We start from the raw sequence: 72,089 nt of genomic DNA, 5'->3' as shown, positions 1-72,089 counted from the left end.
CCACTTTTGTTCTCAAATTATAGACTCTGAAGGCTTTTGTGGAAAGTGGATATCCAACAAAGATTACTTCATCAGCTTTTAGATCAAACTTGGATAGCTGTTCAGGATGAGTCTTGAGAACAAAACACTTGCATCCAAATACATGAAAGTACTTCGGATTTGGCTTCTTTTTCTTCACCATCTCATATGGTGTTTTTCCATGCTTGTTAATAAGTGTTGCATTTTGAGTAAAATAAGCAGTCTGCACAGATTCAGCCCAGAAATAGGTTGGAAGCTTTGCTTCTTCAAGCATTGTACGTGCAGCTTCAATGAGAGTTCTATTCTTCCTTTCAACAACTCCATTTTGCTGTGGAGTTCCAGGAGCAGAAAATTCCTGCTTTATTCCATGGTTTTTGCAGAACTCTTCCATCATCAAATTCTTGAACTCAGTGCCATTATCACTCCTTAAGATTTTCACAGAATCTTTGACCAATTTATCCAGATGTTTGACATGTTCAATGAAGATAGATGCAGTTTCACTTTTTGTGTGCAAGAAATACACCCATGTGTATCTGGTGAACTCATCCACTATGACCAACGCATACTTCTTCTTTGCAATAGACATGACATTCACTAGACTAAATAAATCAACATGTAGTAGATGATAAGGCTCAAGAATTGATGATTCAGTCTTGCTCTTGAATGAAGATTTTCTTTGTTTGGCCTTCTGACATGAATCACAAAGACCATCAGGAGCAAATATTGACTTTGGCAATCCTCTCACAAGATCTTTCTTGACCAGTTCATTTATATTGTTGAAATTTAAATGAGAGAGTTTTTTGTGCCAATTCCAGCTTTCTTCAATTGATGCTCTACTCATTAGACAGATTGCAGAACCATCAGTACTTGTTGAAAGCTTAGCTTCATAAATGTTACCAGGCCTGTATCCTTTCAGAACAACTTTGCCTTTAGATTTACTCACAATTTCACAGTGTTCTTCAAAGAAATCAACATGATAACCTCTGTCACGGATTTGACTTATACTCAGAAGATTGTGTTTAAGTCCTGAGACCAGAGCTACTTCTTTAATTATGACATTCCCAAGATTGATATTGCCATATCCCAATGTTTTTCCAATGTTGCCATCTCCATAGGAAACACTTGGGCCAGCTTTCTCCACAAAGTCTGATAGCAGGGCCTTATTTCTAGTCATATGTCCTGAACATCCACTGTCCAGAACTAGAATATTTTTCCTGTTGCCCTGCAATCACAAAGACCACTAATTATTAGTTTTAAGGACCCAGACTTGCTTGGATCCTTTGGTCTTATTAAGTTTGTTAACATTTGCAGCGGATTTAGCATCAGAGTTTATGTTAACATTTTTCTTTTCAGAACTTACATTATCAAACTTTGAATCAGAATTTACACTAGAAGGAACATTGGAAACTTTCTTCAAAGAAGGTTTTATTTGACAATAATCATAGTACAAACTATGATATTCCTTACAAGTATAAATGGAATGTCATAAACTACCACAATGAAAACAAGGATTTTGTGGTTTGTATCTAACAGACTGACTCTTAACTCCTGATTTTAAAGGTAAGGAGTTAATATTCTTATTCTTCCTGCAAAAAGAAGCCAGATGATTATAACTTCCACAGTTATGACATGTTTTCCTAGGAGCATCAGAAACAGGTTTATAATCATTGCTTTTATTCACACCTTCCTTTCCATTCCTATTTTTCCTAGGTGATTTTACCTTGTTTGCATTCTTAACATCTTTCAGCTTATGCTTAAGCTGCTTCTTTGTCATTAAGCCTATGTTTACTTCAGCTGTCTTTTCCTGTTTTAGTTTGTCAGAAGTTAATTCCTCTTTAACTTCTGATTTCTCATTTTCAGACTTTACAGTTACAAACTTAACAGGTTTTAACTTTGGCTTTTGCTTAACAACAGGCTTAATTTCTTCAATTCCTTTATCATTCTTATCCTCTCCATAATCTAAGCCCTCTTTCCAGTTTCCACTACTTAGCAAATTTTGAGTTGTTTTGCCAGAATTAGTCCAAGTCCTGATAATCTCTCTTTCCTTTTCTAACTCAGTTTTTAGAGATTCATTCATTTTTAGCACTTCATCCCTAACATAGAAAGCATCATCTCTATCCTTTTGAGTTTGATGAAACATGACTAACTCTTTTTCTAAGAAATCATTTCTTTTCTTAAAAGCAAGATTTTCAGAAGTTAATCTCGCATGTTAAAGTTTGATCTCTATAACTAACAAACATGGTTTTAAGATATCTTCTCAACTCATTAATATCATCAGTATGAAAAGCATAAGTAGTCTGAGGTACCTTTGTTTCAGCAGCTTCAGAACTGCTCTCAGCACTTTCTTTATCAGCATTTGCCATTAATGCATAGTTCTCCTCACTTTCAGAGTCTGAGGTGTCTGTCCAGCTTTTCTGCTTTGTGACAAGAGCCTTGCCTTTGTCACCCTTTACCTTCTTACAATCAGGAGATATGTGGCCTTTCTCACCACAGTTATAGCATTTAAGATTGGTATAATCTCCTCTGTCAGACTTTCCTCCTCTGCCTTCAGATCTTCTGAAATTCTTCTTATCAACTTCTTTCCCTTCCTGAACTTCCTGTATGCAATCTTTGTGATTCCTTTCACCATAAGAGCACACAGCTTCATCATCTCCTCATCAGCATCAGTCTCAGGCAAGCTTTCAGAATCTGAGTCATCATCACTTTTAGAACTTGATGACTCAGTATCAGACTTTATAACAAGAGCTTTACCCTTGTCTTTCCTTGAGGAAGCTGCTTTGGGGGATTCTTCTTCAGCCTTAAGAGCAACTGTCCTTGACTTTCCTCCTTTCCTCTTGCTTCTTTGTTCCATCTCAAGTTCATGAGTCTTGAGCATTCCATAGATTTCATCAAGAGTTGTTTCATCAAGATTGTAGTTGTCTCTTATTGTTGTTGCCTTCAAATCCCAGCATTCAGGAAGAGCTAACAAGAATTTAAGGTTTGAATCTTCAAGATCATACTCTTTGTCAACCAATGACAAATCATTCAAAAGTTTGACAAATCTATCATATAAATCATTCAATGACTCATTAGTCTTTGAGTCAAAGTATTCATACTCTTGAGTGAGTATTGTCTTCCTGTTCTTCTTAATTGTGTCAGTTCCCTGACACCTTGTTTCCAGAGCATCCCATATCTCCTTAGAAGTCTTGCAGTTGATTACCCTGTTTGACATTACATTATCAATGGCACTATGCAATAAGTGTCGTACCTTAGCATCCTTAGCAATTGATGCTATATCTTCAGCAGTATAATCACTCTTTTCCTTTGGTACAGTCTTTGCTGCTTCACCTGCAACTGCAACAGCAAGCTTGGTTGGTTTGTGAGGCCCTTCCTTGATTCTATCAAGGTATTCTGGATCTGTTGCTTCCAGGAACATGGTCATTCTCACCTTCCATATGGGATATTTAGATGGTCTCAGTATGGGAACTCTGATGGTCTCATACCGACTCTGAATTTGTGTTTTTGGTGGTTCCTCAATTTTGGTGGGCTTAGTTGGAGTTTCTGTGTCAGACATGATTGTGTTTGGATCTTTAACTGTATGTGTGTTAACAGATAGGCTCTGATACCACTTGTTAGGTCACACGCACTGTAGAGGGGGTGAATACAGTGTATAATACAATCAAATCGAACTTTAAAATCTTAAGTAACAGAAAACAAACTTTATTGAAACAATAAACTCTGTTACAGTATGAAACTGTTACCTCTCAGTGATGAACAAATATCACGAGAGCTGCTAGGGTTACAATTAATAATCTTCTCGAATATGATAGCACTTATAGTGTAAACCCTATATCTGTGTTTATATATTACACAGTTACAAGATAATCGCTAATTGATATGGAATATAATTCTGCTTCCTAAAATATATCAATCAGATATCTTTTCTTCCAAGTATTCCATTCTTCACGGAACTCCTTCTTCATGCATATCTCTTCTTATGTTTATCTTGATCTTCTTTCCTTTAATCAGCTACTGTCCTTATCTGATCGTCCTTCAGCACTTAAGTTCTGATATCTAACTTCTGATGATTTTCTCCTGATAATATAAGTACTGATATCCTTAAGTCCTGACTTCCAGTATAAGTGCTGATCAACGATTAAGTACTGATTTGTCATGTTAAGTAAGATCTGAAATCTAAACATAAATTATATTAGCCATGACATTATCAAATATATCTAACATTAACGTATAAGATAACCCTGAGTATGGGAGAAGGATGAAACATTTCATATCGAGAAAACAGAAGTCGAGCAAGATAGGGAAACCAGGACGGTACACCTATGGGGCAATTTATGGAGCTGCCTAAACAGAACTTATACTTTTACCCCCCAACCACCACCCTGAGGAAACAGTGTAGTGGGAAATTCTTTCAGGACCTTTAAGTCGCTAAGCTCTCAGTGTTCCAAGGAACAAGTTGACCCAATCGAGGCAAGAGCCTGCCTAAAGGAAATATAGGAATCATTTGAGATTCTAAATGATTGACGAAGCGAAAAAGACTGTTTTTTTTCACTTACCTTCCTAAGAGAGAGGCCACCCGTTGGTGAAAGGCCAAGAAAGACACGGGGCCAGAGGTTATAATAAACCGATTAAAGTTCAGTCGATTGTCTTCGGGAAAGTACTTCCCAAGATTATAGAGATAGTGTAAAAGCTTTAGAGCCAGAACCAAAGCGGACGAGTATGATGAATTATGAATCTAAGTGGTAAAAGTTGGCAAGATTCGTCCCGAGGACACGAATCCCAGAACAACGTGATGTTTGAAGTCAATGATTAATGGGTTCATGAAATGATTGTAATAAAAAAAAAGAAACTGAAGTGGAAAGGAATATAAAGGCAATAGAGTTTGAGGAATGATAAGGGAGTTGGGTATGAGGAAACCCTAAAGACTCGTAGCAATAGAAATAGAAAAGTATGCAATCGCCAGGATGAGCGTGATTCACCATGAGTTAAAGTTGACGGTTGAAGGCATAAGAGATACATATATTTTATCCCCTTTAAGTTGGGAGGATTCGAGGAAACCTTGAGATAGTTCGAAGGATAAATAATGAGACGCAGATAGACTGAGGAGACAAGAAAGTAAGAAATTAGGAAATTGGATGAAGGAAGTGACCTTCAAGAATGTGAAGTGTAAGTAACGCATGTGAATTGATACCCAAAAAGGGGGACACCAGGTATAAAAGATATCCCAATATTGAGATGACTTTTGAGATAAATAAAAGAGGTAAATGAGTAGTTAGAACTAAAAAGTTCACGTTGAACACGACCAATATCTTCTAGAACATCCCTGTTATCATTAATGAATCAGGCAAGAAAAGCGGATAACCGTTGTTATCTTTTGGAGGCCATATTGATTGAATTTATTTTGAATACAGATATTATTGTGAAATTAGGCATATACTATTGAGGTGGGAATGATTGAATAAGATATCCTTATCAGGGATATATGACTTGATTTATCCATGTAAGGATGCAAGTACCTTTTTAAAGGTGGAATTAAGGATATAACCTCAATAGCTTGAGATGAACCATGGGGGGATACATAAAGGATGGAATTTCACCCTTAATAGGGACATTATGAGTTTGGGTAGTACGGAATGAAGGACTAAGGCAACAATAACCTTTAAAGATCAGTGGAGAAAGTTTTCAGAACTATATAGACAATGATTCTGGTATTAGTAAATGGTATCTTGATATGCCCTGTACCTAGGGTGTACCTGATGAAGGATTTAAGGATAACCTTAGAGGTTTTACAAGGATAAAGGTAATATTCAAAGTTCTCAAGAATATAAATTTTGATAAAGGAAATATGACGTAATTATAATAATGCCAGGTGGGGCACGTGTTGGACCATAAGAAAGTATAGATCGACCCAATGAAGGTCGAGATTGGTGAAAACGAGAAGGACCCAAGGTAAGAGACGTCATAAGTATGATCGAGAGTCAGTCGTGACAATGTTCACATCTAAAGACTAAGGCAATGACTTATGGAAAAATGGTGATTTTTTTTCTCACCAGGACTTAAGAATAGCATTTTCACATAAGCAGTGATTGAAATGAGGTAGAAAATTTAGTTGGAGGTGGTTAAAATGACATTGATTGTAAGGAAATTTTACTATCAGGAAAGGCCAAAGAGGTGGCCGATACTCTAAGTGTAAGAGAGCAATTATAGGCGCTCGTGCTAGAGGAATACAGTGATGATGGTTAAAGCCGAGAAGGTTGTATTATGGTTTGAAAGATTGACATTCCTTCTGATGATTGTGCGATACTCAACCGTAATCGTAGTTTAGTAAAGATTTAATTCATGTAATCGCCGTGAGCGGGCTATCTATCTTAGCCTATCTTGAGATAAGCCAGGACCATGTTACGAAAGGACTAAATGGACATTTGAGCTTCATGTCTCCCAATAAAGAGATATGGTTAATAATGGTATTAACCTGATATCATTGATTTCATTGAAACTCTTCTGCAATTTTATCTGCTTCATGTCATATGTACATCAAGTTCAGGAGTGTTCTTCATGAATCATGAACGGTGATCATGTTGACTCCTTAGAAGAATTGGATACGATAACTATGGACTTTGTATGGTTAGATATTAAGATTTCATGGAAAACGAATGACTATAGTAGGTCCGTGGTCGACTATAATAATGCAGCAATGATTCTGCGAGTAATGAGCCGATTACAACCGTGAGAGTTGTATTGGAATGGTGTTGAGATTGAGTACAACTAATCGGGTCGTGGTGATGTATAAGTTATTAATGATAGACCGACTAAGCCGAACATTTACCTATGATATATTTATTCCTTCTTATCGATAAAGAGTAGTATTACCCATACGAAGAAGGTTGTGGTATAGAAATGGATTCTAGTAACGATGAGGTCTAGAATGAAATCCCAGATTCGATTTTCGTTCTCGAGGGAGTTTCAAGGGTGATTATGTATAAGCTAGAGCAAGAGCATGGGTCCATAGAATGATGGACGGAATAGCAAAAATATTTAAGCAGGTGAAATGTGATGCTATAATACTTGATGTTGATATATACACGTATACGTTTTGTTCTCCTATGACAAACCTCTATAGTTCAAAGGTACATTCCAAGCCAGATATTTTATGGCAGTATTTTTTTCATATATACAATTCTCTTCAGTTCGTTCTTTTCTCTTCTTTTCATTTCATGTAAGCTGAGAAGAACAACCCTTCCAGAAGGGGAGGTATTGCCGAATGACTATCTGTGTGATAGAAGCCTAGTTGGATACCACATGTTGTTTAATTGCTTGTCAAGTACTAAAGGATGGCCACCTTCTGTACTAACTATGCAATAGAATAAGTGTTCATGATCATAATGATCTCTCAATAAATTCTTTTACTTCTATACGAAGGACCAAGCTTTCGAAGATGGAGGCAGCTAGAGATGAAGTGGTACCAAGTACGATGGTATTCTGATTCTAACGCGTTCGTGATACTAAAGTTGACGCGATTATTAAAAGGTTATAAAACTCTAGCAAGTAAAGGGATATCTAGAATAGTATTCTGTACGGAAGATAGTACCGATTACGAAGTGGAAAAGAATGGGTATTGAGAAGCAAAAGCTATAATGCTAGAAGCTATAATGCTAGAAGCTATAATGCTAGAAGCTATGATGAGAGTCTGTGAAATAGACTTGAAAGAATTTGGAATGATCACTTAACGCGAATTGAGTTTTCTTACGATAATAGATCATATGTCATTATCGAGATATCGCCTTATGAGATCCTTGAGGGAACACAATGTCGATCTCCCTTATGTTAGGATGAAGTTGCAGAGCGCTAGATGCTCGGACCAGCAGTGGTCCAAAGGACCAGGGATATAATAGATCTAATCAGAGGACGGCTGGTAGTAGCCCAAGATGGACATAGGAAGTATGTTGATTTGACACAAAAGGACAAATAGTAGGAAGTAGGGGACCTAGTGCAGTTATAGGTACTCCCTTGGAAAGGATGGATGATGTTCGGAAAGAAAGGAAAGCTAAGCCCTCGAATTGTTGGACCCTTTGAGGTATTAAGACGTATTGGGAAGTTAGCATATGAGATAGCCCTACCCCCGAACCTGTAGCAAGTTCATAACATGTTCCATGTATCAATGTTAAGGAAGTGTAATTCGGATGCCAGACAAATAGGGGCGTATGAGCGCAAAGACATGCAACCAGACGTAACCTATATGGAGCAACCAGGAAGGGTTATAGATCGAAAAAGGACAAGTGCTTAGGAGAAGGGTTATCAAACTAGTAAGAGTTTGGTGGTAGAACCATAATGTGGAAAATTGACTTGAGAGTTAGAAGGCACAATGCTAGAAAAGCATCCCCAACTGTTTTCTATCTGATTCCGGGACGGAATCCTTTTAAGGAGGGGAGACTGTAATAACCTCAATTTCTGAAAATTTTTGAAACCCGGATGAATAGTAACGTTTGCTGACAATGCTGATTAAGAAAAATTATCAGACCACGATATATAGGAGTACTGTTATGGAAATTCTAAGATCGTATTAGTATTCCATAAAGAAAATAAGTGTATGTAAAAGCCGTCGGATTTCGAAAACGAGCACTTTTATTTTTCCCCGAGATTTCCACCAGACATTAAGGGATTTAAGAAATTAATATTAAGATGAAGGATTTTAAATTCAAGGATTATAAAGGAGAATTAATTTAGGTATTAAAAAAACCAAGAAGATTTTATCAATAAAACCATTAAGGTATTTAACCAAACGATCAACGAGATTGAGTGATAACCGGACAAAGAAATGAATAACGACTCTTGTAAATACCTTTTCAAGTGGCAAGGAAAGTGGATGGTTGATCAAACAAGAAACCAAGTGATAGTTAGGAAGGAATGACTAGTTAATTATATAGTTAACTAGGGATGATCTCATCTCACCACAAATCACCAACACATGGCAAATGGTGAGATCATCTTCCACTAACTCCTTTATTTATTATTAACCTAGAAAAATATCAAGACAACCCATCATTATCCACCACATTATTCCACCAACACAAGAAAGCAAAAGCATTTCCACCCCATTTCCATTGCTCCCGGCCAAAACAGAACCAGCACATTAAAACTGTTGTATCTCCTTCATTTCTCACTCAAATATTGTGTTCTATAGCTCATTGGAAAGTTATTGAGATGGCCTACAACTATTGTTCACAAGTCTTGTCCAAATAAGCAAGGTAAGACCCTCATTTTTATAGTTCTTTCAATCAGACTTTTAGAAACTTCAAAGCCTAACTTTGTGTTCTTGATTTCTTTGGAAAGATCAAGCTTGTAGGAGGCTCCCTAAGGCTTTCTAGCAACTTAACACCTCCCAAGGAAGGTATAAACTTAAAAACCTAGCCTTTAATTTATTTTTTATTAAGTTTAATGGTTGGTTTTGTGAAATGAGAAGCATGGATTGTGATTATTAGTAGTTTGGTTTGATTTGGAAGTGTTTTGGTAATTGAAGCTTGATTATAGTTCATAGGTCTTGATTGTGGTTGTTTGAGTTGAAAAACTTGGAGGTTATGGACTGATGTGGTATGGTTTAGGTGAAGTTTTGTTGTATTGATGGTTATGAGTTGGTTGATGGTTAATTGGAGTAGTTTAAACATTGGTAATCGCGTAAATATAGCCGTCATAATGCCCATTTTTATTCAACTGCTTGTTCTTAGTGTTCAGGAAATAAAACTTAACAAACAATCTGTAACATTGCCATGTTTAGCTAGAGTGTGTCGTAAGCTTCGTTTTGATATGTGGATCGCTTGGTTCCGATGTACGGTTTAGGAGAAACGACCGTTTTAAGTAACGGCGTTTCGCGAACGAATCTTTACCCCTCGCTTTACTTTTAGACCTTGTTTAAGTCCCCTAAAAGACTAATTGGATTACGAAACAATTATGTAAGGTAGATTAGGAAGTTGGTAGATTACTCGGAAAAGATTCGCCTTAAAATTCGTAACGATTAATTTATTAAAATTGGTGGAGCCGAGGGTGTGCGAACGATTAACGCAAATCGTTAAGCGTATAAGCGAACGTTAGGGTCTAAGTGGATAAAGTCTAGTTTCTTAAGCGACCGTGGTTTAATTCCGGCTTATGTTGTTGTTCATAGGTTACTGGACCCACTCTAAGCTTAAGTCTACCCCGGAGCACTCAGGCAAGTTTTCTACCCGTTATACTGTTGTTGTGATGTATATATGTATATGCATTATCTTGTGATAATTGCATGATTGTTATTAGCAAATCTTGCGATATAATGGAGCATGCTGATATGGTATATATGCATGTCTGTTTCGTAATCTTGATATCTAATTGTTGATTCAATTGCTTATAAGTTGCATAATACCTATGCTAGAGATAAGTAGTAGTTGCGTATACCCTTAGTATAGGGGACCCAAAGGTGAACATATTTCTAAACCGGGAGTCGATGTTCCCGAGTATAATATATATATATATATATACAAATATAGTTTTCAAAACTATTAATCGAATAAGATTTATTCGATAACTTTATTTTATTTAATGAATATTATTTTGAATATTCATTCGAGGACTTATGACTCCGCTTATTTTATCTAATGAATATTATTTTGAATATTCATTCGAGGACTTATGACTCTGCTTATTTTATTTAATGAACATTATTTTGAATATTCATTCAGGACTTATGACTCCGCATATTTTATTTAATGAATATTATTTTGAATATTCATTCGAGGACTTATGACTCCGCTCATTTTATTAAATAATATTCTTTATTTTATTAAAGAATAATGTTTCGATAATCAAACTTATTTTCGATTATTCAAATAAAGATCGTACTTTCGTATAAGTATATCTTTGGTTATTTATTATTCATTTCAAGTATGAGTTTTAAAACTTCTACTTCAATTATTTTTATAGAGATTATCCTTTATGGGAATATTATTTAAATAATAATATTCAGATATTTTCTAATATATCGGGACTGATTTATTTCATTAAATCAGCATTACTCCAAACATTCTTAAAAATATTTTCGAGTCTTCAAACTGATTTTTAAAGGTTAGAGCGGATCCCAAAACTCGTTTTCAAATTGAAGATCTTCCTTTTTGAAGGGGACTTGAATACTCGCTCAAAAATCTAAGGGATCCGGCTCTGTGGTGTATTTTATATTCGCAACGAGGTTGCTGTTTTGATAAATGAATTGATTACTTACCCAACGTTCGGGAAGTAAGTCCATCTATTTGAGTCGGCATAAGGAACATGGGCTCAGTGGGCGTCCATGAAAGTGTAAGTGGCTCAGTGGGAGTCCATCAATACGTAAGTGGCTGAGTGGCAGTCCAGCATAGGTCCTAATGCGGCCAGGGTGATGACCAGTGGGGAATTCGTCCATCTACTAGTAGAAAAGTTACTTATTGGTATCTTTGCCTGATCAGCAAGATATCAGGTTTATGCCAAGGTTTTCTTCTTTCCAAATTCATTGGATATTATAACTCTGTTTATATTTTTCATAATAGAGGTTTCCGAGGAAAGTATAAGATATATATATAGGTGTATATATATATATCGGGACTTAATGAAGTATCCCGTAACTTCATTTCTTTTGAATGATATTTCAAAGATTGAATCTATTCAAATCTTATCTTGTAGTCTCATCTATGTAATGAACTTTTGAACTGGTTATACCTTGAACAATGGTAGTTCAAGTAGTATTCGGAAAAGATATAAGTATATTGGAGTATCTTGGAACTTCATCTTTTCAACTTATATCTAGTAAATGATTATCTTATGCATGACAAAGATTTTCAGAAAAACGTTGAGAGAAGGTTAGATATATGAGATCACCTTGTAACGATATTTTATATAGTTATACACTGGAACTCTGTGTGTATTATGCATGGAAGAGGACTTCCAAGATTTGGGAAGTATATATGTATATATATACTAAATATTTTGCGACTTTGTCGTATTAAGATTTCAAACTTGGTTCATTTCTTCTTGACCAAGACTTTCATGAGTACTATGAGAATGCTCATATATTGTAAATTATTATACATATTATTTCGGTGGGCTTGTTGCTCACCCTTGCTTTCTTCTTTCATCACATAATAACAGATAGACAAGATGAGCAGGACCAAGCTCCCAATTCATGAGCGGATAGGAAACGTTCCGCAGTTTCCTGTAGGCGTTGATGCCGTTGTGGCTGAGGTAGGAGCTACCAATAGGCTAGGCTTTCAACTTTTGATGTACCAGACTTATGTATATTATGAATTGTAATAATGGCAAAGAATATGTAAATTTATTCAGAAACCCTTTTGAGGTGTAATGACTTATAATTATGGAATAAAATGACTTGTGTTATTTTTGGTATTCATCTCTGAGACTATAACTTGTGGTGTGTGTGTGTATATATTGTGGGGTCACAGTACTCAGTAGTTGGTTGACTGTTAAGATTAAGTATTGATAAGGGAAATGGAACTCGTGACAACCCGAATCCCCGACCCCGGATTTGGGGGTGTTACAACAGTGCTCTGCAAGGTGCACAAAGGTTTGAGGCTGGTGTACATTACAGTAACCCAGTCAAATCCTCTCCAATTCCAATGGAGGTTCCCACTACATATGGTGAACAACAAACTGTCAAAACCACAGATTTATCTGTGAGTCAAACTGTGACTTCAGTCATAGGTGGTAATCTGGACAATTCTCAACAACCATCCACATCTCAATCCAGCCAACCACATGTCATGGCTCAATGGCTACAAGATATGGACGCTCAGCCTTCTACAGTTGATGACATGTTGGTAGATCAAATATCAGGCTTGGCCAATCTCTTTCAGCAATTGCTCACTTCAGACATGGGGAACCAGGACTATCAAGCTATACTGCTATGCTTCAATGAAGAGGTTGAACAACAGAAGTAGAAGATAGTAGATGAGGCTGAAAAGGATGGCAATGTAGATACCTGGTTGTCTGATGACCATGTGGCAGAAATGGATGAAGTTTTGGCTAGATTCAGGAGGGAGTACATAACTATCATGGGAAGCAATGCTAAATCTCTCACTCCTCCTGAAGTCTATGATGCCATCATGGATGTGCACAAAGCTCAACTCAAGGCTTTCCATCTCTTTGGAAAGGCCCTTGAAGTCAAATTGACTGGACATGAAGATAAAATCAGGAAGCTGATCAAGAAAAAGATGGATGACATTGTGCCTTCTCAAAAGGACATTAAGAATCAATTCCAGTCTTTCACTGAGTAAATGTCCAGGATGAATCTGGCCTCCATAGAGAAGGAAGTGTCAAATATGAAGAGTTCTTTCAAGGCCCTGTTTGATCAATTTCAAGCTCATATCATAAATTCAAATGATACCAGGGTCAAGCTAAATCAAATGCATATTGCTAGGTATGAGCCTTCATTTCTTCTCATGGAGGGTGTCAGAAAAGCTGTTGATGAACACTTTGGGTCCTTCTCGACCAAAACCTCTACTCCTCAAATAAAAAAACTTCAAGATCAAATTTCTTCACTTCAAGCTTTCAACTCATATTTATCTTCACAAGTCAGAGCTCTAACCACATTGGTTGAGAGTCAACAACATGATATTCAGGCCCTAGTGGAGTCCCATAAGCATTTACAAATGCAGAATACAGTTGCTTTGGGAGCTATTATGGGAAAACTCAACATACCACTGCCAGCATTGCCTGAAGATGTAAGAACTGAGATTCCTACTCCCCTACTCATGCCTGTCACCAAGACTAAGGGGGAGATAGCTGCAAGGCTAGCACAATCAAAACTCAAAAGTCAAGTAAAAGGTCTAGAACAAGAGAGGCTCCTTATGGCTGCCCAAGGTCCTGGAATGACACAAGAGTTTGACAATTTGCTCACTGGACTAAGGAACTCTCTTAACAACAACTTCTTCACTTACAAAAAGACCTTAGAAAAGACTATCAATTACATCATGGTGCTACAGATCCCAGTCAAGGACCAGTTCTTGGAGAAAAGGATAGTGATCAATCTTAATGATTCTGGTGTAGACAGATGTATGCAAGTCAATCTCAATTATCTAATTTCTAGAAGAGCATCTGAGGTAGATATTTTGATTAACAAGGTCAGGATAATTGCCAATGAAGAGAAAATGCTACTAGCAGAGTTGAAGAAGGCTCAAGAAGCTGTATTCCCAGAAGCCTATCTACATCCAAGCAAAGGGGTGCACTATATCTGCTCTACAATCAAGCAACTGAAACATTTCCAAGTACCTAAAAACTGTGTCATGGCCAACAGAAGACTGATATTGGTGCTTGAGTCTGAGCTGAAAAGTAAGAAATTGAAGACTAGTGAAGATGAAGCTATGATCAAGATTCTGAGGAGATACATTGATAACCCTGAAGCCAATTTGCCTAAAACTCAAATCAACACAGATGACTTGGGTGATGATGAGCAGAAGAAAGTTGGTCAAAACCCTTCTGGCTCAAACTCAAGTCAATCTAGCAAGGCAATTGGTGGAAAAAGTGATAGTGAGAAAGAGAAGGAGAAGAGAAGTGGATCTAAGACTCAAAGGAGGGGTGGAAGGAGACAAAGACAAAAGAATGATACCTCACAACCCCTCCAAACCCTAAATATCCAAATACCAATTGCTAAACCTTCACATTCAACCTCATCAAAAACTGCTCAACCTCAAACCTCTAAGCCTAAATATTTCTACAAGATCACTGCAAACTCTCTCCTCAAAACTCAAATCACTCACAACCATACTTCTCTGAAAAGACTCAAAACTATACCTTCATTCAAGCCACCCGATAAAACACACTTCAAAACAGTTGGAATAGGTCCAAAAGAAGCCAAGGTCAAGAGAAGATTCAGAAGACAAAGAAGACAAAGAAGAAGACAACTGATAGCTGAATTTCTCAATGATCATGGATTTGGTGAAAAGGCCATCTGGAACAGATATGATCAAGATGATTTCCAACCTCTAAATATTGTAGATTCAGATGAAGACTACTTCCAACAGCTAGCTGAAAGAATTGTCAGAGTTTGGGTTGTTAACATCAAAGAAGTTAGAATCTACTACAGTGATGGGTCCTTTGAACAGCTTGGAAATAGACTAATAGATTCTCTCTCAATTGTTGAACTGAAAAGGGTGATAAGCTTGATGAATGGTAAAGATTCAGCCACTAAGGCATGGAGAACAGTATTGGCAGTGTCTGTGGTTAACAAAGAGGAGATGAGAGATGAGCATAGAGCTTTGCTAGCTGAAAAGAGGAAAAAGTATGAGCATGACATTGATGAGTATATTAGAAGATCAGAAGAGTTGAAGGCAGCAGGCAAGAGAAAAATATCAAAGGATGGAAAATTTCTGAATGTAAAAGCTGGCTCTTTGTCAAGATACAGGATATGGATGTTAGCTAGTTATCCTAAGCCAGATTTGCTGAAACTAATAGAGGCTCTAACTGACACCCCCATCCTAGAAGAATTGGAAATACTTGTACAGATTAAGAACATAATTGAGAAAGGATCAGAAAGCTCAGTCTTTACTTAATTATTGTAAACTATCAAATGTTCAATGTACAAGTGTTATATCAGCTTTTGTATTGTTTTATTTTCATTCTTTAACTTGGGGTTAGTCTTGTTAACAGGCATGAATTTGTGATAAGCAATCTTCTCACAAATTGGGGGAGATTGTTGTGCAAGACATGCCTGTATCATAACAAGACTAAATCATATTGACAACCCTAAGATTAGTTGTATTGTAACCTTAATCTGTATTTTATACTTGTAACACTTAATGTATGTGAAATGTAAATGGAGCAGACTGGAGCATTTTTCCCTAAACAGTGTCAAGCCTAAGAATTCTATCTGGAAGAAGATCAAGAAGGTCATGCCTTAAAAGAATTATGAAGAAGCTTGGAGTTGAATAATTCTGTTTGGTGAAAAACATTCTAAGTCAAGATCTCTACAAGTCACATAATTAGTGTTATAGAGAAGTCATTTGAGAACTCAGGAATTGTCTATCGAGAACTCAGGAAATGTTATTGGAGATATCGACAAGTCAGATACCCATTCAAGAACTCAGAGATATCGACAAGTATACATTCATTAGAGAACTCTGAGTTATCGATAAACCAAAGTCCATTAGAGAACTCTGAGTTATCGATAAACCAAAATTCACTAGAGAACTCAGAGTTGTCGATAAATCAAGTCAACAATGAAGTTTCAGAGATATCGACAAGCCAACATGCCTATCGAGATGTCGAGTTCTCTACAGCTTAAGTGGAGATCTCGAAATGAAGAAATTTCTCTAAGTACAGAATTGCAGAACAGTTCAATATCCAAGGTTGCAAATCAACAAACAATTCACACAACTGGATTGACAAGTCTACAAAAAGCAGCTTGAGAGATGTGCAAGATTAATGGTAAAGATTAACTAACAAACGAAGATTAAAGTGAACACGGGATGCTAAAGATATGCTAAGCCAGAAATGGAAGATTTGTTTTTCTATAAATAGAAATGACAAGTGACAGTTTAGAAAAGCTAATAGCATGTCTAATACACACTGTGTAAACCAGCAGTTAACTGAGTTATAAAGTTAACACTGGTCCTTAGTCAGTTATAACAATCTAGATAGAAAATCTTATATTCTCTCTCAAAAAAGAAGCTAAGTTCTAAACCAAGAACTTATAGATTTTGTAGCAAAACACTGCTTGATTTTTAATATAAAATTAAGTGAGTTTTGAAGATCTTTGTTTTACATATTTGCATTGTTATTTATGTTTAACATATATTCTACCAAATCATTGATAACAACCAACTGCTAAAGCCAAAGTCGATCAAAAAGTAAACATTTAAGCCAAAACACATTCACCCCCCCCCCCCTCTGTGTTGTATTCATATCTAACAATGACTTGCTTTTCAGAGTCGGTAACCTTCCGGGTTTGAACCCTCCTAAGTCCCTTACTTCGATGGCTACTCAGTATAGATGGAATGTTTCACCTTAAATCTCTATCCATTTGGTGTAATCACAATCCATAGATGACGACAAGTTAAAAGGCTATGGTGCAGATCTACGGCTTTGAGACGTTATGATCGTGTCTTGATCCTGTTCGTCGAATGCTTCAAGGAATAACCCTTTCCTCTAATTGTGACCTCACAATTGCATTCACTTAGCTGGGTATCTCCAAAGATGTACCGCCAACATCTCGTCTTACGATTTGACCTCATTCATAGTTTATAAATCCCAACATAGTATTTGGTCCATCATTATTTATCAAATTCTGATCCAAAATTGTTTCCATCAGATTTTATTAAAACTCTTGCTAACTAGCAGTTCAAGTACCCCTTAAGGTTTACAGGGGATAAATTCAGATACATAAGTATCTAAATGTATATGGTAGAGGTACTACCTGATAGGGATAAATAAATCCTGATTATGTAATTAAATATTACAGTAATTATACATGATTTGGGCTACTAGGCCCAATAAGAAGATGTATGACATTCAGACCAAAAAGGTCAACACATTGATCAGGCCTGATGGACCAGATCAGGCCTGATGGAACAAAGAAGGCCCAAAAGCCCTGATTATTTATTAATTTCATAATTAATAAATAGAGGAAAACAGCTATTAAGATAAGTCCTAGTGGGAATATAAATCCTTGTAGATTGGCCTACAAGGAACCTCATGGGATAAGGGATCAGCTTCCTACTTCCTAGGACTCCTAAGTCTATCCTAATTCAGAGACTTGACCACCAAGTCTCCTATACCAAGTCCAATTCAAGGACTCCCCCACCTATATAAGGGGCCTCACCCCACAAATCAGAACTACATTTTTTGGCTTGATTCTCTAATTCACAGAGATACGTAGGCATCTCGTAAAGGCAGAGTTAAGCTACGAAACACGAGAGCAGCCATTAAAGGCCTTGAGCTCCCGAATCTTAGTAATAAATACAGCAAATAATAACCTTAGTTTTTTATCCATAACATTTGGCGCCGTCTGTGGGAAAGCACAACAATAACCATGGCGAGAACACGGAGAACAATTAGAGCTCTGGAGGAAGGAACACCATCGGGGACAGCCCAGGTGATTTCGTCAACAGTGGAGATACCCTCTCACTCAACTTATGCATCTACTCAAGGGGAAGCCCAGATAGGGGCAACTCAACCTCAGCCACAATGGATGATTCCACCGGCTATTCAAGGTATGAATCCTCAAGTTCAACAAGTACATGTACCTGTGAATTCTCGACCCGTCGGGTATGAATATTCAACCGTTGTTACTACTAACCCCCCTTATGGGATGCCCCTTTACCCCGAGGTTGGAGGAAGCGGACATGCTGGGCGAAGTGAAGCACGAGGGCAATCGCCCCCTACATACGAGGTTTGACTCCTATCCCCGAGGATCGGGAATTTTCTGGTCCTTACACTGAGAGAGACTCCGAATCTTTGGATGATGAAGTGGCCCCATGAAGGAGGCGTGCTGGCAAAGAGCCGATGGCTGGTGGAAGCCAACGCCCTCAAAGCACCCAAGGGGCGAATCCCCAAGAAGTGCGGGAAAGGATCAGGGCTCATGAGGCCGAGATTCAAAGGCTGAGGCGCGACTTGGAGGCGCACTAGACTACTAGACCCCAAGCACCTCCTAGAGGGAGAAATCCTCCTCCCATCATAGACCTGGACGGTCCGGTGCAGAGAAGGTTGTTGTCCCAAGGGCTGATCCAAGCAATCTTCTTCCCCTTGGAGATCCTGATGATCCTACTTCACCCTTCACTGAAGGAATAATGAACGCCCATATCTCAAGGAAGTTCAAGATGCCAACTATCAAAGCTTATGATGGCACGGGAGATCCCGCTAATCATGTTAGAACATTCTCTAATGCACTGCTATTGCAGCCCGTGAATGATGCTATAAAGTGTCGGGCCTTCCCTCAAACTATGTCGGGTATGGCTCAAAGGTGGTATAGTCGCTTGCCCCCAAACTCTATTGGGTCGTTCAGAGAATTAAGCCATTTATTAAGCAATTCATCAGTGGGAGAGTTCATGAGAAAAGTTCTGCATCTCTTATGAGCATTGTGCAAGGGACAAAGGAATCCTTGAGAGATTACCTGAATCGTTTCATAAAGGAGGCTTTAAAAGTCCCAGACCTTGATGATAAGGTAGCCATGATAGCACTGCAACAAGGAACTAGGGATGAGGTTTTTAAGATGTCCTTGGCCAAACGCCCCCCTGAAAGTATGTTGCAGCTCTAGGAGAGGGCAGAGAAGTATATCAAAGTCGAAGAAAGCATGAGGAAGACTGTAGTGAGTAATGAGCCCGCTGTAGGTAAGAAGCGGAAGACTGATCTGGAGTATATCGTCAAGGACAAGTATCCTAGAACCGAGCAAAACCCTGATTCAACCCCCAAGAAGGGAGGACCTGGGAAAAAGTTCACTGAATACGCTAAGCTGAATGCTCCTAGAAGCCAAATCTTGATGGAAATCGAGAAAGATCGAGATATTCGTTGGCCTAAGCCCCTGAAGGCTGATCCTGCCAAGCTAGACAAGAGCAAGTATTGCAGATTTCACAAAGATGTTGGTCACGACACCGATGAGTGTAGGCAGCTAAAAGACGAAATTGAGTTCCTCATTCGAAAAGGAAGATTGAACAAATATACTGGAGAAGGAGGGGATAGAAACAAAAACGTGAGAAGGAACTTTGATGACCGAAGGAGAGATCAAGAAGATCAGGGGCGAAATCCCCAACCTAGGGGACCGGTGATAAATTCAATCTTCAGAGGATCGCGCCCACAAGGGCCTGTGATCAACACAATTTTTGGAGGACCAACTGCTGCAGGGTTATCCAAGAACTTCAGGAAAGCGTATGCTCGAGAAGTTATGCATATTGTTGGGGAAGCCCCGAAGAGGGCTAGGACAGGAGTAACAATGTCTTTTGATGATTCTGATCTGGAGGGTGTGAAATTTCCCCATGACGACCCGTTGGTCATAACTCCGATAATAGGGAACAACCCGGTAAGAAGGGTCCTTGTGGATAATGGTGCTTCAGTGGATATTTTGCTCCATGACACCTTTTTAAGGATGAGATATAATGACTCCCAATTGACCCCAACCGATATGCCGATATATGGATTCGCAGGAGTGGAATGCCCCGTAGAAGGAATAATCAAGTTGCCAACAACCATAGGACAGGAACCAATGCAAGTAACTCAGATGTTGGACTTTGTGGTGGTGAAGGCTAGTTCGACCTACAACGCTATCATGGGAAGAACAGGGATACATGCCTTTAAGGCAGTCCCTTCTTCTTATCATTTAGTTATAAAATTTCCGACTCGAGATGGGATTGGAGAAGAAAGAGGAGATCAAAAAATGGCAAGAAGCTGTTATGTGGCCTCTTTGAGGGCAGATGGAGTTGGGGGGCAGGTTCTTCCCATTGAAGATCTGGATATCCGAGAAAATGATGAGAAAAGGGGAAAGCCAGCCGAAGACTTGGTTTCGATTCCTTTATACCACGAGAATCCTGAGAGGATGACTTTCATTGGAGCCACATTAAAGGAGCCCCTTAGAGGGAAGTTGGTGAAGTTTTTGCAAGAAAATAGTGATGTTTTTGCATGGTCAGCAGCTGATATGCCTGGTATAGACTAGGAACTGATTACTAAAAAGCTGAATATAGACCCAAATCGGAAGACGGTAAAACAAAAGAAAAGAAGTTTTGCTCCAGAAAGACAAGAAGCTATAAAACAGGAAGTGGAGAAGCTCTTGGAGGCTGGTTTCATTGAGGAGATCCAATTTCCAGAGTGGTTGATAAACCCTGTAATGGTGAAAAAGGCTAATGGAAAATGGAGGATGTGTATAGACTTCACTGATCTGAATGATGCGTGCCCTAAAGACTATTTTTCATTGCCAAGAATTGATACTTTGATTGATGCCACTGTTGGGCATGAGATGTTGAGCTTCATGGATAGATTTAGCGGATACAATTAGATTAAGATGCACGAGGATGACATTCCAAAGGTATCATTCATCACTGACTTTGGTGTTTATTGTTATCTTGTTATGGCATTTGGTCTTAAGAATGCAGGAGCCACCTATCAAAGGTTGGTAAATAAAATTTTTAAGGATCTTATTGGTAAGACTATGGAAGTCTATGTTGATGACATGTTAGTCAAGAGTCTAGTAAAGACTGATCATATAACCCATTTGAGGGAAGCTTTTGAGGTCCTGAGGTACCACAAGATGATGTTGAATCCTACAAAGTGTGCTTTCGGAGTAGGATCTGGAAAATTTTTGGGATTAATGGTCTCCAAGAGAGGGATCGAGGCTAACCCCGATAAAATAAAGGAAATCCTGGACATAGAACCACCAAAAACTGTCAAGGATGTTCAGAAGCTCACAGGAAGGGTTGCTGCGCTGGGACGATTCATATCCAAGTCAGGAGACAAGTGCCTATCATTCTTTAAGTCCCTAAAAAATATTAAGGACTTTGTATGGAGTGAGGAAAACCAGAAGGCTTTCGAAGAATTGAAGAAATATATGGCACAGGCCCCATTGTTGGCCAAGCCAGCTTTGAATGAAGTTTTATTCTTGTACTTGGTTGTTTCAGAAAGTGCCTTGAGCGCTGTGTTGGTGAAGGAGGAACTGAAAGTCCAGAAACCCGTATACTATGTCAGCAAAATTCAGCATGGTGCTGAGTTAAATTATTCAACTATCGAGAAATTTGCTCTAGCCTTGGTAATGGCTTCGAGAAAGCTGCGTCCTTACTTTCAGGCTCATCAGGTTGAGGTGCTAATGAATCAGCCCCTGAGAAATATCATTCACAGTCCCAAGGCAAGTGGGAGATTGATTAAGTGGACAATAGAGTCGGGAGAGTTCGATCTCAAGTATAAGCCACGAACGGCAATAAAAGCCCAGGCACTAGCTGACTTCGTGGTGGAATGTACCATACCCAACCAAGAAGTCGGGGGGCTGGAAGATACCGTACCTCAAGACAAGGAAGTCGATAATGGGCACAAAGAGAAGGATGATAAGGAGAAAGAATATTGGGTTCTCTATTTTGATGGAGCATCAAAAATGAATTCAAGTGGAACAGGTTTGGTCTTACAAAGCCCTGACCGGTTCTTAAATGAGTATGCTATGAAGCTGAACTTCCCAACTACAAACAATGAGGCAGAATATGAAGCTCTGATAGCTGGTCTTGGCCTAGCTGGGACACTTAGAGTCAAAAACTTAAAGGTCCGTGGAGACTCGAAGCTGATCATATCCCAGGTAAAGGGAGAATTTGAGGCAAGGGATGATACAATGGCTAAGTATGTCCGCCTAGTAAGGGTTGTGATGACCCAATTTAACGAATGCCATGTTGAGCATATTCCAAGGGAGGAAAATGCTAAGGCAGATGCATTATCAAAGTTTGCTTCATTTGAGATAGAAGAAAGTTCAGGGAGTGTATACTATCGCGTTTTGAAAACACGGAGCATTGATGTTAAGCTTGTGGCTCCTATAGGCATGGGGACGTCATGGATTGATCCCATTAAGGCTCACATTCAAACCGGCTGGTTGCTAAATAATGCTACTGAAGCACGAAAATTGGTTGTTCGAGTACTAAGATACTCTTTGATAGATGGAATTCTGTATAAAAGATCTTTCGTGGTTCCCTACTTAAGATGTCTCAGGCCTGATGAGGCTCGCTTGGCTCTTGAAGAAGTACATGAAGGCATATATGGACAACATTTGGGGGGCAGGGCCTTGGCTCATAAGATAACCCGTTTAGGCTTTTATTGGCCAGAAATGATGGTTGACGCCAAAGAATATGTGAAGAAGTGTGACCGCTGTCAGAAGCATGCACCTGTTGTTAGACAACCCCCCGAGATGCTGACCTCTATCAACTCGCCCATCCCCTTTGCTATGTGGGGAATGGATATTCTGGGGCCTTTCCCCATGGCCACGGCACAAAGAAAGTTTCTGATTGTAGCCATTGATTATTTCACCAAGTGGATTGAAGCCAAACCCTTGGCCAAAATCACAACTAAGCAGGTTGCACAATTCCTGTGAGAAAATATTATGTGCCGATATGGAATTCCCCGCATCCTAGTCACCGATAACGGAACACAATTCAACAACGAGGAATTCAAGAAGTATTGTGAAGAAAATGAAATTGAGTTACGGTTCACCTCTGTGGCTCACCCGCAAGCCAATGGGCAAGCGGAGGTAGCAAATCGAATAATCCTGGATGGACTAAAGAAGAGGATCGAGAAATCAAGAAATAACTGGGTGGATGAGATACTTCCAATATTATGGGCCTATAGGACTACCTGTAGAGTCACGACTGGAGCAACTCCCTTCATGTTGGCATATGGGGCAGAAGCAGTTGTTCCTGTAGAGATATCACATTCCTCTCCAAGAATTCAAGCTTTCAATGCTGGGGAAAATGAGGAAGGACAAAGGTTGGCTCTGGACTTAATTGATGAAGTGCGAGATGAGGCCCATGCAAAGATAGTAGAGTATCAGAAAAAGGCTTCGTTCTACTACAACCTAAGGGTTAAAGAAAGGTTCTTCAAATAAGGTGACCTAGTCTTGAGGAAGGTGGAAGCTTCTGGTGTAGGGCAGAAAGGGAAACTTGCCCCAAATTGGGAAGGGCCATATAAGGTCAAGAGTGTACAAGGTAGAGGAACCTACAAGCTGGAGACTATGGATGGTGTTGAAGTCCCGAGAACTTGGCATGCACAAAACCTGAAGGTTTACTATGTGTGAAGCCATTAAACATGATTCTCACTTGTCAAGGTGACAAGTAGGTTGAAAAGCACCTTAAAGCTTTGATTGCTTAGGATTTACATGTTTTAGCTTTATTTTTTAGGATTATTAGGAGTGGTGTAAGGGATGAATCCCAAGAGTTGCCATAAACTTGTTTTACAATTGTTTAGTTCATCTTATTATAGAACTATTTGGTGCATACTATTATATGATTAAGTTTGCTTATCTATTTTAGTACAAGTACGAGGAAAATAGGAGATAGCTTTTAAAAGGCTAGCAAACTAACAGTACAAGTACTTGAAAAGGATAGTAGAAAAGCAAACAAATAACTTAAAATAACATAATAAACCCCGAAGGGTAATAAGTTCTGAATACGACTAAGTCAATACATAGAAAGCCACGATTGGCCAAATAAGAAAAACAAACTACTCAAAGATCCTTGAAAAAGTCATCATCAATGTTTCCTTCATCGGCAGCAGTACAAGAAGGAACTGGCGTAGGATCAGCATCTCGAGGAGAAACAGCTGCGGCCTCAGCAGAAGTAGTAAGAGTAGGAGAAAGAGGAATATCATCAAGAAGAGGCTCTTTCCCAGGAATAACATGGACTGGATAGGCGGTGAGAGTCACCTCCAGAATCTTCTTCCCAATCTCCTCCACTATCTGCTCCCAACAGCTAGAAAAGGTTTCCGGGAAGTTAGCATCGTACTCAGCATTTAGGACATCCTGAAAGTCCTGAGATGCCTTATACTCAGCTATCACCTTAGCCCGGGCCCTCTGAGCATCCAGCTCCAGCTTACGAACTTTCTCCTTTTCATCCGCCAGCTCCTTCTCTACCTCACGGAAACGAGTGAAGTTGGCCTCGGAAGCCTTGAGGTACCTGTCCCTATCTCTCTCAGCAATAGTTAGGCTAGTCCTCACATCCTTCAAATTGTGAAGGGCAGCCTGGAGATAGGTATTCATCTACACGAGCATATCCAAATACAGTAAGTAAGTATGAAAGAATTAAAAAATAGTTAAAAAATGAGACGAGGAAGAGGCTTACAGAAGCCACGGCCTGAGCACCCAGACGCTCAATCTGTAGGTCATCAGAAGACTCTACAATCTTAGCCCTGTCACGAGGCGTAATCACACTCTCAGACCAAACAGCGGCAACCTCGGAACTCCCTACCACTGTGTCCCTCCTCTGAAGGCCCCAAGTGACGGTGAAAGGAGAGGTATTCTCATCAAGGCTAAGAGGCCTCTGGGATAAAAAGGTAGGGACGACCTCCTGAACTGTGACTGAAGGGCCGTCACCAATCCTAACCCGCTTGTCGCGGTGGGTCTCAATAACAGAGCCCTTGGCAGCACGGGCCTCCCACTTCTTGAAGATCGTGTCCAAAGCTGCCCTAGCTGCAGAAAGATACAAGCACGTAAGAAGAAGGACAAATAAGGAATTAAGAAAATGGAACAAAAAGGGGAAAGAAATACCCTCGGGACCAAGGTCACTTAGACCTAAACCTTGCAAATTACCCTCTGAAAGGATGAGAGTGCAATGATGCAAGTTATCAGCAGTGATGGCCTTGATGGCCGCATCCTCATCTATCCCCAATTTTAGGTCTCTTAAAGACCCGTCTATACTTTTTGAGAAGTTGGGCCTGAAAAAATGGTCCCAACCCTCCTCGAAATCCAGAAACACATAAAACCACTCGCTCTTCCATGTTGGATACGAATCAGGGTTGGTGCCAGAAATAAAGCAGGAGCGGGCCAAGGATCTATGAACTATTTTGACCCATCCTTGGTCCTCAGAAGCATTTACAAATTTAAATAAATAACGAAAGACACAAACATTAGGCTCAAAACCGTGTTTACGAGATTGGGCCATATAACAGTGAATAAAACGCTAAGAATTGGGTGTGAATTGGGTCGGACAGACTCGGGCCTCAGCCAAAAGGCGAAAAACGAAAGGATAAGGAGGAAGCCGAAAACCAGCATAGAAGGTTTCCTTATAGACCCGAATGGCCCCAGGCTTTGGGTAGCAGGCCCTATCATTTGGGCCTGGAGCCTCGACCCTATAAGGGTGAGAAATGCCAAAAAGGCGGGCTATGGTACCTACTTGTTCTAGACCAAATCTAGAAGGATAATTATATGCATCTAAGTGTAATATGTTAGGAAAGGCTTGCCCGAATTCGGTTAAAAGATCCCTAAGAGAAATAACTGAGGAATGTACAAGAGATTTTTTACCTCGGCTGGCCCTAGATGGACGGGCAACAGCTTGGGGAACATGGGAGTGAGATGAATCAGAATCCGCCATGGATGAAGACAGAAACCCAGGAAGCTCTTGAAGGTAAGTGAAAAAGATGAAGATTCAAACGGAATCTTCAAAATAAGCCCAGAAAGCGGCGGTGTAGAAAGCCGGAAATCGCTTTGAGGTGGCGTTTCTTGAAAGAATAATTGCAGAGTAGAAGTGAAGAAATTTTATGAAAGTGAAGTGTGAGAAATGAACTCACACTCCACCCCTTATATAGAAGAGCTTAAGGATGCACAAACGTGTGCGGGCCTAAAGAAATGGGCCTAAAAAAGGCGGGAAGCCCATAAAATTTGAATTTTGAAAAGATTTATAATCAAAAATCAAAGTTCATTGAATGAATCAAGGCTCGAAAAGCCTCAACCACGCCCAGAGTGCATGATGCCTAGGCGTGGTACCAAACCTGTCTCCTAGGCGTGGGTGCACAACGCCTAGGATCTATGAACAAATTGGCCTTTAACAATGCCCAGGGTGCATTGTTCCTAGCCGTTGTTAGAAGTGTGGCTCCTAGGCGTGGATCAACAACGCCCAGGAAGCATCAACCTTCAACAACGCCCAGGGTGCATTGTTCCTAGCCGTTGTTAGAAGTGTGGCTCCTAGGCGTGGATCAACAACGCCCAGGAAGCATCAACCTTCAACAACGCCCAGGGTGCATTGTTCCTAGCCGTTGTTAGAAGTGTGGCTCCTAGGCGTGGATCAACAACGCCCAGGAAGCATCAGCCTCCAACAACGCCCATGACGCAAGTTTCCTGGACGTTGTTAAGAAACTGTCCCCCAGGCGTGGATCAACAACGCCCATGAATCATGAGCCTCCAATAACGCCCAGGACGCAAGTTTCCTAGCCGTTGTTAGGAAACTGTCCCCTAGGCGTGGATCAACAACGCCCAGGAAGCATCAGCCTCCAACAACGCCCAGGACGCAAGTTTCCTAGACGTTGTTAGGAAACTGTCCCCTAGGCGTGGATCAACAACGCCCAGGAAGCATGAGCCTCCAACAACGCCCAGGACGCAAGTTTCCTAGACGCTGTTAGGAAACTGTCTCCTAGGCGTGGATCAACAACGCCTATGATGTATTGAGCAGCAAAAGTTCTATTTTTCTGATTATTTGATTAATTAGAAAAGTGGGTTAAAATAGGGAAAATTGCTAAAAAAATCCCAATAAATAGGGAAAATAAGCAAAAAAATCCCAGAAAATCAGGAAAATTAAAAAATAATTTCCAAAAATTATTTTTATTGAAAATTCTTGAAAAAATTAAGGATAAATCCCAGAAATTAAGGGAAAAATCCAGAAAATTAAGGATGAATCCCATAAATTAAGGGAAAATTCCAGAAAATTAAGGATAAATCCCAGAAATTAAGGGAAAAATCCAGAAAATTAAGGAAAAATCCCAGAATTAATGGAAAAATTCCCAAAAAATCCTGAATAAAAGGAATAGAAGTAAATCGTTGTAAATGTGTAGGTCGCTCCACACTTTACGCAAAAACGGTACCCTGAAAGGGAATGAACGAACTTAACTTTTGCGAAATCTTATACGGTTTCCCAAAAGTTGGGGGCAAATGATAGGGATAAATAAATCCTGATTATGTAATTAAATATTACAGTAATTATACATAATTTGGGCTACTAGACCCAATAAGAAGATGTATGACATTCAGACCAAAAAGGTCAACACATTGATCAGGCCTGATGGACCAGATCATGCATGATGGAACAAAGAAGGCCCAAAAGCCTTGATTATTTATTAATTTCATAATTAATAAATAAAGGAGGAAAATAGCTATTAAAATAAGTCCTAGTGGGAATATAAATCCTTGTAGATTGGCCTCCAAGGAACCTCATGGGATAAGGAATCAGCTTCCTACTTCCTAGGACTCCTAAGTCTATCCTAATTCAGAGACTTGACCACCAAGTCTCCTATACCAAGTCCAATTCAAGGACTCCCCCACCTATATAAGGGGCCTCACCCCACAAATCAGAACTACATTTTTTGGCTTGATTCTCTAATTCACAGAGATACGTAGGCATCTCGTAAAGGCAGAGTTAAACTATGAAATACGAGAGCAGCCATTAAAGGCCTTGAGCTCCCGAATCTTAGTAATAAATACAGCAAATAATAACCTTAATTTTTTATCCATAACACTACCGATTCATCCTTACAACTTGTTATTACCATATTGAATACACCTCGAGGGATCTCCTCTCAGGTGTATTGGGTTCCCGTTATTGATGAATCATGATGGGTTACCAATCTTATCCCCAACCTCGACTTAAGGACTACAACATGCCCAAGCCCCTTAGTCAGTGGATCGACTACATTATCTTGAGTTCCTTTGAACTCTATAGCAATAATCCTATCAAACACAAGACCCCTTATAGAATTCAGTCTAACTTGGAAGTGTCTCTTTGTCTTAATATTATACTTCATACTTCTGATCTTGTCGATAGCTGTACGACTATCACAATGAATAGAAATGGCAGGAAACGACTTGCTTACTACATGTAACTTTGACATGAGTCCATGTAACCATTCAGCCTCCGTCCCTGTGGCATCAAGTACACACAACTCAGCCTCAAAAGTAGACTGGGTAATCAAAGTCTGTCTAGAAGACTTCCAGGACACTACTCCATCCGCAAGGGTAAACACATATCCAGTCACTCTATTAGAACCGAATTTATTAATTATCCAACTTGCATAGCTATACCCCTCGAGTACCCCCAAAAATCTCCGGTAATGCAAGCCAGTGGAAATAGTTCCCTTAAGATATCTAAGAACTCTATCTAGTGCCTCTCAATGAGTCTTGTTTAGCTTGTATATCTAGCTAACTTAGACACTGAATAAGAAATATCCGACCTAGTCACATTAGCAAGATATTGCAAACTCCCAATAACCTGAGGATACCTTAACTGAGACACGGGAACTCCTGAAATATTCTTGACTATAGCAATTTTTGAATCATATGGTGTACTAGCGATTATACAATTTGAATAACCGTACTTCTCAAGTATAGATTTCTCTATATAAGGAGAGTATGACAATGTTATTCCATCAGTTGACTAAGTCAACTTGATCCCAAGAATCACACTAGCCTCACCAATATGCTTCATTTCAATGTGCCTCTTCAAGAAACTCTTTGTTTCATTAATAATCTAAATATTGGTTCCAAATAATAAAATATCATCTATATACAAGCACACAATCACTATATCTAACCGTATAGTAGACACACTTATCACTTTCATTGACTAAAAACTCGAAGTCTAAAACAATTTTATCAAACTTTTTATATCAGTCTATTGGTGTTTGTTTAAGGTAATATATGTATTTGACTAGTCTACATACTTTTCTCTCATTACCAGAAGCAATAAATCCTTCAGGCTGATCCATATAAGGCTCTTTTTGATGGTCATCATGAAGAAAAACTGTCTTTACATCCATTTGATGGATGATAAGACCATGTACGGAAGTCAATGCAATAAGTTTTCTGATTGTTATCATTCTGGAAACAGGAGAGTATGTATCAAAATAGTAAATGTCTTCCCTTTGCCTAAAGCTCTTAACAACCAGCCTAGACTTGTACTTATCTATTGAGCCATCATGGTTTAGCTTCCTCTTGAAGATCCATTAACATCCAATAGTAGAAATCCAGGTGGGAGATCAACTAACTCCCATGTTCCTTTAGAAATAATTGAGTCAAATTCACTCTTCACAACGCATTTTCAATGCCTTCTATATGTAATCATCAATATTGTACTGATTACCTGTATTTGCCTTCGAGTCAAAATTCTCACCACTATGATATTTCCCACCTTGAGGGACTCGATTCCAATCTTTACTTTCACTTTTACGTTGCTTGTTGTTATTCAGTTTATCCATCAACACAATCGTCCTGTTTGTTAAAACCTTGAGAGTCGCGGTAAAAGCCGACATATATGTTGCAAGATCTTCTTTGGTAACTATATTTTCCATACTGAATCAATTAACGAAAATACATGATGATATAACTTCCTCTAATGTCGCAACACAAAAATGTAGGAAAAACAAATGTTAATTCTCGTAAAGACTCTTACACGAGAAATCCTTTAATACCTTTAATTTACAACAAAGATAATAGAAAAACTCTTAGGGATTAATTTTAATAAAAGATTCATAAGATTATTTATATAGGGATATAAAACCTTATAACGAAATAAAACCAAATCCTAATAAAAAAATAGATAATAATTAAAAAGTAGCGTGATCATGCAGTATTTAAGCACGATAATGCAAAATCAGTAATCCTCTATAAAAGCTTCTGCCAATTCCTCTAGAAAAGTTTGTGCCAATTTGTCATGATCTGTAGCATGATCATGTCATCATACATTCCAAGTAGCGTGATCATGCAGTTCTCAGCGTGATCATGTCTTTCCTCTTTTCGCATCTCAATATACGGTTGTTGTGCACCAAAAAATTTCCTATATCATATATACTATTATATAAAAGATGAAATATTGATAATTTTGGTACGGTACCTGTTTTTTGGTACAGAACTGAATTTACTTAACTGCCCTAACTTAATAATTTTTAAAATTATATTTATTTTAATATATTAAACTCAATTAGCAGTCAAAGACAACTATATTATGATAATCCCAACATATACATATATCATCAGTGGACCAACTCATTCACTGCTGCCGTTTGTCCACCAATAATCGGAATTACCACCGTCAACGATTGGTTTCCCCAACCATGTGTCTTCTTATAATAAATTTGAATATCCTTACTCATGTTAGGTGTATATTTTTTCCCTTATATGTATCTTTTTTTTATAAAAGTGACTATTATAAAAGGTTTTTGGTACATTATTATAAATAAAACACTTCAGCGTTTAAATAATATTAATATTTTAAAACTTATAATAATTAATTACAATTATTCTTAATACAAGTAATATATAATGCAGCTCCTCAAACTCTAGCCATTCTCAATTTTATATCTTAATTTAGATGTGTATGACAATTTGATTTAAACATGAGCTCATTTATTTTCCAATTAATTTTAATAATAATATTTGCTATAAATTTATTGTAATTATAAAATATGCATGTATAACAAAGAAACAAATATTAAAATACCCGTACATAGCACGAAATATTGGTACGATTCCTGTTATATTTATTAAATTGTTATTTTTACTAAATTACCTTTACTTGGTTATTTTTAGGTACTGTTATTTTAAACTTATTTTAATCTTAATTGGTATAAAAATCCGTTACCTTTTTTAACTATAACACATTACCAAAATAGAGATAATTTGTTATATCGTGTACATGTCTCGAACAAAAAATAATATATATATTATTCGCCAGGGCAAAAAAAAATTATATATTATTGAACCAGACTAAAATAAAACTAAAAATTAAAATAAAATTCGTTTATTGGTATGAAGATCTCATGATAAAGGAAAATAATATACATAATTCATCTCTGTTAAAATAAAATTTATTATTGAGTCGGGATAAAATAAATTCAAAGTAGATAAAATTTGATTAATGGGATTTGGTCACAACAATATAATGGATTTCGGGACAAAATAAAATAATAAATACAATTTATCAGCTATTGCAAAATTAAATTCAGATATAAATTGTTGATCAGTATATGACATCAGCCTAAAACAAATTTTTTATATCTTAACTTATATGCATATGACAATTTGATTTAAACATGAGCGCATTTATTTTCCAATCAATTTTACTAATAATATTTGTTGTTAATTTATTTTAATTATAAAATATGCATATATAATAAAGAAACAAATATTAAAATGCCTGTACATAGTAGGGGATACTGGATTCATGTTATTTTTGCTAAATTGTTATTTTGACCAAATTACCTTTACTTAGTTATTTTTAGGTACTATTATTTTAAAACTATTTTAATCTTAATTGATATATAAACGAATTACCTTTTTTTTTTTAACTAAAATACATTACCAAATAAAGATAATTTGTTATATCATGTACATGTCTCGAACAAAAAATAATATATATTATTCGCCAGAGCAAAATAAAATTATATACTATTGAACCGGACTAAAATAAAACTAAAAAATAAAATATAATTCATTTATTAGTATGATGATCTCATGACAAAGGAAAATAATATACATTATTCGTCCCTATTAAAAATAAAATTTATTATTGATCCAGAATATAATAAATTTCAAAGTAAGCTAGATATAATTAGTGGGTTTTGGTGAGTACAATATAATGGATCTCAGAACAAAATAAAATAATAAATACAATTAATCCAACTATTACAAAATTAAACCCGAATATATAAATTGTTAGTCGGTATAATGACATCAACATAAAACAAAGTAATATATATATGATTCATCCGAGCTAAAATAATATAATATTAAATCAAGTTAAAATAAAATTAAAAGCAATTAAATTATTAAATATTAAAAAAAATACGATGCAAACGAAACACTGAAAATTTTGACACTGTAACGATTTTTTGGTAGTTAATTTTGCGTAGGTACCTTAAATTATATATTTTTATAAAAGTAATTTCATGAGAAGATTTGCACAAGTGTAATTACCTTATTCAATAAAAACACAATTGTTTTTATTTTTCTCAACTCAAACACAAATATCATCTCAACTAAAACACTGTATTTTCTATAAATATCATGGGAATTTCTATTTAATAGAATAAGATAATATTATTGTAATTTACTAATAACAAACCAAATTAGCCTTATTTAATTATATACTTTTATAAAAGTAATATTTATGAAAAGATTCCATACAGTATCTAAAAATATCATGGTAATTATTTTTTGACTTTTGTAATCATAACACGTTATCTTTTTCTATCTTTCTTAACTAAAACACATTTTTCTAGAAAAATCACGTGAACTTCTACTTATGAATAAAATTATATTATTGTAATTTATTAATAACCAATAAATAATCTTTATAAGGTAAAATGCACTTCCTTTTATATTTTCCCCAACAAAACCACCTTTTTCCTAAAAAATAACACAAACAATTCTATTTAATAAAGTAAATTGATAACATTATAATTACAAATAACTAACCAAATTCTTTTAACCAAAACGCATTATCTATTATATATTTTCTAATTAAAACACTTCATTTTCTAAAAATATCACGAATATATAAGTATATACAAATATATATAATTATAGAAACATATTATTTAAAAAAAAGTGCTAAAAAAATTAAATCCTCATATAATTTCTTGATCACTGAAATGAGCGTAGCAGGCCAAAAATGAAATAATAATTATTAGTGTATGTCCTAAAACAGAAGTAGACCAGACTACTTTATTAAAACCAATTTATTATCTGTTTGTAGGTATATGAATCTTTAAAACCAGTATAGTATCCATTTATATGTATAATGAGCCTAGACAAATTAATGTAAATCATAAGCCCGACTAAAGCAAAAAATTAAAATCAAAATGAATATAATACACTATACTATCGCAAAATTAGAGCCAAACATAATCTGTTGGTATGAGCCTAGGAACATCTCCAACAAATTTTTTATATACTCTTAAGTTTAAAAATAAAGAGTAATGTTAAAATTTGAGCTCCAAGAAACTCTTACAGACTCTATAAAACCTTAACCTCTTCTCCCTCCTCAATTATAAGAACCTTTACCTAATTCTTAACTTATATTTTATATTAAAATATTCTCTCTCCCTCTTATTTTGTCTTTTTATAACTTAAATGTAATTTTAATCATAAAATAATATATAAAGAGTGTGTTTAAAAATTATTGTTGGAGATGAACCTACCTTATTTTACCGGGAGCTAATTTTTTATATTATTTTTAAAGAGTGAGCTGAGAGTCTCTTCGAGATGCTCAAACAGGCTAAAGCAAAATAGGTGTACTATACTCGGGATAAATTAAGTAATATATAATACTAATCCGAATTTAAACAAAATAATATTATTGATAGGGGCAAAAAAAATATAGTTAGTTGGATTTGCTGCATCGGTTAAAACAAAATAATAAATACTACTGACGTAGTTAAAAAATTTATACTATTAAATTGAACTAATACAAGATTAGAATTGAAACAAAATAATAATGGAATCGGGCAAAATCAAAATAATGTATACTGCTTATTCCCGCCAATAATAGGTAAGTCATACTAAATAATAATTAAAAATTAAACTAAATATAATTATTTGGATTTGGTTAATATTAGTTATTTATATAATTATAAATTTTCTTATATATCTATAATATCCATACTATTTATAATAAAAATAAGAATTATTTAAAATAACGGTGCATCGCACATGTTATAGGCTAGTATATATAGGCTACTATATTGAAGACAAAGAGATTAAAAAAAATATAAAAAATGGGCAGATTGGTTGAGAGTATACCTGACAATTCGGATAACCGGTTAAGTTTCAGATCGGATCAATTTCGGATCGGGTCTACTTTCGGATTATGATATATTTGAAGAACATTCGGATCAGATTGTATGTGCTTCGGTTCGGGTCTAATTCGGATTAAAATCGGATAAAATTCAGATCAAGACCAGATAAAATTCTGTTCGGATTAAATTCGGTTCAGATATTTTCGGATCATAACTTATTACTTTTTTCAAATTTTGAGATTTAAAAATATCTTTTTTATTTAATTTAATATTTTTAATATAATATAATATATTTTTACAAAAGAATATGATTAAATAAGTATGTTATCATAAACATAAAATTATTTAAAGTATAAATTTTGCTTATTTCGGGTCATATTCGGTTTTAATCGGTTCTAAGTTATAATCGGATCTTGTATTTCAGATTATTTTCGGTTAAATTTTCGGTTCGGATATTTTTCGAATCGGTTTAAATCGGTTTTCGGATAATTATCGAATTGTATGATTCAGATCTCGGATCAGATCTCGGTTTCATAAATTTCGGTTCGGTTTTTCAGATCCAGACCCATTTTGCCAGGTCTAGTTGAGAGTAGAGAGCACAGTGAAGTTGTAGACTTGTACGGAGATAGAACGGAGAAGACTTTTGAGTGTGTTAGAACAACTCTAACAATTTCTTAGTTCATTTACTAAATTTAATATAAAATATTGAATTTTAGTAATTTAAGACGTCAATAGCTATTACCAACTCCAACAACATTCTCTATATTCATTTTCTTATATAATATTTAATCATTAAACATTATTACATAAAGGGAAGAAAGATAAAGTGTTTTTTTTTCAAATATATATTATAAATTAAAAATTAGAAAAGAAGAGAGGTTAGCTAAAAATAAGAAAATTGGAAGAAGATTTTAGCGGATCTCAGTGATTTAAGGAAACAGTAGTTTTCTCCATATTCCTTATATTTGACTTTAAGATTCGATATAACTAAGGTATTAGAGTTGCTCTTAGCATTATATAAATATAATATTGGATTAATTTTAATAGAAGCTGATATTTGCTGAATAAAAAAAATTACGAAATTACGCCATTGGCGAAAGTTCCTTAAACATTTGATTTTAACCACCCCATCCACATATATTGGATATGGGGCCCCAACGTTGCCATGCCCCTCGACAAAAACAAAAATTATTATTTGGGTAAAATCAATAAATCATGTTATTGATAGTAGCTGCAAATTCATTTGATTGCCTAAAACTCTAAAACATCTTCACTTGAAACAAACACCGCCATGGCTTCAACTTATTCTTTAATGGCAGCTGCAACTACAAGTTTTACAAACAATAATGGAGCTTCTATATACAATTACTTCACTACCCCTCCTGCTACTTTCATAACCAGAGCAACTTCTTCAACAACTGGCCCACTTTATGCTGCTTCTTCTTCTGTATCATCTGCACCACCACCACTCGTTTCCTCTATTCTTTCCAAGGTTTCTTTTCTTTACTCATCCTTTTTATATCAATAATATACTTGCCTGCTTTCAATTCCTCATTTTTTATGGTGTATGTGTTTCATTTATTCAGTTTTTTTTATAAGGGGTTTAGTTAACTTTTTGATTTATTTTGGTAATGGTCAGTTGTAGAAATTTCAAGACATCTTGTTAGAAAAATGAGTATTGACTAGGCTACGGTGCTAGAGATAGATGAATTTAGTTACGGGATGACACGTTATTTACAGTTTAACATTTCCCTTACTCGCGCATTGTATCATTAAAACAATCTCCACGGGGGCGTAATCTCACCAAATAACTTGTCCAAAGCAAAATGCATGTGCGAGTATGTTCAGTTAGCAAAAAGAGATATTTGTTTGTACCACTACATTTACATGGATCATTGTTGTTAACAAGTTTTACTGTTTATGCTGCTATGTACTATCTGCTATCTAACTTCTATGTACCATTAACTAGCTGCTCTATAGGGAGGGGAGATAGAAACCCTCTAATCAGTTAGGTTTTTGTCATGAGAGACTTTCATGCTAACTTTTAAATAAATGTATTTGAGCTCTGGAATTTAGTTTAAGTGTGAATGTAGTCCTGTTGATAGCTAAAAATTGAGCTCTGGAATTTAGTTTTGGTGTGAATGAGTTAACAAAAAAGAAACAATTTTGTGGGATTTCTTTGCCAGCCCTTGTTTGATTAACGGGTATCTATCTGCAATTTCAGTAAAACTTGTTTGCCCTCTAATTGCTTTCAGGATTACTAAAAATTAATGTTAGGTCTGAAGTCAGGTTCTAATAAGGAAGGTGTTGCGGAAATACATGACAAAGTTAGTTCTAAGAGATGATTGTAGTAGTAAGTTTATGAGCCTAATTAAGTATTGAGTTCTATCACATGCTATGCATATTAAGATTAGTCTACTCTTTAGTTGATCTGATCATTGTTTAGAATTAGGAGATAGGATTAGGATAAAGATAAAGTGATGAAGTCGTATTTATTGACAAAATAGAAATAGTTTTTGAGTCCTTAGTAATCAAAAGAGTAAATCACCCTTTTTGCAAACTTTTGATATGTAGCTGTAAGTAAAGGTGCATATATTATTACCTGTAACTAATTATTCCCTACAGCTGCAAGTATCTGCAATTTCATGGTCTAATCGTTAATAAGAGTACTTTTGAGACTTAAGATGATGAATAACGATGTAGTTGTATAAAAGTTTAAATCTCCCTCTCTTTTATTAGTGCTGTAATTGTTTGATTCGAACTCTAGATTATCAAGAGAATTGATTATCTTGCCTTTAACTAGGTGGTGCAAACAGATCGGGGAGTTACTCTTAAGAAAGATGAGCATAAAAAGGTAGCTGAATTGGCTAAAGCGTTGCAGGAATTTTGTGTGGATGAACCTGTAAAATGCCCTCTTATATTTGGAGGTGAATTCTTTTCTCGGATTCTGTTATCGCAACTATATGATTTGTTCCTCCATTTCTGCTTTAGTTCTACTCTTGTAGACTTCCACAAATTCATTTAAACTAGGGAAATCATATACTTTTCGTGTAAACATTATTTTTGTTGCATTTGATCTCCTGCCGAACGTTTGAGTGCCGTAAATTCTTTTTCTAAAAAGAATATTTTAACTAATTACATGGTGCACTAATGTTATACTTTTTGAAGCGTAAATCATATATATAGCTATTGTCAGCTTTAGAAATTCCTTACCAGTCAAATATTTCTCTGACACGAAGAGCTCATCTCAGCATGCAGTTGCATGTCAAAATTTTATGCTTATAAACATAGCATATCAATATCATAGACAAATGTCTTCAACTTTCCTGAGATGTTTCATACACTGTCAACACCAATATAGAATTCAGGAGCCTCGGGGGTTATTACATTAAGCTTTTTAACACTATAAACACCTAGATAGTATTCAGAGTGTCAATGTTTATAAATTTAGCTTTTTTTTTTCCTTAGCAGTGTAAAGTTTTATGAAACTATTTGCAGTCAAAGGGACATTAGTTGGGCCTCTGAATGTAAGATCTCGAGTGTGGGAGCCTACTTATAGCTTGATTGCGTTTCCAATTTTTTCGCAGTTTTTTTGGTTAAATATTTACAAATTTATTATTTTTACTTGTATGACAAGTACATGACGTCTCACTTTAAATGTATACCAATTTTTCTTTCAAATTTGATGTCAAATATTTCATTAGTGGAATTCAGGACTACATCTATATCTATGAAGAATGTTCTTATAGTTTTTCTTATTTAGTACACCTCGACAAGAAAAGGAGTTCAGTATGCCAAGTAGACTGCATTTTCCTATTTTAATCTCTAGTCCCCTAATTCCTCTTTGATGACCATACTGATGTGGGCTGAGCAGAAAAACCGAAACGAAACCGAACAACCGAAACCGGTAAAAACCGACTAAAATCGAACCGATTAAAACCGAACCGAATCAAAAACGGGAAACCGAAAAACCGAACCGTTACTAATAATCTGTTTCCGGTTTTAGAGTTAAACCGACCGAAAAAACCGAAACCGAACCGATTATTTAATATATTAATAAATAAAAATACATATATTATAACACATATATATTATATATCATAAAAATATAATAAATAATTTAAGAATTCAAACTTTGGGCCATAGATACAGGGTCTATAATTAATTAATGACAACGAGAAGTACAAGTGCAGTTCTAATTTTAAGTTCTAGCAATTATTGGTTTACTAGGATATATAATCTGACCATTAATAAAAAGAAAATGAGGCCTAGCTTTTAACTGTTGGTATTTTAACTTGATAGATTTTATCTCTTACGAGAAGCAATTTAGACCAAATTGTCATCTGAATACTTGGCAGGCTTGGTACATCACATAGCCTTCTGTAATTACTTCAGTTCCAGAACCTTATGGTTGAAATATTATAACTAGTCTTGAGTTCTATCTATATTCGTCTGTCCAAGCTAGACTGTTATATTGCCAGGTATTTCGTGCTTCATGGTGACTGACTGACCGCAAAGGACAGAGAGGGAGGGGGAGAAAATGCAGAAAATAGACTATGAGTGATGAATTTAATGACACTTTTTTTGGCTTTCAAATAATGTTATTTTGTAATGTCACTTTTTATTTCAATTTATGTAAAAACTCACATGATGTGGTTGGTTTCTTAAATTAAGCGAACTCCTTTAATTCAAGTTGTAATAATTTTTTTTGCCGGTTTTAAAACCGAAACCGAAAAATTAAAACCGAACCCGGACTTTTGAAACCGAAACCGAAACCGGTGATTCGGTTGCGGTTTTCAATTTTTAAAACCGAGGATCTTCGGTTTCGTTTTTATCAAAAAACCGACCCAAACCAAACCGTGCTCTCCCTTAGATGTGATACAAGTTACCAGATCCACAGTCAATAACTACTTCTATAATGGAAAGTTAAGACACTTATGTATCAACTGTTATAGATGACAGTTGTAATTTATGTTACTCTGACTCGAGTCCGGAGTGTCGGACACGACACATATCCGAGTGTCGGACTTAAGAAGTCTAAAAATTGAGGACACGGGGACACTGTCCTATTTTTGGACACGGGTACAGGGACACGGCATATTTTATCAATAAACAATTATGTTAAGTTGGACATCTTAGAATAACGTAAAAACAGAACTTCGATTAAACTTTATATTCTAAAGAACTTTGCGAACTTGGCATCTTCCCTACTTTTATCTCATTCTCGCTTCTTTTTTCTTCTTAAATATTTATTTTGAACATTAAGTGTGACTAATATTTGATCTATAAATTGGTGAAAGTGTCCATATTCCAGTCAAAGGATCTGACACGGAATAAGTGATGTGTCCGAGCGTCCAAGGGTCCGACACGGGTACGGCAACCTAATCAGAAGAGTCGGAGTAACATAGCTCGTAATTGATGATAAATGAAATATTTTTCAGTGGTTTTCATATTACTTAGATAATTTTGTTCATTCGGATTTATGATTTCAGGTCTTTTAAATTCTAGACTTGTTTTCTGCTTATCTCTTTCTTTCTAGTATAACTGTAACAAGGTTCAGTTAACAATTTTTACAGAATGGGATGTTGTTTATTGTTCAAATCCTACATCACCTGGTGGAGGCTACAGGAGTGCGCTGGGCCGAATATTTTTCAAGACAAATGAAATGATACAGGCTGTTGAAGCTCCTAATATTGTGAGAAACAAGGTTGCTTTTTCTGCATTAGGATTCCTTGATGGTGAGGTGTCTTTGAATGGTAAGTCCTTTCATAAAACGACTTTGTGATGAAATTATGATGTGATATGTTTTGTTGAAAATTGAATTGAGTTGGTTTTGCTAGAATCACAAGTTTAGTGAGACCATGCTTGCATATTATTTCGTATGCTTTAATAATCTTATGCAGATAGTATTTATCTGTAGTCTGTACTGAACATTGAAGTCATAACTCTAATGCTTGTATGGACTAATCTTGGTCAGGCATTTAATATTTTATCATAGAGATTGCTAGAAAGATGTGTGGAGTAACTGATTAGATGCAGTAATAACACAAAAGAGGAGCGTTTAGATTGCTGTCATTGTTTAAAATGTTAATCTTATCCCAGAGGGGCTTGTTAGCTTAGGTGGAGATGTTTATTGTCTTCTAATCTGTTTTCAGACAATCAGATTTCACTAAAATGAATCCATAAAATGATTTAAGCAATTGGTTTATTTGTCTACCCAATCCCTTCTCCAGCCTCGTTTCTCAGTGTAGAGGACTGCTTGACCTTGCAACAAATATCATTTAAAAATAACGAGCAAGTGGTACAAAATTTGTTGCAATAAGCCATATATGCAGAATGTAAGACAACAAAGCATAACACCTAGTATTGGGTAAGTAAATCCTAGAGTAGTTTCTATTGTCAATACTCTGTCTGTCTGGCTTTCTTTCTGCTGTCAACTAGACCATACTATATTTCTTATACTCGTCACTTTATAAACAAGATGACGGGGGTACATCTCTGCTGGTTAGTAAAGTTTTGAAGCCTGTCTGCAGCAATGAATCATGTTTTACGCTGAATTCATCTTTTTTCTTTGCATACATAGGATGTTATTCTTCATCATACTCATTTGCAGGAAAACTGGCGGCTCTAGATGAGAAGTGGATACAAGTGGTGTTTGAGCCACCTGAACTGAAAGTGGGAGGACTTGAGTTCACTTATGGTGGAGAGAGCGAAGTTAAGCTTGAAATTACGTACGTAGATGAGAAGATCAGAGTCGGCAAAGGTTCCAGAGGTTCTTTATTTATTTTCCAAAGACGCCAACCAAGTTCCTGATTTCTTCCATCTTCATTCGAAACTTTCTACCCATCAAGTAAATAACATCAGTTTCATTTCCAATTAGTTGTATATTGTGCAATTTGGCGCACTGCCCGAAATTTATTGTTACTTTTGTAATCTATTATATTTTTCAACTCAAATATGATCATTGTATTTGTCATAATTTTTTTTAGAAACTAACATTTAATATTTCTTTTACCGATACTCTTAATATTTTATTGAGAAATTACCAAAAATTTCATTTTTTCTAATTTTTTTTACGATTATACTATATTCTGAAAATATTTAGCACAAATATTTTATGACCAAAATTAGATAGAAATATAATTAATTGTATCGAGTATTTTTTGAGTGAATCTAGTTACATACAATTGGTGAAACATGTTGACTTTTTGCATCAAGTTGTAGAAAAAATTGTATTTTTACACATTTTTTTGCAAAAAGATATATGTTTGCAAATAAAAATTAAAGAAAATATAATTTTACATATAATTTTGAAAACTGATTTTATTTTTAAAAAATATTTTAAATAAAATTTGTATATTTTTAAAAAACCCCTATTTTATCCTTGATTGTTTTATAATAGACTAGGTGGTTGTTTAAAAAATACACAATTTATTTAATATATTTTTGTAAAAATAATATAAAGCTGCTAAAGGGACCAAAGCCCCGTACAAACACGGGTGGTGGCCCTCAAATGTGACTTGGTGGTTAAAAATGACCATAAATATCACTTCAAAACGGTATATCGTCTACCGTTTATGTAAAATATCTAAAACGGAACTCCGTGTAACGTTTTGGTATTTTAAATTTTTTTATGCACAAAACGGTAGATAAAATTCCGTTTTGATACAAAACGTTATATGATGTACCGTTTTGCGCCAAAATGCTACTTCAACCACCGTTTTGCACATTATAAAAAAATTAAAAAAAAATTAAAGTACAAAAACGGAATACCATGTACCGTTTTGCATTAAAAATATAAAATAGATGATGAAGTACCGTTTTGAATTAACATTTTGAGCCATTATTTTCAAAAGTGACATTTTGAATCATTTAATACTAAAAAAATGACATTTTAGTCTATTGTTCACCCTACAGCCCCGAGTCTACTCCTTTTTCCGGCGACCCATATCGGAGAACGGCGGTGCATCAATCTAACTCACCCCTCCGCCAACAGGTTTCGCATTTTTGTTTGTGGGTTATATTGTTTCTTTACATAATTCACTTATTATACATTCTAAACTTATTGAATTGCCTTATGTATCAAACATGTAATAGTCTTGCTTCATCTACACCTCATTATGTTATTTATACAACTCTTTCTTCATCATACATTTATGCCATACATGTAGCATCTCTACTTATATTTGCATGTCACTCTTTTCCTTTTTTTCTTGAATGAAGCTGAGTTTAATTTTTTATTTATTTATTGTTTCTTGGAATTTTATGTTTCACTAGTATCACTCCATACAAGTTATTTTTTAGGAGATATGATGTTGTGGGTTGGTCTAACTTGAAAAGATAGCTGACAGTTTTGATATTTATGGAGAATTTTATTGTGTTCGATGGTCAAGAGTTCGGGTTTAGTTGATTAGTACAGAAATTGCCAATGTAGTCATGTAGGATGCTATCCTAGACACTTTAACATTGTAGCCTTGTGCTGTGGATACCCCTTTTTAATTGGTTGGTAGCAAGATCTGGACTGTTGAGGGTGTAGACCTCGGTAGAGGCATGAGCGAGTGAACATTTACGGGGTTATCTAGGAAATTTTATAAGTTATAACTGAACTCATCTATGTTACCTTGTAAAATTCTTTGTAATCTATCAACGTTGTTGTGTTTATTACATGCTTAATATTTCTTTTTTTTTTAGTTCTATAAATATTGTACCAATTTCTAATTAAGTGTGCCAATAGGACACTATTTTCTACTCTAGAAATCATCAAATGTATACATTCCTGGATGTTTTTCTGGCTCGCCTATGCACGTATCGTTGTATAACTAATGTTTAGATACTTGATGATAAAATTGAATATCCATTTTTTTCAGTTTTGCCAATAATGTTTGTGGGAGACGCTGGTACTCAAAAGGCTGAAATTGAAGGGGCTCGCTCACAGGCGGAAACACTTGTCTATAAGACCAAGGTTGTTAAGGATATCAAAGATGCTCATGTTACTGTTCCTTCATATTATATAATGATATTAAATGAATTACAAAATTCGAGTCATTTATCCTCAATGATCTTGTGTGCATGCCTTCATGATTATGTCACATCTTTGAGAAGTATCTCTTTCAGCCAATTCAAGTCTTTTCTTATGTCATTGCAGAAGTATCAGGATGATATACAGAAATTAGGTCTTGGAATTAAACAACATGAAGACATTATTAAGTTTCTGAGGACTCGGAAGAACAGCATAGACGAGTCCATTCTAAATCTGCAAGGTATGCAATATCGGTGTCAGCACTCAGCACTATATACAATAATATAATTTTGTATAATGAGTTAATGGGAAACTTGCATAAGTTAGAACTATGGTTTTCTTTTTCACACTGCTTATACTATAAAATATAAACTAGAATTTCATTTTCCACGAGCAATTTTTTAAAACAGATTATTTATCACTAACTAGTTGCCACTTGGCAGAGGTCCAATAGAACATTAATAATTTAAATGTTTATGTAATCTAAATGTTTTGCCAACTTATAGCTTCAAAGTTCAAACCTAGGTATCACAGACCTATACTTATAAAATTTTATGTTTTAACTCAAAGAATGTTAAAGATCTTGATTCTTGACATTGTAAGCTAAGATGAAGAATGGGTTCCGTTAAAAATCTATTATATTTAGAAATAAGAAAAGATTTTTATCATGCAGAAACGATGTTTTTGTCACCTCATTTACTCATGGTTCCATTACTTTTGCTACATTTATTGCTCAGTTACTATCGGCAAGTATTATGCACCTATGCAACCCGTGACCGAAGAAGAGGAAGCTCAAAGTGAGGATGAAACAAATAGAAATATTTTAAAGCTGGAGAAATCTGCCGCTGGACTTATATGCCAGCTAAAAACTCGGCACGGATCTCAGGTTTCACATAGTCCATTAGTGAAAGATGTAATGGGTATCGTTGCTACTCTTGGCAAAGTGGATGATGAAAACCTTAGCAGGTCTGTTTGAATTCTAACTTGTATGGTTGTTAGTGTTTTTAAAAATGGTGTAATTCTTACGATAAGTCTACCTCTTTCACTGAATGTATCGGAGGTGCTATTTTAAATTTGGCTGCGTTACAGCTGCGAGTTTTCTTTGTGCTGCTAATGGCAAAAGATATGATTTTTTTTTCTGTGTTGTAGCTATAATTGATTCTAATAGATGTCTGTGACTTACTCTCGAAGTCATAATTACTCCTTGTTCCAGCAATACTTTGTTATTGTTGAATCAGAAATCTTATGCAGTCAATAAGGCGTTACTAACTAAATTCAAGCCTGCTAAAAGGTGCCCTGCTGCACACAAACAAATATATAAGAGTAATAAGAAGAAGGCCTTCATAATTTTGGGGGTAGTATTATATTTTTTAATCACCAAAATAATGTGTCTGCAAATAAAGATATTTCTACATTGGAAATAAAGGTATCTCCAGATTGAAACTTCTATACTGAATTTGAATGCAGTATCGCAGTCTATAAGTGTGCTCTTGTTTTGTAACAAGTTTTAACTATATTGAAACTATTACGTAATAAACTATATTATTATTGAATCAGGCTTCTTGCAGAATACTTGGGAAAGAACACAATGTTGGCACTTGTTTGCAAGAACTTTGATGGGGTTCAAGCTATGGAGTCTTGTGATATAGAAGGTGCTGTAAATAGGAATTCTGGTCTTCATGGGCTTGGATCATCTATTGGACGTACTATTGATGGGCGATTTCTTGTCATATGTCTTGACCATTTAAGGTACGTGTTAGTTTCTTCATTTGTTATCCTTCACAGGTTTTTCCTTCTTTCTCATGTTTATCTTTTTCTTTCTTCTCTCTCCCTCTTTATACACATATATATTTCAGACCATATGTTGGCAAGTTTATAGCTGATGACCCACAAAGGAGGCTTGATCTTCTGAAGCCAAAATTAGCAGGTGGAGAAATTCCTCGTGGCTTTCTAGGATATGCTGTGAATTTGATCTATATTAATAGGGAAAACTTGTCATGTGTCACAACCTCTGGCCACGGCCTAAGGGAGACTCTGTTCTATCATCTCTTCTCGCGCCTGCAAGTTTATAGAACTAAGGAAGACATGATGCAGACCCTCCCCTTTATAACTGACGGAGCATTATCTTTGGATGGTGGAATAATAAGAAGTCCTGGTGTTTTTCACCTGGGCTATAGGTAAGAACTCAATCTTAGAAATATCACTTTCTTCCGCTTTTTGTTGCAAAATCTCTAATGATAATCTCCTCCTATCAGGATATAAGTTGTAACAACGTTGATAGTACTTTTACAATGTTCTGATTGCGACCGTTCATATTCAGGAAATGTTAAATAAATTATGAAGATTTCCTAGTAAAAACAAGCTGGGGTGTCTAACTATTTGTTTTCGATAGGTGGTCGTTCTGTTGCATCTCCACATTTGTCGTCATTGCCATAACTAGTATTTTAACTTGAGTGCATGTCAGGGGCCAGATTTCCACGCCTTAAGAGCATTCTAATGCTAATAGCTAATTTGGTTAGCTAAACTAAAGATTATCTAAATTTTTTTCCAAGGGTAATGAAATATATACTCCTATGAGTAGCTATAATAATGATTATGTTAAGATGAAGCTGACATAAGCATCATGCCGTCATCATTGTGACCATAGCATGACAGAAGTTACTGTAGAATACTTAGCCTCCAAGTTTTACTTTCTATATAAGAGCTTAGCTCTTCTGTAGTAATCTAATAAGCAATTATATTACTCTACTCTAAATATACACCGCAGTTCATATATACTTCAATTTCTTCCATTCTATCTATCATACATATACATACCTAATTCTAAGATGGTATCAGAGCATGGTTAGATCGTAAAGGAGAGTTTTATTTCACCGAAAACTTGTGGTTATTCCAAGGGAAACCCAGCTACTCTGCCCAAGTGCCCGGATTTAGTTTCATGAACACATGAAATGATTTCTGATTAAAACACAAACCAAAATCTATCCAGCTATAGACAACAACTATACATCCAACCAGTCCTTTACCGGCGGACAAAAATTCAGCCACACACTCACACGCCCCACCTAACGACCACACGTGCTGTACGCGCCGGCGCGTGTATCTTCTTCGTCCAGAATCTTACTAGGGTTGTTTAGGAACTCTTGCTCATCTTCTCCGGCCCAATCTGTATGTGTAAACATCCTACCCATCTGGTATGACTAATTCAAACCTTATAGATTTATAGGCATCTCTATATCAGTTTTTATTGCTGCGTATTGTTTGGTTTAAAGATATACACACGGCTGACATTCACTGTAATTTGTACCAGTACTTGCTAAAAATTGGGCTTAGTGAATATTGGGCTTGGAGTATTTTTCAAAATTGTGCCAGTCTATAAGATTAGCCTCTTAAATTAGTAGTGGGTTGGGCTAGCTCTAAACAATATCTTTAATTAATTATTTGGGTTTTTTTATTCGGTCTAATTTAATATGGCTGAGGTTGTTGATTCATCTATTACAAGTGACAACACTGCTATAAGTAGTAGTAAGTCTGGGTTTCCTAGTACTCCGTGAATCCTAAATTTGATGGAAAATTTTTTCTAGCTTGTACTACGACATTAAATCCCATAAATTGATGAAATATATCAATGGAAAGGCTAAACAGGAGAGCGATCCAAGTTTTGATGATTGGGATTCTGAAAATGCCATGGTTTGTTCATGGTTGTTTAACTCTATGGAGGTACATATTCGCAAAAGCTATATCTTTATTGGTACAGTTGAGGAGGTTTGGCTCCCAACCAGACTTATTCATTCTCCGGAAATGTGGCCAAGCGATTCGAGGTCAATCGAAAGATATGGGCACTAGTTCAAGGAGGTCGAACACTTGCTCAATATTACTCTAAGCTTACGTCATTGTGGAGCGTAATGGGTCATTACTCAATAATTGAGTGTAAAAATGCTGAAGATCAAGAGAAATATCAAAAAATGATGATCGAGGAAAGGGTGATGAAATTTCTTGATGGTTTGTCTGATGAGTACGATTCAATCAAAAATCAACTTATCGGACAGATTCCATTCCCTACCGTTGAGGATGCATATGGTCGCGTTCGGCTAGAAGAAAGTCGAAAACAAAGTATGGCTCCAACAACCCATTTAGATACTCTTAATTGGAAATGTTCAGCAACTTGAGGCAGAAAACCAGAACATGTCACCAGCTCTAATAGGTGAAAAACATGTCCCTCAGTGTGATTATTGCAACAGGCCATATCACACTTGTGAAACGTGATTTGTCTTTGTTAGGATGAAAATACGCGCTAATATTACACGCAAGTATACGCGTTCACAAGTAATATAGAATTATTTCTAGTTCGTTCCCACAGAGACTCTTTTAGGTTAAATTCAATTTATGCACTTATGCAACAATGGTATTAAAATTATTCAATGGTAAGATGATAACAAGTTTAGATTGTTTATAACTACAAGATTATACTACTAATATTAGCTAAGAGAATTAAGGTTGAATTACTTATATAACACAAATATGAGATTCTAACTTCATTAAATACTTCATTCAAAGTCATTGTTATTAACCTTAGCATGCAATGGTGATGACAACTAATCAGATAACACGAAACTAGTAAACGCCAACTTTCTTTGTATGAATACCCTACTACCAGACATCCACAAAAGCGATAGAAGCTGAATAGACACCAATTATGTTGAGACCCTATATGTCTATAGAATTTGACAACATAGAGGTTTAAAGTACAAGTTATTTATCGTGATTACACAGGGCAAGTAAGATGGTTAAAATTACCTACGAATCATGCATAACAATTATACATGAACCTATGCTAGCATGGCAAGTTCTAAACCTCTATATTTACTTTCGCTTCAATAGAGATTAACACGCTATCTTATATGTTAGCTACGCACATAAGTGGAATAAGCACAACCAATACTAGGATATCAATTAATCACCACACACCAAGATATTGAAATAAATTAACTATAAAAATCCATAAGTAAATCCGTTAAAACCCCACGATAACAATTAGCTCATAACCGAACTCATCGTCTACCGTCTACCATGGGTTCCAATGAAAACATGATAATAAACAATATAAGAGTATTAGGGTTCAAGACAAATCGAAAACAAACATCCAAAGTATCAACTATATTGAAGAATACGGAAGTCTTCTTCTCCGTAGCCGTCTTGTGCTCTTCTAGGTCTTCGTATTGCTCTCCCTGGTCTCCTTGTTTTAAAAACGTCTTATTTAGGGTATATATAAGCTTGGATCGAACTGGGCTTCAAAATCTCCAAAACGGACTTGAATCAGGATCTCGGCTGAACGGACCAGCGCGGCCGCCCCGCATACCAGCGTGAGCGCGCCGTGCTATTGTAGTTGGAATTCTGAATTTTCTTCTTTTTGCTATAACTTTTGCTCCACTCGTTAGAATTTGATGAATAAGCAGTTCACGCGAAGCTCTCGAGATCCTCTACAATTTGGGAATAGCCTTGACTTCAGATTCTTGGCTCTTTTCAGCATATATTCAATAAAAGCTCCATTCTTCCTCCAACTTGTGCCTGAGATGCAAAAACACAAAAACACATCAAAATACCAACAATTTGAGTCCAAAACATCAACTCAAGCTTATAATGGAACGTTCCAAATAGATTTAAAATTCACTCATCACACCCCCAAACTTGAATCGATGCTTGTCCTCAAGCATAAACAGACTTAAAACTACAAAACAAACCTAATGCATGAATGCAACTACGTGAATGCAACTAAATGATAATGCAATCGATCCCCTCTGAATAATCATAACCAAATGAATAAGCCAACGCCTCTAAGAATGCAATAACTCAAAACAGAGTTCGAATATATCTTATAAATCAACTCACAATCCAGAACGTGCTTGTGTGGAATGCTTAACAGAAATACTCTCGATACTAAATAAATAATCATAACTTATCTATCATCAAAACAATTACAAGTTTATAACTAGAATAGACGTTAAATGCATAATGACTCACAACACAAGGATTCATGCTATTATTGAACACATAACGACATGCTTATTTGACCGTGCAATGAGTGAAGTCCCACAAGACTTATGCAAAAATACCCATGTAGCGAGCGTTAGGTTAACAGATCCTAGACTATCAAAGCCTTAGGTCACTAGGCACAAAGTCCCCTAGAACTGAATAACTCAAATATTAAAGAGCTCACCCTTGATCAATTATGCATAAACACATACTTTTTTTTTCTCTTTTTTCTTTTTCTGAATGAGTGTGTTTCGCTCAATCTCATTCAATCCTAGACTACTCATAAATTATGAGCCGACTACTAGCCATTTGACGCCTAGCCACAACAAGCATTGATATCCAATGTTTTTCTCCAGTTTAAAATTCACTGTTCCTACGTCATTACGAGAATACTAAAAATTCTAAATATAACCAAGGATTTAAATCTCAACAAATAAACAAGTATGATCATGATCTAGCTCAAAAGCAATCCTATAAGACTTGTGAATTTTTTTTTCTTGCATGCAAATCAATTCATTAGGACTTAAACAACCCTCTATTCGTCATCACCACACTCAAATTAACATCAACTTATCAGATAACAATAGCTCAACCTAAGGGATCATGGTATATGCATGCGAATGCAACTACATGGACTCACATACAAACACTAACAAAAATGTCCTATATGAACAATCATGCAAAAAAATATGAATTAAATACAACTAAACATGCAACATGAAACTATATGAATCTATATGGACACACACAAACTAATCCTTACATTATCACCCCCAAACTTAAAATTTTCAATGTCCTCATTGAAGGTAATAATAGGGATTTCAGACATACCTAGTTAGTGGGAGGATCACCCTCTTCGGGTGGAGGATCAGGTGGCCAATCAATCTCGACACCAGTGTCTCGGAAAACAATACCGAGAGCGTGTGTCAAATCTTCAGCAAAACATCGGTGGATGTCATGCATGACCTCAATACGCCGAATCAACCTTCTATACTGCGCATCACCAAGACCAAACTTATCAACTGTCTGTGGTGCACGAGAGGGACCATCTGTAAGCACGGAAGGAACCGGCCGGTCACCCTTTAGATTATCATAGATATCTTCCAATCCCTTGTCAGGGGGTGCACCTAAGAATGCATAACTCAAGTGATCTGGCAGTGGGTTGAGCTCAAGTGTGGGGGCTTCTTCAATAGATGGCTCGAGACGCTCCTGAGAAACTATCAGCTCTGCTAACCTAAGAGAATCGAATGACATATCCAACTTCCTCTTCCACGGAGGTGCATTCAAAACCTGCAGTTGCTCTGCTTTTTCTTCATCTTCAATAACTGATTCCCCTATTAAGGATCTCTCTAAGGTATTCAAGCTCCGAATTCACGACAGAGTCTACCCACTCTACTTTAAAGAACTGCTCTTTATCCGTGGGTAACTTTATTGCCTTGAACACATTAAAAGTGACCTTCTCATCTTGAACCTTCATCGTAAGCTCTCCTTTTTGCACATCAATGATAGTTCGGCCTGTAGCCAAGAATGATCTTCCCAAGATAATGAGAATCTTCTTATTCTCCTCAAAGTCTAGAATGACAAAATCAGCGGGGAAGATGAGCTTATCCACCTTAACCAAAATATCCTCCACTACTCTCGGATAAGTGATGGAACGATCAGCAAACTACAAAGACATGTTCACGGGTTTTGGATCAGGTAGTCCAAGTTTCTTGAAAACTGACAAGGGCATCAGATTGATGCTAGCTCCCAAGTCACACAAACACTTGTCGAACGACAGATTGCCAATGGTGCAAGGAATAGTGAAACTTCCAGGATCTTTAAGTTTCGGAGGTAATTTCTGTTGTAGCACATCACTGCATTCCTCAGTAAGAGCAACGGTCTCTAAGTCATCGAGATTCACTTTCCGAGAGAGAATACCTTTCATAAACTTCGCATAGCTAGGCATCTGTTCAAGAGCTTCAGCGAAAGGTATGTTGATGTGAAGTTTCTTGAACACTTCCAACAACTTAGCAAATTGCTTATCCAACTTCTGCTTCTGCAACCTTTTAGGAAACGGAGGTGGAGGGTAGACCTGTTTTTCCCCTGTATTACCCTCAGGAGGAGTGTTGACAACAACTTTCTTCCTTGGTTCCACCTCAGCATCCTTTAACACCTCTTCTTCGGACACAATCTCATTTTCAGGAATTGGTAAGGGTGCAGATGCACTTGCATTCTGAATAGAATCTTCAGAATCTTTGTCTTGCTGAAATCGGGGCTTGCGACCTTTCCAGACCTCAAGGTGATGGCGTTCACCTGTTCTTTAACTTCACTCTTGCCTGGATTGGCTTCTGTATCACTAGGAAGCGTTCCTGATAGTCGATTCAATAAGGCGTTAGCAATTTGCCCTATTTGGTTCTCCAGAGTCTTGATAGAAACAGCCTGACTTTCACATATAAGAGCCTGGTTTTTGCACATAAGCCTCAACTCCTCCAATTCAGATTTTTTATTCGAAGATAGACCTGCACCTCCATGAGTTTGTTGTTGAAGTTGGAGTTGTTTTCTTGGGGCATATTGCGGTTTTTGAAAACCAGGAGGGTTGAATTGCTTGTTTCCAAACTGCGAGAACGGCTGATGCATCGCATTCTGATTGTTGCTCCGGTTGAAGTGAGGATGATTCCAGTTGTCAGGATGATAAGTGGCAGGAACTGGCTGTTGCAGCCTCTGAAAGTTGCTTACAAACTGAGTTGATTCACTAGATATAGTGCATTGCTCCGTCGCATGCGGACCTGCACACAGCTCACAAACACTGGTTATCTGATTAACACCATAGTTAGGCAGAGAATCGATCTTCATAGACAATGCCTTTAGTTGAGCAGTGATAGCCGTAGCTGTATCCACTTCAAGAACTCCTACTACCTTGCCCTGTGACAATCTCTGAGTTGGATATTGATATTCATTAGCAGCCATCAGTTCAATTAGATCATAAGCTTCCTCATAGCTCTTGGCCCATAATGCTCCACCTGATGCTGTATCGAGCGTGGGCCTTGACTGTGCTCCCAAACCATTGTAAAAACATTTGATGATCATCCAATCAGGCATGCCATGATGAGGACACTTCCTAAGCATCTCCTTGTAGCGCTTCCAAGCTTTACATAGAGTTTTTCCCGATTGCTGCGCAAATTGAGTATGAGCATTCCTGAGTGCAGCTGTCTTCGCCATAGGGAAGAATTTAGTAAGAAACTTCTGAGTAAGATCCTCCCAAGTAGTGATAGAACCAGCTGGTAAAGAGTGTAACCAGCTCTTAGCCTTGTCCCTCAGAGAGAATGGGAAAAACCTCAGCTTTATAGCATCTTCAGAAACATTGTTGAATTTGAAAGTGTCGCAGATCTCAATGAAATCTCTAATGTGCATGTTAGGATCTTCTGTCGGAGCACCCCTAAACTGGATTGAATTCTGTACCATCTGAATTATGCCAGGTTTGATCTCAAAGGTATTAGCTGCGGTAGCGGACCTCACAATGCTAGATTGAAAGTCATTGATCTTTGGTTGAGAATAATCCATCAACGCTTTCGTTGCTGCTGGTTCTCCCATTGTAATAAAAACTAGAGTACCTGAAACACACACAAGTAATCCGTAAAAGTAAAAGAATCCGAGTCACTGAACTTTAACGACCACTGATGTCAAGCACATAAACTAAAAATTAACACCGAGTCCCCGGCAGCGGCGCCAAAAACTTGTTAGGACGAAAACACGCGCTAATATTACACGCAAGTATACGCGTTCGCAAGTAATATAGAATTATTTCTAGTTCGTTCCCACAGAGACTCTTTTAGGTTAAATTCAATTTATGCACTTATGCAACAATGGTATGGTTATTATTCAATGCTAAGATGATAACTAGTTTAGATTGTTTATAACTACGAGATTATACTACTAATATTAGGTAAGAGAATTAAGGTTAAATTACTTATATAACACAAACATGAGATTCTAACTTTATTAAATACTTCATTCAAAGTCATTGTTCTTAACCTTAACATGCAATGGTGATGACAACTAATCAGATAACACGAAACAAGTAAACGCCAACTTTCGTTGTACGAATACCCTACTACCAGACATCCACAAAAGAGATAGAAGCTGAATAGACACCAATTATGTTGAGACCCTATATGTCTATAGAATTTGACAACATAAAGGTTTAATGCACAATTTATCTATCGTGATTACATAGGGCAAGTAAGATAGTTAAAATTACCTACGAATCATGCATAACAATTATAAATGAACCTATGCTAGCATGACAAGTTCTAAACATCTATATTCACTTTCGCTTCAATAGAGATTAACACGCTATATTATATGTTAGCTACGCACATAAGACGAATACGTATCAATCACCACACACCAAGATATTGAAATAAATTAACTATAGAAATCCGTAAGTAAATCCGTTAGAAACCCACGATAACGATTAGTTCATAACCGAACTCACCGTCACCATGAGTTCCAATGAAAACATGATAATAAACAATATAAGAGTATTAGGGTTGAAGACAAATCGAAAACAAGCATCCAAAGTATCAACTATATTGAAGAATACGAAAGTCTTCTTCTCCGTAGTTGTCTTGTGCTCTTCTAGGTCTTCGTATTGCCCTCCCTGGTCTCCTTGTTGTTAAAAACGTCTTATTTAGAGTATATATAGGCTTCAAGATCGAACTGAGTTTCAAAATCTCCAAAACGGACTTGAATCAGGATTCTGGCTGAACGGACCAGCGTGGCCGCCCCGCATATTAGCGCGGGCTGACGCTGTTTCTGGAAGTCTGGCGCAGACGCCCCGCATACCAGCGTGGGCGCGTCGTGCTATTGTAGTTGGAATTCTGAATTTTCTTCTTTTTGCTATAACTTTTGCTCCCCTCGTCAGAATTTGATGAATAAGCAGTCCACGCGAAGCTCTCTAGATCCTCTATAATTTGGGATGGCCTTGACTTAAGATTATTGGTTCTTTTCAGCATATATTCAATAAAAGCTCCATTCTTCCTCCAACTAGTGCCTGAGATGCAAAAACACATAAACACATCAAAATACCAACAACTTGAGTCCAAAACATCAACTTAAGCTTGTAATGGAACGTTCCAAGTAGATTTAAAATCCACTCATCAGTCTTGCACCCTCAACTCAAAACTCGGGAATGAGGAGGACGCGACCGAGGTGTCTACTGTGGGGCCTCATTTGGAAGAAGTTCAGGCAGAGGCACAGGACGAGGGATTCCTTTTAATGCTCATCATGCAATATCAGATAATGAGTCATTTTCTTCATCAGGGATGATGACTACCGCAGAACTCGATACTTTTCGTTAGTTAATGTCTCAACTAAATGTCACTCCTATAACTCACACAGCCAATTCTGCTCATGCAGGTATATCTTGTCATTTTATCTCCGTTGAATGAACATTATGGATCATTGATTTTGGAGCTTCATCACATATGACTAAAAGTTCTAGTTTCCTACAGTCTTATCACGATAAAACTGGTAACATACGTGTTGCTGATGGAGGCTTTGCACCTATTCACGGAAAGGGCACTTCTATTTGTCTCCCATCATTACCACTATATGATGTTTTACATGTTCCTTCATTATCAGCAAATTTATTATCCGTTTCTCGTATTACTGAAAATCTTAATTTTTCAGTAACGTTTTTCCTTCTCACTGTGTCTTTCAGGATCTGGCGAAAGGCAAGGTCCTTGGCAGTGGTAAAGTGGTGAATGGTCTCTATGTCATGGAAATATGTCATGGAAAGGAATCCAATTTCTCCTTCGATAGGTTATCAGGTGTCATCTAAATTAAATCCTGTTTTAGAGTCTTTGTTTCAATGACGTAACCGGTTAGGTCATCCTTCTTTTGGTGTTTTAACACATCTCTTTCCTAATTTGACCAAAAAATGTTACAGGGAAGAGTTTTTCTGTGAACCATGTGAATTGGCCAAACATAAAAGGTCATCTTATCCATCTAGAAATAAAAGAAGTTCTACTATTCATACTGATGTTTGGGGTTCATTTAGACATCCTACACATGACGGATATAGATGGTTTGTTGTCTTTGTTGATTGTCATTCTCGACTTACTTGGATAAGTCTTCTTAAACACAAAAGTGAAGTATTTGACTGTTTTAAATCTTTCCACCATATGATACAAACCCAATTTTAAGCCTCTGTCAAAATTCTTCGGAGTGATAATGGTACCGAATATGACGGGTCCTTTACATTTTATTTGGACACATGTGGTATTATTCATCAAACTACATGTGTTAAAACATCTCAACAAAATGGTGTTGCAGAAAGAAAAATTGGTCACTTACTACAGGTAGCACGGTCTCTTATGATAACAATGCATGTCCCCGAATATCTTTGGGGCAAAGCAGTCATGATTGCTGCATACCTAATCAACTGTCTCCCTTCAAGTGTTCTACAATTCAGAACACCCTTGTCCTTTGGCCCTGAACCTTCCTCACATCCTTTGTCTCTTCGGATATTTGGGAGTGTCTGTTTTGTTCATAATCATTCTCCTTCTAGAGATAAACTTGATTCTCGTGCCCTCCGATGTGTTTCCTATAATGCATTATCTCCTTCATCACTTGCTTTTCTGACATCGTTGTCTAGTGTTTCTGTTCCACGTACTTGGCAGGAGGCTTTGTGTGATCCTAAATAAAAAGCTGCCATGATAGAGGAAATGGATGCATTAAAACATAATGACACTTGGGAGTTAACTACTCTCCCCGCTGGAAGGAAGGTAGTATGGTGCAGATGGGTATTCACAGTAAAACAAAAGCCTAATGGGTTGATTGAAAGGTACAAGTCAAGACTTGTGGCAAAAGGGTATACTCAAACTTACAGGATTGATTATCAGGAAACTTTTGCCCCAGTAGCGAAGATAGCCTCTATCCGAGTTTTAGTATCATATGCAACAAACCTTGGATGGGAACTTCAACAGTTGGATGTAAAAAATACATTCTTGCACGGAAACCTGAAAGACGAGGTCATGACATTCCACCGGGCTTTTCTACAGCAGCAACCATTGGAAAAGTATGCAGATTATAAAAGACTATATATGGATTGAAACAGTCTCCAAGGGTCTGGTTTGGCAAATTTCAGAGAGTTGTGGTCAGATTTGGCTACAAACAGGGCAATTCAGTTCATACTATGTTCGTGAAAAGAAAAAGTGAAAAGATCACAGTATTAATCGTATATGTCGATGACATCGTGATCACTGACAATGACACGTGTGAGATTGTAGATGTTAAACGGAGACTTGCCTCCGAATTTGAGATGAAGGACTTGGGAAAACTACGGTATTTTCTTGGAATTGAAGTCTCTAGAAGTCGTATCTTCCTTTCACAACGGAAGTATACACTCGACTGGTTAAATGAGACAGGAATGTTGGGATGTAGACCTGCAGATTCTCCTATAGAAGCAAATCATAAACTTTATGGAGATGTAGGTGACATTGTTGATAGAACTTAATATCAAAGGTTAGTTGGAAGGCTAATCTATCTCTCACATACTATAGGCAAGATATAGCAGATGCGGTGGGAGTCGTAAGCAGATACATGTTCTGTATGATCCTCGACAACCTCATTTGGATGCAGTTTACATGATATTAAGGTATCTTAAAGCTGCTCCCGGAAAGGGTGTTATGTTTACTAATAACAATCATCTCGGAGTTGAGAGTTACACCGATTCAGATTAGGCTGGTTGCCTTGACGATAGGCGCTCCACCTCAGGATATTGTACACGGATATTGTACACTTGTTGGAGGTAATCTTGTTACTTGGCGAAGCAAGAAGCAACCAGTGGTTGCATTATCTAGTGCTGAAGCATAATATAGAGATATGACTTGAGGTGTACGTGAATTACTATGGATCAGATTGCTTCCAACAGAATTAGGCCTTGCATCAACTACTCCGATGAAATTGCATTGTGATAACAAATCAGCTATTGCCATTGGACATGATCCAGTTCAGCATGACAGAACGAAGCATATTGAGATTGATCGACACTTTATCAAAGAGAAGATCTATAACGATACCATTAGTATTCATTTTATGAGATCTGAAGATCAAGTAGCTGATGTGTTAACCAAGGGTTTGTGTTCGAAAAAGCTTCATCCTCTATCCTCTTATAAGCAAGTTGGGCATGCATGATATATATGCATCAACTTGAGGGGGAGGGTTAAGATGAAGCTGACATAAGCATCATGACATCATCATTGTGACCATAGCATGACAAAAGTTACTGTAGAATACTTAGAGCTTCTCCAAGGGGGTTAGTTATTTTGGTTAGCTAAAATAATATAAAATAATAGTTAGCTAAAATTTAGATGATGAAAAAGGTATTTTACTCTAATACTATTATCTATAATGCTTAGCTATTCTTTAAAAATAATAATAAAGTATTAGTTTTAAAATTTCAAGATCATGTGGATGATTTTACACCATTAGATTTATAAGTAGAATATTACTTTAACAGTTTTAATTGGCAGAGCTGATGTGGCAATTATAGATAATGGCTTCCCAATCAACAAATTTGGAGTATCATTTTAGCGTTATCTAAAAATTTAGTTAGCAGGTTGTACCCTTGGAGCCGCAAATATCAAGACGATTAGCTAAAATTTGTTGTCCACGTAGTATATAGCTAAGAGGTGAGCATGGGTTGGATATGCTCTTTAGCCTCCAAGTTTTACTTTCTATATAAGAGCTTAGCTTTCCTGTAATAATCTAATAAGCAATTATATTACTCTCCTCTAAATATACACTGCAGTTCATATATACTTCAATTTCTTCCTTTCTATCTATCATACATCATACCTACTTCTAAGAGATTAGGTAAAATTAGACCCACGATAAATATATCTTCTCAGCAAATATAGCTAATGAAGTGTGGTTGTCTAAATTTTTTGATGAAGGGAATAGTGGGTTGGAGTGCTACAATTTTTACATATCCTCTGTAACTTTGCCACCTAAAGATTTTACCTAAGGGTTGGAGATGCTCAGGCAGTGAAATCTGTAGGGTCCTTTTAAGGTTTCATATAAAATAGGAGGTTGTGAATATGGTTTCATAGTAATCCCAATATTCTGGTTGTCATCAGTAGGCCAGGCAATCAACATGTACTTATTTTTTTTGAAAAACTCATACCATCACATGAATCAACCCTCTTAATAATTGCTTACAGTAACTAAAAGTATGGTTATCTTTTATGCATTCTTATTTTTTGTATGGCTTCATCTTCATTTCTCCAACTTTGTTCTTAAAGGGAAGAACCAGAAGTGAAGTTCCCGAGGATCTCTGAAAAATCGAGTCTACCTGGAAACTACGATGAGATCGAAAACAGTCTACGGAGCAAAAAGTGGAATCTGGAAAGATTGCTAGAAGATATGCGTAAAGAACAATCAATGCTGGACCAGGCCAAGTTCATGTTTGAAATCAAGAAACAAGAGTTTGTTCGTTTCTTGGCACAAAGTTCACATCATGCTCCAGCTTCCCTTCCCTTGTAATTTGAGAACCAAGTGTAGTACTACCAGGAAAAAATGGCATCAGTTTCAAGTGTTTTGGTTATTTCTACCATAGATGATGTCTTTGTTATGGTTTTATTTGTATTATATAGATGATTATGTTGTCTTAGTTATCCATCCCCCGTGTTGACTGTTAATTCTGTTCATTCTTTCTAAAGTTCCCTATTAATCTTTATTGCATAGCCATTTTCTCACAGTTTGAAAAAAAAAATAAACAGTACCGACTCTTGTGGCAAGTAATTATGCTAAAAGAGGTGTGCCATATACTAAATTATAAAATAAGTTAAAATCTGAAGTTGAGAACTTCAGAAATTAAGATCTCGTAACAAAGATAGAGTTAATTTTGTTTTGTGAAAAAGAAGCTCACATCATTATACAAACAAAAACAAAAAAGGAGTCCAAGGGTGCCTTTGAACCATATGATATCAACCTAACAGTGCCGGGATAAAATAATGGGGCCTGTGCGAATATGAAAATTGGGCCATTGAAGTTGTACTTTAATATAAATTTAAAAGAATTATATTTGGACAAATAAAAAGAAGACCAAAAATCAATTTTGTATATCTATTTTAATAAATTACAGTTTGCATCCCCTACTTTAAAATCCGCTCCAATTTGCACCATATTTGTCAAATTTTATCAATTTTTTTGTCCAAATTATTGTCTTCAACAACATATGTAATCTATTATTGAAGAAAAAAGATGAGATATATTGTTAGAGACATCAATTTGGGCTAAAAAATTAGGCAAAAAGGTACATGTTGAAGCGGATTTCAAAGCAGAGGATGCAAACTGCAATTTATGAAAATAGGTATACAAAATTGAGTTTTGGCCAAATATAAAGGGTGTAAAATGTAATTCTCTCTAAAAAGAACTATCAAATTACATTATAAATTAGAAATTTATTTTAACAATTCAATTAAAAATAGAGCTTCTTTCTCATATATTATATAAGTATAAACTCTTCTGAAACGCTTTCAATATTAATTTTATCCAAAAATTTACTTTCGATCAAAGTATATTTAGCCTTTATTATGATATTATGATTTATAAATTTATATAAAGTGTTAAAAAAATCTCAATAATATGACTAAAATTTTCAATATAAATCAGGCTGAATATTGAACTAATTCTAAAATAATTTGTAATAAGTAGATTATGCTATTATGGTAATGGTAAATTCTGTACCTTGTAAGAATAAGAATACAAGTAGTCAGCATTGTTATCTCTTGTTTTTTTGTGTGGATAAGTATTGAGGTAATTTCGGTATTAGAATGATTAGCAAATTAGTTTATAAGAGACGCTATAATTTTTGAAAAAGAAAAAGAAACTTCGAAAAATAAAAAAGGGATATTGCCACGTCAGAAAAACGTTTTGCCCTCAATTTAAATTTAGTAATTCTTTTTTTTTTGACAGCAATATACGTAGTAATTGAATCTTTAAGATTTGGTTGCATGCGCAATTAGCTAAATCATACGGGTCAAATTTTCTACGCGTACACGTCATTGAAATCTTTTATCATATATGTTTTTATTATTATTATTATTATTATTATTATTATTACTATTATTATTATATACGAGTGTTACTCTCAACAAATTCAGAAAAATTTGATATCTTTTCGTAAATATGTTCTAAATAAAGTGATTAATATTTTTATTTAAATATTATCCTTTTCTGTAATAAAGTGAATATATTTTATATTCGAAATAAGTAAGACATTATTTGGAACCAAAAATTTCGAATACAAATATGTTTAAAATACGAATAAAGTCGAATTGATATCCAGATATGTTTTTTAGATAACTTAAACTTTCGATACACATTCAAGCGAGAATAAAATAAAAAATTTCCTTTTTTTATCAGACCAAATATATATATATATATATAATTTAGGTTTGTCATCCGTACTATAAAAGCCCAACTAGCTAGAACCTCGAGCCTGCAAAAAAAGAGAGAAAAAAACTCGTGCAACAGTTGTACAATGGAGGAGTATTCTAAACTCTGGAGTGCAGGCCATTCAATTTCTGAAGAATATAACTATGGCTATGATCAATATGAGATTGCAGGTTTTCCGATTTTCGAAGAATATAACTGCGGCTTTTATCAACCTTGTGATGGTTTACATGGCCTTGCTGATACTGAAGAGCTGGAATATGTATTCGAAAACAAGGTCAACTCCTCTCATGATTTGGGTGGTTCTAATGATGTTGTGTCTTTCATGAATCCTACAAATTACACTACTCTTGGAGAAGTATCTACTGATGATTATGATATCATTGGTAGCAATGATAATGTGGGGTTTGTGTATGAAACCAAGCCCCCCTATGAGCTCTACAACAATCATCACGCAAACGCCACATACGGGGTTGATCAAGGGCCTGAAGATGACAGTTTCCTTGATGGCATAGAAGATGAACTTGCGCAACTCGTCTCCAATGTAGTCAATAGCAACTACAACTCCACATTGGAGAAACCTGGTCCTCTCTCTCCCATGAAGAATCGTATGGCGCCACATCCTCAACATCAGTGAAGATGGAAGCCTAGAAGCTGCACAGACAAAAGAAACTAGCAGTCACAGGGCAATAGGTTTTTACCAAAAATTATAAACCTACAGCCGCGTTTTCTTGATAAACTTTGTTTTGGCTCCAATTGTGTTTTTTTTTTCTCTCTTTCAGAATCATGATTTATTTTTAGCTTCTTTATCCCTATATTTAATATAAAAAAAAGTTCTGTATTTAAAACTTTGGGCACATTAACGAAAAACTAATTTTAGTTTTCAATAATAACCATATTGTAAACGTAATACAAGGGTTTGCATTGCATATTACGTATGTGTCTGAGAAATTAATCGTTATACTTATATTAGTTTTTGTTAGCCTTATTTGTCCAGTAACTTTAACCCTTTGCCAGTTAAATTTTCCGATTAATTTAGTGGTCGGATAGCTATGATTCGTTTAAATCACTGCTATGTTACATACACTTAAACCTCTTTAAAATATTTTTTAAACTGCTCTCATTATCTATTATGTTGGTACAGGAGAATTTTTTTATTTTAACACGACTATTACTTTATCATTTATTATTTTATTGAGATTTAACTATAACCTAATGTAGCATGATAAATGTCCAATTAAGTATTTTCCGATTAAATATTTCTAGTTGCTATATCTCATTTGTAATATATTTTAAACGTATTTGGAATTAGCTAAAATAAGGGCACACGGTAGAATACGTGCTTGAGTTGTCAAAATTTTATTAGTAAAAATTAAAGATTTTCGCGCTCATTAAACTTGATTTTTTTTTATAAAATATTTAAAATTATACAATTTTATTTAAATATTTTGTTATTAATATATAATTAATTCAATTTAGAGACATGTTGATATTTTGTTTGTATTTCATTTTGTATCATTCACTTTTTTCAGTCAATAAATATTATTTACACGATTTTTTCCATTTATAACATTGTTTAAGTTTTTTCATTTAATCAATATTTTTTCATATATATGTTTTTCTACATATATTGCTTAAACATATGAATTCAAAATCAATTATTATCAATCACTCATCTAACTATATTTCTGTATATAAATCTTAAATACAAAAAAATAGTTCAGTATTACTCGGCGTCGCCTTACGGCGACACCTCACACCTCACAATTTGAAATTTGGAAAGTTAAAAAAATTTAAATACTCAATATAAGTTATTTTAAAAACGTTGAATTGAAAACTGCAATGTTATATTTCTGTATATAGTGCTTAAACATATGAATTTGCAATCAATTTCCGTCAATTATACTTCTATATATATAACTTAAATATAAAAAAATAGTTCAATATTACTCAGCATGCTCATAGTTATTTTAAAACTGTTGAATTGAAAACCGCAATGTTATACCTTAACACATATTCAAAACATAAAATTTAATGCATTAAAATAAAAGTCATTATTCTGCTAAAGGAAATTTTTTATTTAAAAATTTGTTTTAATATTACTGGATGCCTTGTAGTTTAAATATTATATAAACACATAGCAATACTCTACAATTTTGCAAATTTACATAACATTACATTAGTGTTTAATTTGAGTTATAGCCTACTCCCGAATATATTGAATATATGTATTATAAATTTATATGTATGTTGTATATTAACTTACCATATATAATTGTTAAAATAAAAAATAAAAGAAATTAAAGTAGGATTCATGTTAGCAATACCATATATTTTAAATATTAAATAAATTAAAAAATTATGAGTGTGATTTTTAAAAGATATAATTTATCATTAATCTTTTTCTTTAAAAAAATTCTATACCAATGGAGATTACATAAATAAAGCATAATAATCCCACTCATATCACTAATATAATCTAAATATTATTATATTATGTGATAATTCATTAAAAATTAACATTTTCATTCTCTTTTAATTATCATTAATTTACTCGTATAATTTGTACGGTAAATATAATAATATCATATTTTCTTAAAAAGGAAGATACCATTGTTGAAACTTAAAACTGTAATGGTTACCTTGAAAAATGCGAATTAAAATAATAAGCTCCATGCCAACAAAATTCATTTTTATTGTAATTTTTTTTTGCTTATTTTAATTTTTTTAGAGCTTTCACTGATTTATTCATATTAGTGATTTCAACATATCTTTCACAATATTGTGGAAGTTTAAATAGTTTGTTCACACTATAACTTTATTAGTTAAATATAATAAAAATATGGATATAAGATTGAATATTTTATTTATCTACTATTGTAATTTTGAGAAAATGTAAAATGAATAGATTTGTAATTTTTCTTGTTAAAAAGGAAAATAAATTTGTAATTTGCTATATTTATTCAAAATATTTGAAAAAACAAACTTTATTGTATGCCTGATATTTACTTTAGTATGACGCCAAATTTTAATATTTAAATTCTTGACCCGCGTGCTAATATTTTAAATTATGAATTTTGAACTTACTTTTATTTATTTTTAATTGTTCGTAACATAAAAAGATATACATAAAAGCATGAGAATATAGAATTTAGAATCATTTTTAATTTCTCCACCATCTAAAAGTTTATATTTGAAATTCTACTTGTCTACTAATATTTGAAAATGGTTAATGACTCAGAGAAAAATTATATATGAACATTTAAAACTAAACAATATTTTTTAGTTTTATTTTTTATTTTTCCAATAAGTTTGATTCAATTCTTATTATTATAAATCATGGTTTACTATAATTAATAATATGTACTTTAAATAATATAATAACAAATATATTATTAGGTAAATTTCAAAAAAAACATTACATTATTTATAAGATTTCAATGAAAATATGGTTGATGAAAGTATAAATATGTACAACTATTTTGAAATGAGATAGTGTCAAATTATTTAATAAAATTGGTTTCAAAAAACATGGGATACACGCACCTGGTAAATTATTAGAAAAAATAAAAATTTCTTTTTGCTCTACTTTTCTTATCGTTATATTGACACAAATTAAAATTCTATAATTTTTAAAATCTTACTTTTATAATGTTATTAAAAGATTTAAAAAATAAAGAAAAACAAATAATGATAAAATAAACATTAAGATACAACACTATAAACTTTGTGACTATAGTTTCATTTAAAATAAGTTAGGTGACAATTTATACAGGTGAAAGTTAGGTGCTATCTCTTTTAGACTTGCATGCAGGTGCACAATCACTGCTCTTAGGTGTTGTGTAGAATTGTTTTTTAAATCAGTACTCTTAAAAGCCAAGGTAATTCAATTTGGTGTTATTCTGAGATTTTTGAATTTTGGGTTTTTTCGTATTGTTCTGTTTTAAGTTATTATTTGTGTGTTTGATTGTCTCGCTTTATGCGATGTGTCTCGCTTTGTGCGATGTGGTGGTTGTGTTGAAAATGAATTGGATGGTGTATTGGGAGATCTGGATATCTCGCATCAACAACACTTTCGAGGTCTATAGCTGGTGTCCGGCAGGTAGATAGCTTGGGTGTGTTTGGAACGGTGGTGAAAATCACATGTGCTCACCTCTCACAAAAAATATTTGTTCATAATATGAGGCCTTTAAACTCCGTTGTTGCAACTGAGTCCTCTGAACATTGCAATATCAATCGAATTAATGTGAGGGTCAATTGTGAAGCTACTGTTTTCGGGGGAGATGCGTGCTGGATTGTCCGGGAAACCATTACATTCATTTTTAATTTTCAGAATATTTGTATTCAGTTTGTTAAGCAATCCGGAAATAAAATGGCTAATTATTTAGCTCTATTTGTTTTTCAACCTGGTTGCATGATCAGTTGGGGGTTTGTCCCGATTGAATCTCTTTTAAATCATTAATGAAATCTGCTTTAAATTTGGCAAAAAAAAGCCAAGGTAATTGCTCTAAATAATTAAGGCATCAGGATTTCAGTACGAATGATCTAAAAGTTTTTTGTGATATACTTCTCAACTTTTTTCTTTCCTTTTAAAAATCATATATCCTCGTTCATTGTTGAATTCCACATTCTCTTGAATTGAGCTCAATATGTTTCTTGGATATTATTTGATGGAATAATCAACTCCACCTTTCTCATCTGATTCACACCTAACCTGTGAATATATGATAACTGCATTATCAAGAAGTTCATTGCATGATCAACTATGAAATGCAAACTACATTAGCTATATAATATATACATGAATTCTAGAATGTATAATTAGTTAACGCATAAGATCTTTATTGAGAAGTAACAACTTAGATTAATTGCCAAGTCAATAAATCTAACAAATTTACATATTAAATAAAACTACAGTAAAACATTAAAGAAAAAGAAAATTCACTAGATAATGTCCCGGGGAAAAGGCTTCTTGAAGAATGACTGAGTTTGAGGGTAATAGAAGTAATTCCCAAAACCGCAGAAATTCCATGTTCCAGAGTAAATTCCCTCAAATTCATCAAAAGCATTACTTGTGGATATCTCGTCAATCGTCATATCCACAGTTGATGAAAATATGAGCTAATATCTGTTGTACAATACTATAATGCAATGGCTAAAACAGAGAAGCTTAATTTTAAGTTTATTGGCGGATACTAATCGCTCATAATATGACATGTGCTCGATCCGTTCTTCATCTACATCGTTGAATGCCAGTATTGTGCAAGACATGCCTGTACAATAACAAAATTAAGTCAAATTGACAATTCTAAGTAAGTTGTATTGTAATCTTAGTTTGCATTTTGTATTGTAACATTTAAAGTCTGTAAAAATGATCAAGAGCAGACTGAAGTCTTTTTTTGAGAACAGTATCAAGCCTAAGAATTCTATCTGGAAGAAGATCAAGAAGATCATGCCTCAGAAGAATTATGAAGAAGTTTGGAGTTGAATAAATCTATTTTGAGAAAAATATTCTAAGTTAAGATCTCTACAAGTCACATATTTAATGTTATAGAGATGTCATTCGAGAACTCCAAATGACTTATCGAGAACTCATGAAAGCTACTAGAGAACTCAGAGATATCGACAAGCCAAATTGAAGACATGAAGATTGGAGATATCGACAAGTCATTTTTTTACTAGAGAACTCTAGAGATATCGACAAGTCAAGTATCACTAGAGATCTCTGAGATATCGACAAGTCAAAATGTCACTAGAGATCTCAGAGATATCGATAAGTCAAAGTGAAGACATGGAGCTGAGAGATCTCGACAAGCTAAATTCTCTTATAGAGAACTCAGAGACCTTTACAAGTCAAAACAACAATAGGGTGATGAGAGATCTCGATAAGCCAATAAACTTATTGAGATGTCAAGTTCTCTATATGCTTAACTGGAGATCTCGAGGTAAAATCTCAAAGTACAAACTGCAGACCAGTTCAATATCCAAGATTAACAATCAACAAACAATCCAACCAGCTGGATTGACAAGTCTATGAAAAGCAACTTGAAGAGTGTGCAAGATCAAGGGTGAAGATTAACTGACAAAGGAAGATCAAAGTTAACACAATATGCAAAGATATGCTAAGCCAAAAATAGAAGATATACTTTTCCTTAAATGGAAATGATAAGTGACAGTTTACTAAAGTAAATAACATGTCTTATTATACACTGTATAAACCAGGAGTTAACTGTGATATAAATTTAACACTGGTCCTTTGTTAGAGGTAACAATTTAGATAAAAAAATCTTGTATTTCTCTCAAGGAAGAAGCTAAGCTCTTTATCAACAAAGAGCCTAAAATTTTTGTAGCAAAATATTCTTAATTTTAATATAAAATTAAGTGAGTTTTGAAAGATCTGTGTTCACTGTTATTGCTTATTTAATTTCAGTATTAACACACATCACTGCAAGATATACATTTACTTTGTCCAAACCATAAATATTTCAAGAAAAACATAAAAACACATAACACACATTCACCCCCCTCTGCGTGTAATTCATTACCTAACAAGTGGTATCAGAGCAAAATATGAAAAAGAAACAAATTCAAGGTCTTGGAAGCATGAATACACAGAAAATCAGTAGCATCAAAATTCCTACTTTTGACATAGCTAACGTCACTCTTTGGAAAAAGAAAATGTTGCTGTTCATAAGGATGGCCAATCCACTCTACATTCAGATTCTCAAAAATGGGCCCTACACTCCTATGGTTAGAGTTGAGAAATCTACAGATGGTGATATGGTCATTCCGGCTCATTATGCTCCAAAAGACCCTTCTGAGTACTCTGAGCTTGAGAAAGAAAAATTTTCCCTGGATAGTGGCTTGCCGCTGATTTTGATAGAGTCACTTGATAATGTAATGTACAACAACATTGTCAACTATGACACTGCCAAGCAGATCTGAGAAAAGATTGAAATACTCTGTGAGGGAACTGAGGAAGTTAGATCTAATAAAAGAAGGATACTGATTTCACAGTATGAGGGTTTCATGGCTAAGCCAAAAGAAAGTATCACTGAAGTGTTTGAAAGGTTTAATAAGCTGATAAATGACTTCGAGCTCCATGATAAATACTATAAAGCTGAAGAAGTGAATCTGAAATTTTTGCTTACACTTCCTGATCATTTGGAATAGAAAATTTCAGCAATCAGATAAGGGAGAGACTTGAGCAGAATAACTCTGGAAGTTCTGTATGGAATCTTAAAAACATATGAATTAGAAATGATTCAAATAAAATCATTAAGAGCTGGTCAAGGGCATGTTGTAGATGGTTCAAGTGCTCTAATTGTCAATGAAAGCCAGACCTCTAATGATGAGCCAATATCCCAGACTCTAGTTGCCTCAACGAGTGAGCAAATAACCAATGATTCACAGGAACAAGTCATTCTGGAATTGGAAAAAGATGAGTTCTACACCCTAGATGAACTTGATGAGCTTGATCAGTCAATGGCCTATCTGGAAAGGAAGTTCTCTAACATTAGAGTAAAGAAGCCAAGATTCTTCAAGGGTAAAGGACAGTCATTCAACAAAGATAGCAACTGGAAAGGAAAAGGGAAATACACATCTGATAGCAAAAATGGTTACAAAACTGGATCTGTTGACATATCAAAGATAAGGTTCTTCAATTATGATGAACTAGGCCATTTTGCTACAGAATGCAGGAAACCCAAGAAAGCAAAAAAAGACAAAGCTTATCTTGAACAGGAAGCAAAGTATGAAGCTCTTCTGAAAAAAACAAAGCAAATCTTATATTGCAGAGGATAAAGTTGGGATGATTCTGATAATGATGAAAATGAGGAAGTTGGAAATTATGCACTAATGGTCTTGGAGCAAGGAGAGTCATCCTCATCATAATCACTGGTACAAACTCTCACTATCATTGATTTAAATGTGAGTCAATATAAGGAAACTGTAGAGAAAATGGGCACATAAATATTTCACAAACATACAAGCATGGTTGCTTCTAATGAAGAAGTTAGCAGACTGACAAAGATAAATGAGAAGCTTGAAAATGAGAAACAAGAAGCTGAATTGTTGCTGGTAGAGCTTGAAGCTGTAAGACAAGAAAATGCATATCTGAAGAACAAGCTCAAGTGTGCAAGTGAAATTGAAGCAGTGTTAAGGGAAAAGCTGGAAAAGAATGAAGTGAAGTTGAAGTCCTTCAAGAATGCATCTGAATTAGTTGTGCAATACCATGAGAAAAACAAGCCATGTATTGCTATTTATCTTGATTATGATGCCTTGAACAACAAGAAAAAAAATATAGGTGATAAAGGAAAAGCAACAGAAAATGAAAATGTTCCAACAATCCTGAAAAATATCGACTCACCTATGTTAAAGGCATGTTGTAATATCCGGGATATGACGTGTAATTATTTTTCTTAATAATAAATATTATGTGATTATTATATAAATTTTGGTAATTATCTGTGAAGTGGAATCTGTGTTTGGATATGTAAATATGATATAATTTGAGTATTTTAATTTTTATATGTCCAAAATAAAATATAGATAATTGTCATATCTTCCTATTTATTTTATGATGATTTATGATTTTATTGGACATTTATAGATTTTATAATTACTTTTTTCGAGTAATTACAAACTATTTTATATAATCGGGAACCAGCCGACCTCAACCGTTTTTTTGTTTTTATAACCCGAAACTCTTCCGAGAACTCTTTCCTAGCCTAATTGTAATATTCTGAGCATTTTTCATGTTTCGACTTTTTCGATCCGGCGTACGGTTTGTCCTGTGTGGGTCCCGATACAATATTTTCGATACAATATTCATTTCGGTAAATCAATAAAACTCCTATTTTTGATAAACGGGATCTTTTTATTAAACTATTATAATTATCACCTCGTAATACGTGTAACCAGGCGCTGAGACCAAGACCGCACTACAAATTGCACAGATTTGGATAATTATCCCGAAAACCGGTACCGTTTGGATCTGTTTTTATAAATAAACGTACTATTTTATATCCGGAATGATCCTACGGGATACTAATTTCCCGTAATTATAAATAGCCTTTACCGTATTTTATTTCGTACAGAAAATCATTTGCAGCCAGTAAATTATATAATTTTACAGAGAAAATACTTATATTCATATAAACTTCTGAGAATCAAACTGCAATTTCAAGGTGTTATCGGATTCCGATTGGAAATCTCGAGTACTCAAAATGAAGGTCTTGAGGTGTTCTATCAAAATCAATAAGCCTTACAACTGCAAAATCAAAGGGTATTTTTCTATAATTTTTTATTAATTTCGAATTATTTTGATTAAAAAATGAATTTTTGTTCGGATGATTGTTTCAATGATTTGATGCTTGTATATTGTAGAACTTTTCTTCATGATGATTTTGATATGTCATATGACTGATTTGGAGTTCAATAACATGTTCAAAATTGAGTTTGATTTTCAAATTTTGAAATTAGGGTTTGTAACCCGTATGAATATTCTTGATTGAATTTAGGGTTTTCTTATTTAGGGATTAACAGATGTTCTAGATGGGTGTGTTTTGTTCCCCTTGAAATTTGCAATCGGTTGGTGTATAGTATGTTAACAGACGATCCCTGGTTCGAAGGGAGTTGTCATTTGAATTTTCTTCGAGTTCACCGGAAACCGGCAAACTTCCTGGCCAATTTCCGGCCAACTCAGGGGTTATTAGAACGATTTGAATACATGGTTGTGTTCCTTGTAAGCTGTAGTTGTGATCTGGAGGTGATGGTGGTGTGAGGATGCCAGAATCGTTTTCTCCGGTGAGACAGGGAAATTTTCCGGAGAGGGGTGTAAAAATTGCAGTTTAGCCCCTGTAGTTTTAAAAACAAAACAGTTTAGTTCCCCAGGTTTCCAGAGTTTGGATATTTTGGATTCCTGTTTATAAAGTATTAAAAAATCATATTTTCTATTTATTTTAATTATAAAAATTCGTTTTTAATTACTGAAAATTCCAAAAATTATTATTTTAATTCCAAAAGTTATTTTTAATTCAAAAATAAATCTGAATTAATTAGTTAATTAATTTTAGTTAATAATTAATTCATTAATTGGTTAATTAATTCGAAAATTAATTGCTTAATTGATTTAATTAATTATTAATTGATTTTAATAAATTATTTAATTAGATTTAATTATTTATAAATGATTTAAAAATTCCGAAAAATAGTTTCGAGGTTTAAAATATTATTTTAAATTATTTTTAAGGCTCGATAATTATTATAAAATTATTTTGAAGCCAGATTTTGCCAACCGAACCCTGTTTATTGTTTTAAAATTGATCCAACGAATCATTTTGACTCCGAAAAATGTTTTAAAAATTATATTAAATACCCGAAAGACTGTTTATGGCCCAAGACTTCCTTATAAATGAAATTTCATTGATTGTTTGACGTGCTCTGTGCTATATGTAACTTATTTGTTAGACTGTCGGTTTATGTGATCCGTGTTTACTTGTTTTAGCATGACTTTTAATCCGTAAATCGGATTTGGGTGGAACGAAGGGTAGATGAAACCTTATGACATTCATGTGACGATTAGAATAATGTGAGATGAATATTGATAGATACTTATGATGCCTAGCAGAGTAGACAAGGCGTAGAAAAGGGAAGCAAGTGATCAAAAAGTGGAATCGATGCGTAGAAAATACAGGAGGTGATCAGTGAATAGAAGCAAGGCATAGAAAAGTAGACGAGTGGTTGTTGAATAAAGTCATTAGACAAGTACAAGTGAAGTTGGAATCGATTGTGATAAGGCAAGTACTTCTAAACTTTTTTCGAGATATAATGCGAATATTTCTAAATTTTCTCGTAACATATTGTTAAGTATTCGAAATAGCTCTGTTTTATATTGTAAGTACTTTGAATCCTTCAGCCTTGAACCTGAGCCACATCATTTGATTTTTGAGCTGTAAGCCTTACTCTTTGTGAACCATTTCTTGTTGGTTTACTAGATACTAAACCATACAAATAAGATAGTACTCCACAAATATATACCCATCATATACCAAACATTGGAACAAAATTGTTTAAACATACAGAAACTTTTATACTCAACCATACCTTGTGACATCAAAGAACTAAACCT

At 35.3% G+C, this 72,089-nt stretch overlaps 3 protein-coding genes and 1 non-coding gene across 5 annotated transcripts; 3 read left to right on the top strand and 1 right to left on the bottom strand.

The window, feature by feature from the left end:
• The first annotated feature begins 35,610 nt into the window (after positions 1-35,610).
• On the top strand, positions 35,611-41,475 carry LOC141699851 (putative plastid-lipid-associated protein 8, chloroplastic). The gene is made up of 4 exons (XM_074503661.1): positions 35,611-35,953; positions 37,265-37,388; positions 40,038-40,217; positions 41,075-41,475. The coding sequence occupies exons 1-4, from the start codon at positions 35,753-35,755 to the stop codon at positions 41,272-41,274; spliced, it is 705 nt and encodes a 234-aa protein (XP_074359762.1). The 5' UTR covers positions 35,611-35,752; the 3' UTR covers positions 41,275-41,475.
• Positions 41,476-42,351: 876 nt separating this feature from the next.
• On the top strand, positions 42,352-59,235 carry LOC141699850 (protein DEFECTIVE IN MERISTEM SILENCING 3-like). 2 transcript variants are annotated; one of them, XR_012566135.1, is made up of 8 exons: positions 42,352-42,457; positions 43,329-43,423; positions 43,607-43,721; positions 44,218-44,446; positions 45,038-45,229; positions 45,337-45,657; positions 55,218-58,657; positions 58,804-58,939. XR_012566135.1 is itself a non-coding variant. In XM_074503660.1 (7 exons), exons 2-7 carry the CDS (start codon positions 43,340-43,342, stop codon positions 59,042-59,044), a joined length of 1,182 nt encoding a protein of 393 aa, XP_074359761.1. In that variant the 5' UTR covers positions 42,352-42,457; positions 43,329-43,339; the 3' UTR covers positions 59,045-59,235. The 2 variants fall into 2 exon arrangements, 1 of the variants encoding a protein (XP_074359761.1); XM_074503660.1 differs by lacking the exon at positions 55,218-58,657 and having other exon boundaries at positions 58,804-59,235.
• On the bottom strand, positions 48,561-55,071 carry LOC141699849 (uncharacterized). Its single transcript, XM_074503659.1, has 2 exons — positions 50,345-55,071; positions 48,561-49,048 (listed from the first exon to the last, which is right to left on the bottom strand). The coding sequence occupies exon 1, from the start codon at positions 53,084-53,086 to the stop codon at positions 51,662-51,664; it is 1,425 nt and encodes a 474-aa protein (XP_074359760.1). The 5' UTR covers positions 53,087-55,071; the 3' UTR covers positions 48,561-49,048; positions 50,345-51,661.
• On the top strand, positions 52,593-52,699 carry LOC141699852 (small nucleolar RNA R71). Its single transcript, XR_012566136.1, has one exon. It is a non-coding gene; the product is annotated as a small nucleolar RNA R71 (small nucleolar RNA).
• Positions 59,236-72,089: the final 12,854 nt, after the last annotated feature.

Source organism: Apium graveolens, unplaced genomic scaffold, assembly GCF_009905375.1.
Source record: "Apium graveolens cultivar Ventura unplaced genomic scaffold, ASM990537v1 ctg1410, whole genome shotgun sequence".
Classification (NCBI taxonomy): Eukaryota; Viridiplantae; Streptophyta; class Magnoliopsida; order Apiales; family Apiaceae; genus Apium; species Apium graveolens.
Note: the sequence above shows the minus strand (reverse complement) of the source record. Positions and strands in the feature narration are given on the sequence as shown.

What these genes read in the sequence shown, in the direction of transcription:
- LOC141699849 (XM_074503659.1), bottom strand. Translation starts at nt 53,086, where the DNA reads ATGGGAGAACCAGCAGCAACGAAAGCGTTGATGGATTATTCTCAACCA.
- LOC141699850 (XM_074503660.1), top strand. Translation starts at nt 43,340, where the DNA reads ATGTTTGTGGGAGACGCTGGTACTCAAAAGGCTGAAATTGAAGGGGCT. An exon ending in CACTTGTCTATAAGACCAAG is followed by an intron (nt 43,424 to 43,606) that starts GTTGTTAAGGAT and finishes ATGTCATTGCAG; the next exon opens with AAGTATCAGGATGATATACA. An exon ending in GATGATGAAAACCTTAGCAG is followed by an intron (nt 44,447 to 45,037) that starts GTCTGTTTGAAT and finishes TTATTGAATCAG; the next exon opens with GCTTCTTGCAGAATACTTGG.
- LOC141699851 (XM_074503661.1), top strand. Translation starts at nt 35,753, where the DNA reads ATGGCTTCAACTTATTCTTTAATGGCAGCTGCAACTACAAGTTTTACA. An exon ending in ATGCCCTCTTATATTTGGAG is followed by an intron (nt 37,389 to 40,037) that starts GTGAATTCTTTT and finishes CAATTTTTACAG; the next exon opens with AATGGGATGTTGTTTATTGT. An exon ending in TGGTGAGGTGTCTTTGAATG is followed by an intron (nt 40,218 to 41,074) that starts GTAAGTCCTTTC and finishes ACTCATTTGCAG; the next exon opens with GAAAACTGGCGGCTCTAGAT.